Raw genomic sequence first — 57090 nt, forward strand, 5'->3', positions numbered from 1 at the left:
GAGTCCTGTTGGGTCCATAATGTGGAAGTGGAAAGAACATCATTTGACCATAAACCGGCCACAACCAGGTGCTCCTCGCAAAAATTCTGAAAGAGGAGTGAAATTAATTAACAGAAGAGTTGTCCAAGAGCCAAGGACCACTTGTGGAGAGCTTCAGAAAGATGTGGAATTAGCATATACAATTGTTTCAAAGAAAACAATAAGCAATGCACTCAACGGTCATGGCATTTAACTTCACTCTAGCCATTTTTGTAGCTTTTACTCTCAGTTCACTAAACAAGAAAGTGACTCTTCACTAAGACATTTTACTTATTCTCTATGGCATGAACTGTGTGTGTGTCCGATATTCATAGATTCAGTCTATCTGGAGCCTTAGACAGACTCCCTGACCTAGTTATTGGCATATTATGAGTCAACATGTCCCGTGGTGTCAGGGGCACTGGTACTTCCCTGAGGTGGGAATGGTTGCGTTGCAGCCGTCCTCCATCCTGGGTCTCCGCCTCATATGAACGTGGTGTTGATGTAGGACCCAGAACTGTCCCAGTAGTGCCCCAGGGTCCAATCCACACCTGCTGACCAGGCTCAAGAGGTGGCAGGGTTTGAGCGCGGTGCCTCTGGTTGAATGTTTATTGCTGTTGCAGTTTCAGTGCTGTGTCTTTCTATCTGAATCTCTCAAGATCCGGCCACTGTGGTCGTAGCTGCTCTGGTGACACTGGGACTGGTGTCCTGATTCTCCTCCCCATCAGTAGTTGAGCTGGAGAGCTTCCATGTGCCAGTGGAGTGGCCCTGTAGGCCAACAGGGCTCTGTGGAAGTCTCCTCCTTTCATTAGACTTAACTGTTCTGAAGGCCTGTTATTTTCCAGGTCTTGCTCTGCATCATTGGCTGTGGCTGGAAGCGGTGCTCTGGACAGGGCATCAGCTGTTATCGGGTTTTGCCTGGTACATGGATAATATTAAAATTGAACCTGAGCAGCCTGAGTCTGAATCTAATTATCCTCGGTGGGAGGTCATCCAGTGGTTCTTCAGGAGTGTTATGAGTGGTTTATGATCAGTTCTTATGGTAAAGTCTAGGCCACTTAAATATCATCACAGGCCCAGGTTACAGCTAAAGAATCCTTTTCTATTTGTGCATATCTTGATTCGACTTTAGTCAGACTTCTGGAAATGAAGGCGACAGGTCTCCACTCACCATCCTGCTGTTTTTTTGTCAACACCCCTCCTAGTACATATGACGAGGCATCAGCTGAAACCATAGTTTCATGATCTGGACTGTACTGGGCTGACGCCGTCTCTGACCCCAGTTCCCTCTTTGTTTATAGGAACACTTTCTGTTGGGGTGCACCCCATGTCCAGCTGTTCTCTGTTTTCAACAGGTAACGATGGGCTTTGTTAGGTCAGGCAGCTGTGGTCAAAATTTGCCAACAAAATTCACAATGTCCATGAAACGCTGAACACTGGCCACATCGTTCAGGTTCAAGCATGTCAGCAATTGCTTTTATTTTATCTGGGTCTGCTCTGATGCCCTGAGAATTTATGACATGGCCCAGAAAACAGATCTCTGTCAGGGCAAACTGCCATTTTTCATTCAGAGTGAGCCCAGCCACTCTCACTTTCTGCAGCATTCTGTGCAGCCTGTCATCATGCTCTGCTTGGTCCTTTCCTGTAACAAGCACATCGTCAGCATGACACAAAACTCCATCTATGCCATCAGTAAGCTAGCTTGTTAGTATTTGCCGACTTGCTCATTCCTCTTTCTCCACAGGTCACCTGTTCTCACTCTCCTCACAGATAAGCAGCTCCGATTAGTTGCCTGTGCCAGTAGACTCTTCTGGCACCATATATTGTTCCTCTATACTTTGTATTCAAGGACACAGGGATCAGTATGCTGCAAGACAACTTTTATTGCTCATTGCAGACTCCTTTGCACCACCTCTGGCCATAACCTGCCATTACAGGCTGTGGCATTTAAACCATGCTCTTGCACTAAGGGGCCCAAAGTGTGTTAAAAAAAAATATATATATATATATAACATTAACTGCAAGCATGTGTAACTTATGTGTCTGAACTGTAGCTACATAAGCAGAACTGAGCGTTGCTCAGATGGTGTTGTTTTATACTTCAAATGTAAAGTGTGTTATAAATTCAATCTATTATTATATTGTGTTACCTCACACACTCTTCCAACAATGGCAACGGTGCAGGGACTGACCACCACGAGGATGAAGAACTTTGGTCCACTTTGATTCCACTGTTTTCATTTTCCAGGTCCTCCTGCACCTTGATTGCGGCAACCTTCATAATGAATGTTGTCTCAAGGTTCTTGGCCACATACCTGCGCCTTTCCTCCTCCCACTGGCGTTGATGATCTTCCCCCTGTTTTTGCAGGACTGTCTGTGCTGCTTTAGCTCTGCTGATGTCCTCCACCTTTTGTTTCAAACAGTTCACAGCTGCCTTTCTTTTTTCTTCCTCTATCTTGACTGCTTCTTTGAGCTGTTGAATTTACAGGGAAGAATTTCCATGTGTCCTTTTTGCATTGTGTCCTTTTTGCAGAGCTCCTGGCGGAGGACAGCCATGTCTTCTTTAGCCATGGTTGCTCGAGTTACGAAAAGTTGTTTCATCTGCTCTACCTCTTTTAGTAGAGCAGCTTGGTCCAGTGAAGAAATCTTCTTTGTCTTGCCCAGACTTGTGTGAAACTCCAGCTCAGAGATCTGAAGTAGACTATCGTCTGGTTCCCAATAGTGGCACATGCAAGCTGGACTGTGGCCTGTGGTTTCTTGGTTGTGTTGGCATGCATCACGTGAAGAATTGGATTTACTTTATTCTCTGCAGGCTGCTGTGTGGCCAAGATAGAAGCTGGAGATGGTTTGGCACCTGTCACAGGTACTTCTGGAGCTTCCCTTCGGGGGACAGTAGATGGTAGTAGTGTGGATGGTTGTGCAGGTGGCCATTCTATCCCCTCTGGACACTTGGAAGGCTACGGGTGAGGTCTCATGTTCACATAATGTGGTTGCATAAAACGTTGTGGAAAAGGTCTCATGTCCATCAGATATGGCCGTGTGGAAGACTGTAGTTCAGTCTTTATGGCAGGTTGTGCAGGGGTTTCTGCAGAAGGTACTTCAGAAATTGCCACGGGCACCTCTGGAGCTGCATCAGGCACCTCTGGAGATCCAACAGGTAACTCTGGAGCTGTGACAGAAACTGCCAGAGATGCAGCAGGCTAATCTGGAGCTGCAGCAGGTACCTCTGGAGATGCGACAGGAACACCTGAAGATGCGCCAAGTACCTCCAGAGATGAGGCAGGTACCTCTGGAAATACACCACGTACCTCTGGAGATACACCACGTACCTCTGGAGATGCGGCAGGTACCTCTGAAGATGTGGCAAAGATCTTCAGAAATGAGGCAGGTACCTCTGGAGATGCAACAGGCTCTACCTATATGGGTATGTATGTTATTTTTGTTGCCGTTCAGACAGGAAAGTGAATATTGCGAGACAGGTCAAGAGTCTGTAGTTGAGAAATGTTCAACCAAATGTATGTGGGGGAAAAAATAATGATAATGAAAAACAAAGATCGCGTCCATCAGAAATCACACAACAGTAGATCCTGCAAAGCGACGCAAGCTTACTGAGACGACTGGGGCCTTTATTTACTCAGTCGCCCAGAACAATCGGACATTATTGTAGGCCAGCTGTTATTAGAGGGAGACCTTTAATTCTAATTCCCTTTGTATCATATCGGTACATACCAGTATATTTGTCTCAAAGTTTTCCTACAATTTGCTCATTACCTAACAAGTGTTAGGTAATGAGAAGTGTTGAATATCACTCCTTTTCCTTGGTAAAGAGAAGGAGTGATATTCAACACTTGTTAGATGATGTTACCTTGCTTGCGTCAAAGCTTTATGTAGTCAAAAAATAAAAAAAAAAAAGAAAAGAAAAAAAAGAAACAGAGAAGAAGCACAGCAAGTTTTGGGCTCTATGGGTTTGGCCCCCAATGGAATTAATATCACGGCTTAGTCAGGGTCTGTAAAGAACGTCAGGCTGTGCAGCTTATTGGTCAGAGCATTTAGATAATGACCGTTGAACTGAATACACAAATCCTATTAGATTGAGTATACTAGTTACATTTTGTGAATTGATTCTTTTAAAGTTCCAACAAAAGAATGATTAAAGCATGCGACAGACAATAATACATTTATTAAATTCACAAGAAAACACACTATACTTGACTTTGCATCTAGATCCGTTTGATAAATTTGGCTCTTACTCCAGCTCCCTTTAAAGATCCCTTTTAATATACACGCAAGGACAAAATTATTTACAACTCAACAAAAACATTACAGCAAGCTTTTAAAGTGAGATAACAGAAGACAAAAAAATAGGACATAGTACAAAAATATCTTGTCATGTTTTCCTTGGTAACCTTTGCATTGTTCATTTACTGGAGTGCACACACGGTAATGTGTACCACCATACAATTAAAATGAGCATTTACTAATTATAGAGTTGAAATGCACCTGCACCTGCAGATTCAGTAGACTAATAGTTTCCTCCGCAGCTGAACCCCTTCTCTGCAGAGCTACAGTCTGCTCTTGTCGAAGCTGCAGCATACCAGGTGGTGATGGAGTTGGTGCGGGTGCACTCATTGATGGCAGTGTAAAACTGCTCCATCATTGTCTTGGGCAGGTTGAATTTTTTTCAGCTGCCACAGGACGTACATCCTCTGCTGTACATATACTGTATGGCCAAAGGTCTGACAAGTGGCATCTATGTGTATATATCTATGTAAGTGGGCATTGAGTGTATCTGCTTTATTAGGTACCAGGACAAGAGCCTTAATCATCACTTATGTTCTAATGGTCTAAATGTGTATTTGTTTACCACTTAAGGGCATGGGACCATAGGCTATATGGTAAATTCATTAATCTTGATTTTCTCCACGAAAATTAAAACATTTGAAAAATTTCACGTAAAATATTATGCCCTACAATAACACTGTGTTGAGTTGAAATGTATAAAGTACAAGAATTTCAATTACGTGTTGAAGAAAGTTAAATAACTTACGTTTTTTTCTTTTAGCAATATATTTCTTCTATTCTGCCAGCACCAAATGACATCTGTTTAGATGCATTTTTCAACAGCGCTCTAGTCAGTGCATTTGTAACCCTATATTTACCTGGAAAATCCTAATAATATGTAACTGAAATTTCTATGTCGTAGTCACTAGGACACTAGGACCTAGTGTTATGGCGAAGTCTGGTGCCGCTTCGAATTGTGTCCCTAAAGCAGTTAGCTGTTAGCCTTGGTGTTTAGGCCTCAGTTAAATCAGATCCAGTGTGACAAGTGAATTAGGATGTAATAACGTGGGATGAGGTGAAAAATCGCAAAAAACAACTGGAGTCGCATACAGATGATTTTCGTTAAGTTAAACAAAACAGAAACACAACCCAAAGAGGAAACACACTTCCACAGACCACTTAGGAGCATAATACCCACAATGCACTGCGACAGACCCGTTGCATTCTGCGACACACGTTTCCGGTGTGGTAGTGCGTGTTCGTTTCTCCCTCGCAACGCAAGTTGGATTCTTGTTTTAGAGTGGAGAGTGGACGCTACTTGAGACAATAACTGGCAGAGTATCGCTAATAGCATTTCAGTGAAGGAGGAGATACCGACAGGCCGCCAAGATGCCGCGAATTATGATAAAAGGAGGCGTCTGGCGCAACACCGAGGTAGGTGTTTACATGGCTAGCGCGATGCTAAGCGCTTAACAGCAAACTATAGGCTGAGGTTAGCATGAAGCTAGCTTCTCATTTAACGGGATTCAGCGCGCGTAGCAAGTTTAGTCTATATATGTTGCTGCTGGTTATGTTGAATTGTTGAGCAGTGATATGTGTAGAGTTGTGTACACGCAACTTAGACAGGTGCTTCTCAATATTTAAGCTATTTGTTGGCAACGTCATTGGCAAACCAAACAAAAAACTGTTAGCAATAAAAGCTAACAACAACTAAGTTGGAGTAGAAATGTCTGTCAGAAATTTGATCACATGGCTTGATGATGGAAAGATGAGCATTGCTCATAAACGTTTACTTGAATGATGTGTGCTATTGGCACTGTGGCATTCATTCATTTGTGACCTTCTTTCTCTCTGCATCTCTATTTGTCCAGGATGAGATCCTCAAGGCTGCGGTAATGAAATATGGGAAAAACCAGTGGTCTCGTATTGCCTCCCTGCTGCACCGTAAATCTGCCAAACAGTGCAAAGCCAGATGGTTAGTCCTAATGCAAAGACGCGTGATGTCAAAACCATCAACTTCACTTTATATTTTTTCTAAACCCTAGCTAGAGTCAATGAGATCACCTTCTTGAATAAGAATCGTATACACTTGCTGTGTTTCTGTCTGCAGGTACGAGTGGCTGGATCCCAGTATCAAGAAGACAGAATGGTCCAGAGAAGAGGAGGAGAAGCTGCTCCACTTGGCCAAGCTGATGCCTACCCAGTGGAGGACCATTGCTCCTATTATAGGACGCACGGCCGCCCAGTGTCTTGAGCACTATGAATACCTGCTGTAAGGCTCATTTTGTTGAAAGTTTTAGCAAAGACTCCACTTCACAATGTATGATTATTTACAGTAAGTGTAATAAAACTGTTCTATATTTATGTGTGTTTAGAGACAAAGCAGCACAAAGGGACAATGAGGAGGAAGTGGGAGATGACCCCAGGAAATTAAAACCAGGAGAAATCGACCCTAATCCTGAAACTAAACCTGCCAGACCTGACCCTGTGGACATGGACGAAGGTGCAAGAACACACTGGCATGGAAAATTTTGTTTCAGCATGTTGTGTAACCAATGGGGGTTGAATGTAAGCTACAGAGGCTTTTCGTATCATTTTACTGAAGCTTGAACACAGGCTACTGTTGGCCGTGGCAAACACCATAAATACTACCAGTCTGGCACTTGTTGTTTGCGACTCTCGCTCAGCAAACTCTCAACTCTATCACAACTTCCATCTCTCGCATGATGCATTGACTGAAATCAAGGACAAAAAGAAACACAAATGGTTCTTCATCTTTAGTGAAGTATTTCCATGCACTTGATGAACTGCTGCTAGTTTGCTGCAATGACCCACTGAGCTCCTCACGTGTCTTCTCAGAAGCATCAGCGTTGTTATTGTCATGTAGTTGGTGACTAGTCAACATGATGCTTAAAATGTCATGGCACAACAGGGAAGTCAAGTACAACCAATACTAACCAACTCAATGAATTGTGTGTCTCCTTTTCTGTAGACGAGTTAGAGATGCTGTCAGAGGCCAGGGCTCGTCTGGCCAACACCCAGGGCAAGAAAGCCAAGAGGAAGGCCAGAGAGAAGCAGCTGGAGGAAGCCAGGTTTGACTTATTTCGTGCATTCTCATATACACATAGACAAGCTGATGATTATCTCAGTTAATCAGAGCATTTGACATTTAATAAAAAAAACAAACATAATTGACTCTTTTAATGATACTGTGCTGCAGGCGGTTGGCTGCTCTGCAGAAACGCAGAGAGTTGAGAGCGGCAGGAATCGACGTTCAGAAGAAGAGGAAGAAGAAGAGAGGGGTGGACTACAACGCTGAAATCCCCTTTGAAAAGAAACCTGCACCGGTGAGTTTCTGTCCATATGAAATTAATCCATAATACCTCCAGAGAACAGCTACGATATTAATTGGTGGCTTTTTTTTTTTTTACTTCAAGGGTTTCTATGACACCAGCATGGAGCAGTATGATGCTCTGGAGCCAAACTTCAAACGTCTCAGACAGCAGCACTTGGATGGAGAACTACGCAAGTCAGTAGTGCCATACGCTACACTTTACACACACAGATTTGGTAACATGAGGATACACACAAGTAAATACACAATAATAAGTATACTTTTACATAAAGAGAAAAACACCTCATTAACAAAACTGTTGCACAGTTTGCACCGCAAGTAAATGCATGAATGATTTCATAATGTTTATTCATAAACCCCATTATTTGTGTGTAGTGAGCGTGAGGAGAGGGATAGGAAGAAAGACAAACAAAAAATAAAGAAGAAGAAGGAGAGCGATCTGCCGTCTGCCATCCTGCAAACCAGTGGAGTGGCTGAGTTCACCAAGAAACGGTCCAAACTGGTGTTACCTGCACCGCAGGTAACTTTAATGTCTAATAGGTCTCTTGGACATGTGGAGCTGGTCCAAACGAATCCAATTGTTTTTGACTCTTGCTTTATTATACATTGTTAACAAATACTGTATTTACTCTGTTCTCAGATCAGTGATGCTGAGTTAGAGGAAGTTGTCAAACTGGGTGTTGCTAGTGAGGTTGCCCGTCAAACAGCTGAGGAGAGCGAAACTGGTAACTCTGCCTCATCCACCCTTCTGTCGGAGTACAGCGTCACCAACACTATGGCAACGGGACTACGGACCCCACGCACCCCCGCTGTGCAAGACAGAATACTGCAGGTAACGACTTTATTCTTTATGGATGATGTCATTGTATGTTGTGCATGTACATTATTGGTATGCTGTGCAAACTCTACTTTTATTATTGATGACTAAGTTCATCGTGAAATTAGCCTGCTACCATAATCTCAGACTTTTCTGCACACTTCGCCTTCTTGCAGGTACAAAGGCAATGGCCACTATAAGAAAAAGAATTGATACTTAATATGCATGACAATACATTCTATGTTTTGGGATGCAGCTAACTATTCTCACATGTATTGTCACGGCCTGTAACGACCACAAAAGGTTCAACAAGTAATTGATTGAATTAGCCATCAGACGTTTGCAGAGCCAAGAGAAAATTGATTAACCATTGGGGGAAAAGCTGATTATAGATTGTTCTATTGATCAAATAAATTAATTACCTATTATTTAAGTATGTGCATATGCATCCTCGTCATTTTATTTACATAAGTAAAAATGTCATTATATAAAATACTAATTCCTTTGAATTTTTTTGTTAAAAAATGATGTTAATGATAGTTTTTACCATCTGTGTATGTGTTTGTATTTTCAGGAGGCCCAGAACCTAATGGCTCTGACCAACATCGACACCCCCCTGAAGGGAGGCCTCAACACTCCTCTGCACGAGAGCGATTTCAGTGGAGTGACACCTCAACGTCAGCAGATACAAACACCCAACACTGTCCTCAGTACACCGTTCAGGTAACAAAGCTACATTCCAGTAATCCAGCTTCCTATTTTCAGGCTGTCGTAGCATGACAGCCTCGTGGATGTCCTTGAGTCTGCTGGTCCAGGCTGTGGAGTCTACGGGCCAGGACTAGCAGACTCAAGGACAGCTTGATCCACCAGGCTGAAACTGAACTTTCTACCTGCTCTGTCCCCTCTCTCCATACTACTGTTAAAACAATACAAACTTCTCCTCCTCACAAATGTTTTTGTGGAGTAAAGTGGTTCTGGAGTCACTTCAGTTCCCCTGTTGCTTAGATCTATAGTGTAAAGACTGTGATACACCAAGCAGACGGTGAATAACTGCCTAGTTATTGGGGTGTGTCCGGTACCGTCGTCAGATTCAGCAGGTTGAATCAGCTAAAATACATCTTCACAACAACATGATGTACAATGAATACAGTGTAAACCAACTACAACATGATTTGGGAGAGACCAGCTCTGTACAACTGTTCCTAGCTTCCTTCCATCCCAACTAATGGTAACTTTGTTGATGGGGAATGATGATTCCATATCAGGAAACTGTTTTCTCATGAGAGAATACAGACCACTGCCACCTGAAGAAAAGTTATTTCCTTCCATGCACATGCAGAGTGTATATACCATATGGTCGTTGGCTGTAGTCTTTGTTGTGTTCAAGTTGTTGGTTCTGGAATGTCAAAGTTGAACATGACATGTTGGTTTGACGTGTCCATACTTAAACAGATTTGGTGTGTTGCCCTAGTAGTTTAAAAATCATTCATTAGTGTGCTCAGGCCTCCATTTGTCCTGTGAGATGATTACCTTTCCTTGATCTGATTTTATCATCTACTGCCTATATTTGTGTCATGATTCCAGATTCTCTACCAGTACTAATCCCCAGATCTGCAGAGAAAGCACATTTCTCACTTTTGCAATAATAAGAATGTCTCATTTAGTAACTGATTCCATACATGACCCTGCAGTATCTGTTAACAAGTTTGGTCATCTCCAACAGAACTCCTGGACCTGGACAGGGGGCAGAAGGCATGATGACACCTCAAGCTGTGGGGGGACTAACCCCACGTGTGACAGGGACCCCCGGCCTGACCCCCGGCCGGACACCACTGAGAGACAAACTGAATATTAACAGCGAGGAGCAACTGGCGGACCCTGCCTTTGCTAAACACCTGGTAACTACCAGGAGTTTTTAAGTTTTTCACTAACCTTTGATCTGTTTTTGAGTCATTCATATCATTAATCAAATAAAAACCCTCATGGACCAACTGCAACAATAAATTTATACTAATCACATGCCTAATTAATGCTGTTATTCTCATTCTTCAACAGCAAAAGGAGAGTCTGCAGCAGCTGAGACAGGGCCTGATGTCACTTCCTGTTCCTAAGAACGACTTTGAGATTGTTCTTCCGGAAAACGCAGAGAAAGAACTTGAAGAAACAGAGACTGAGACGGGATACATAGAGGACTCAGCAGATGTTGAGGCACGCAAGCAGGTATGAACTTACATAAACACACAAGAAAGGTTTTAAGTTTATTATCTTGGTGCCGAAATACATTTTTTGTGACAGAAGCAGGTTTTGCCTGTGTGTTGTTTTTACCCCTGTAGTTGAGGCTGATTATACGAATGCTTGTGTGTTTGTCAGGCTGTGCGGGATGCAGAAAGAGAGAAGGAGCTGAAGCTGAGACATACCGCTGTTCAGAGAGAGCTTCCCAGGCCCACTGAGGTAAGGTTTTATCATCCCAGTTCACATTTGCTTTTCCATTCCCCCTAGAAATGTGCAAAACCTAAATATCACAATAAAAAAGGGTAATGGAAACTCCTACATGTCAAAAAAACTCTCAAATATCACTAAAACATTTGTACGCTTTCATGAGGTGGTTTTTCAGACAGATTGATATAAAAGTGCAATGGAAACCGTTTTTTCCCGTTTTAGGTGAACGAGTCCGTCCTGCGTCCTGCTTCCATGGAGCCGCTGTCTGACCTCCAAGTCGCAGAGGAACTCGTCAAACAGGAAATGATCACCATGCTGCACCACGACTGTCTCCACCACCCGTCGGCCAACTCAGCCAATCAGCTGCAGCGCGGCAAATCCAGAGGGCCCACTTCTACGTCTAACAACGCCTCGCACATCGCTTACATGGAAACACACCCCTACAAGCCGGTCAGCACAGAGGACATGGAGCAGGTAACACAAAAATCTGTAACACTTCAGCACTGACTATGAATGTCCTACTGATTGTGACTGTGATATTCGTAGGTTGTTAAGATGTTGTGTACTTGTGTGGCATGTCGATAAACAGGCAAAGGCAATACTGGCAGCAGAAATGGAGGTGGTGAAGACAGGAATGGGCCACGGTGATCTCAGCATGGAGGCCTACAGCCAGGTGTGGGAGGAATGCTACGGACAGGTGAGACATTTCCAAAACTATGCAGTCATCTGGAATCATGAAAAATCATTACTTTTTATGTTTTTAATTTTGATACAAACCAGGCTGCTCCATTCCTCCAAATTAGCCCGTGTGCTCCTTTTAACTCTTCATAATACTGTCGACCTCTCTCATTGCACAGGTGTTGTATCTACCTGGTCAGAACAGGTACACCAGAGCAAACCTGGCATCAAAGAAAGACCGTATAGAAAGTCTGGAGAAAAAACTAGAGGTGAGAAAGCACACTGACAGATAGAAAGGTGTCAAACACCTGAATATCACATGCTGTATGAGAGCTGCTGTCCAGACACTGAGGCCTCTGTATCTGTGGGACCCTCCAGGTGAACCGTGGTCACATGACAGCAGAGGCTCGGAGGGCAGCTAAACTGGAGAAGAAGCTGAAAATCTTGCTGGGAGGGTTTCAGTCCAGAGCGCTGGGGCTCCTGAAGCAGCACAATGAACTCTGGGAACAGGTAAATAACACATATTTATGAGCATTTTATCTGAGAACATTTTTTATTTCACCAGTAAATCTGATATTACTATTTTTCTTCAAACGAGTACATGTTCTTGTTGATGATAAAAACTGCATCTTAATCTTAATGTAAATCTAGCGAGCTAGTATTCAACTAGTTCTCATACAGGCTGCAAATGATACAGTGTATGAAATACTGTGTTAATGTACCTGCAGTACTGATGACAGTGTTATGCTTATTTTGCCCACTAGGTGGAGCAGGCAGCCACAGAGCTCCAGACCTTCACTCAGCTGAAGAAACAAGAAGATGCAGCTATTCCCAGGAGACAAGCGGTAAGACATTTACTACACGCTACAGAATTTTGGTCATTTATGAAAGTATTTTGACTGTGAAAATGTGCCTACTGTCTCCATCTTATGTCATTTTAAATAAAATGTAAAACAGGCTATTTGAAGTTTTCACCTTTGTTTGTAGAAACTGTGAAACAATTTGTAGAGTTATTCTAATTTAGTGCATTGTTGTTAGTACTGTTTTCAGATTTCACAGTAACAATAGTTGAACCCGCTCACTTACTACAAAATTAGCCTAAGTAACAAAAGTAGTGGCATAAAAGTATTTTTTTTTTATAACTTCCTTCTATTCAGACCAGTCATTTAATCCATTAACCAACTGATAATCATAATTCATGAAATGTCATATTTAAACATCTAATCTACAACTGAAGGAACTATTTCAGACTTTTACATTCTGGCTAATGACACCAAAGCTTGTCATAGCACAAAGTCTAGACTTAATTAGTAAAGGTGTTGTTAATGATAGAGATACAAAGTTTACAGCCTGCAAATGTTTAAAGTCAGGAACCGCCAGAAATTAATATAAACATCAGCATGTCCTTTGTGGCTGTGTAGAGCTGAGCCAACTAAACTCACGTTTTTTTTTTTAAAAAATACAAGTAGCCCAAATTATCACAGCCCATATAAAACAATTACCAGACCAACTGAATGAACAGTGGCTCAAAAGGAGCTTTAGTTTTTAGTTTAGTACAAGACTTAAATAGACCAGTGTCCCTTCATTAACGAAAAGCCAATCATCCTCATGTGACTGGTATTTGACGTGGTGTGTTTCAGGCTCTGCGGGAGGACGTGGAGAGGCAGATGGAGAGAGAACGAGAGCTTCAGCAGAGATATGGAGAGCTGCTGATGGAGCGGGAGTCGCTAATAAACAGTGCTCAGAAATACTGATCAACACACACAGCACACATAATCACCATGGATAACAAGCTGAAAACTGTTCAGAGAAACTGAGATTTCTCTTGCTTCCTTCGAGTCATCGTATTGATCCTTTCAGTCATTTCTAATTATTGCAGCAAGCGCCACAAATAAGCCCGTCATGCCCTCATGTTGCTATAATGTTGCAAGCTGAGTTTTGAGCATGCTCAGTAGTCCTTTGTGTTTGTGACCAATAAAGTTTCTTTTCGACATAGTATTTGTCTGGAGTGGAGTATTTTTATGTGACATTTTGATGTAAGAAATCAAATTCAGATTAGTAGCCACTGGTTTACTGAAAAGTCTTTATTAAAACAATAGAACAAATATTTACATACAGTTACGCATGAGAACATGAGCTGAATAATTTGGTGCATCCTCAGCAGGCGAGGAAGGCCATCCCATTCTTCCAGTAAGCGCTCTGTCAGAACAACACATCAGATGTAATTCATCCCATGCCCAGTCACAACAACTCAAACTTAATTTGTGGTTCCTGAAAGACAAATTTCTTCAAGTTTAAAGTACATTTCTACATATGCTGCCTTGGAGTGGGACTCTTGAGTTTGAGGTCATGACTTGGCATCAGCTAACATCAGATGTAAACTGAGAACCCTCCTCTATGGATAGCAAGCTGATAACTGGGTAATTAGATTTTCCACAGGCATGGTAAAACTTTGACTTCATATATTACCTCTGGAATTTCTAAAAATGTCCACAAACAGTGGACGTTTTGCTTAAAAACCACCACATTTGAAAGCAGCAAAGCCCCTTTTGTAGCTGTTGAAGCTAAGCTTGTGGAAACAAAACATGTTGAAGCTCTTCTGAGCGCCACTGTTCACCTGGGACGGGCAGCTAACCACACGTATAATTGGCCTCTTTGAGCGCGACCAGCAGCTCAAACCAGAGGACTGGTTGGTTTGGCAAATGTAAATCCTGGTTACCTGCCACATCTTTGTTAAAAAAGGGGAACATGCAGCAGCTTTGCCTCAATGAGATATTGGTTTGAACCAATGACTCTGCACAGTCTTCATTTTAGACGAACGTGATATAAAACAAAGTATGTCTTGCTTTCAATGTATTTTTGATCATTTCTTTGCCACTGTTGCAGAGAGAAAACTGCTGATTTGAAAACTTAAAGAGGAGGGTTAATGAATTAAAGCAGTCAGTAATCTATAAGAAAATGAGACTAAGCAAACCTAGTCTCGAAAAAAGCCTCATTTAGCGTGCAGAAACAAGTCTATTCATCTGTGCGTGTACATACTGTGTGTCTGTAGTTGTATCTTCTGATGGCCTCTCTGATGTGACAGGGCTGGATGGCTCCACTGGGAGGCTCCACTGTAGCCGGACAGCTCTGAAACACACAGCACTTTATCAATATGGACAACCAGTGCAAGAAGTCAGCAAGTAAATGCTATGTCAATAAGGACATTAAATTTAGCTCCATGTGTTTAAATCCAACAGCTGAAAACCCTCTTCCTTCAGGGCAATTACCAATCAAAGTGTAGGAACGCGTTGAGACTTTTAAATCATCATACATTTGAATATTATTTGACAGCTAATCACGTTGGTCCTCCAGGCCAGCCTCCTGACGCATTCAAACAGGCAGTAAATTATGCGTTAATGAAGGCTTCCATTAAAATCAGACCTGCAATAAAAAGCTCAGCGTGGCAGCAGTTGAAATGGAAAACAAATAAAGAGGATAAACAAGAGCAGCTGCAGCCTGGTGTACACACACACACCTTTTTGCGTTTCCTCTGTCTGGCCCGGCCGTCCAGACTGCCGTTACCCTGCATGAGCGGCTTTGACGAGTGTGAGGACCCTGGAGTGGAGGGAGGAGTGGCCTCAGGTGAGTCCGGATCCTTCTTCACCTGCTGGACAAAACAGAGAGGTGTTTCTAGTGGAAACAACAACAGTACTGTGGAGCTAGTGACTGAAAATGTGAGGAAAAGACCTCGGTGTGTGTGTTGTAGTGGATGTAGCTGGCAGAGATCACATGACTGATGGGATTAGTCTTCGCTGTCATTTCCTGTTTGACCAGCAGAGACAAATCCACGATCTGGAGAAAGACCGAAACACCACGGACACTCGTATAAGAACAGAATAAAACAAATAAAAATCGCACATGGAAGCAACATCACGCTTTAATATGTTACCTGGGCAACCGTCTCATAGGCCAAGTATGACAGGATCTCCATGGCGATGCTGTTGGGCTTCAGCTCCAGGCTGCTGCAGTCCAGCCAGTCCCGAAACTTGGACGCTTTCTTAGCTGTGATAACAACACGATACAGAAGAAGTTAACCGCACAAACACACAAAGGCAACACAAACCAAAGAGATCAGAGTGAGCTCTATGCTTTACAGGTCTACAGGCTCCCAGGGTCACGTCCAACATGCAATGAGTCCGTGACAGAAAATTTAAATTATGGTTAATTTTTAAAGCTAATTTAAAGACTTTGTTGTTTCCTTTGTTTTGTTGTCTGAACAATCAGAAACGCTGGAAAATTTATTTGCTTCATTTATTTGCAACATTGAATTATAGACTGTTAGGATTTTTTCTTCTTTTATTTTATTTTGCTACAATTCATTTTAAACTGGACAAATCATTTATGTGGTAATAACTGAAGAAATAGAAATAATTATAATTTACACTGATCAGCCATAACATTATAAACATATTCCTATTATAGTGTTTTGCTGACAAAACATTCCTGACTCCAGACCTCTGAAGATCATTTCCTGAAAGGTACAGGGTGGTGTCACTGTGGATCAGACTTGTTTGTCCAGAACACCCCACACTGAATAGACAGATTAAATACACTAAATAGTTTATAATCTTACCAAAGCTGAGCTGTCGACTCTCACAGAACTCAGAGTACTGAGCCTGGTCCATCGCCCGAGTGTGACGCTCTAAACGCTGAAGATACACAGACGCAGGAAATGATCATCAAACGTCCACTCAACATACATGTAGCACCGTCTGCAGTAAACATCAGTCTCATGATTAATCTCTGACCTCCATCCTTTCCTGCTTGACGGGGTCTACTTCCTGTCGCTCAGCTAATGACAGGAGTTCGCCTGTCTGATCCATCCACACCAGGAAGTCCTGCGCCAATCGCTGCCTCCGCTGGTTACCACCGGCAAGAGCAGCACCTTTTTCTAAATGAAAAGATAAGTCCAGACCTCAGTGATCTCGGTTTATATGATTCTGACATTTGGTTCTTAAATATGAGTTGACGCAACATTTTGAAGTTCCATTTTTCTCTCTAATTAAACCTTCCCAAAATATTTACCCGGCTCTTGCTGCGCGTCGTCGTCCTCTAGAGTTTTGAGTATTTTGGATTTATAATCTCGAAACTGGAGGTATTTTAATAATCTTGCCACCTTCCTCTGATCAAGAGATGAGAAAAGAGGGAGGAGAGAACAAATGTGACAGCTTCAAACAACATCACTGATTGAGAGCTTCCAAAACATTATGTTTTGTGCATTCTGTGAGTGTTTTGTGTACCTTGTCTCTCCTCATTTGGAACAGGATGTCTTCAGCTGAAATGACCCTGGAACCACGAAGAGACGCCCCCTCACAGGCCTGATGCAGCTGATAAATGAACCAGGCAAATCACAGTTTATTTCAGAAATAAGACAATAATACAACTGTTTGTTGGTCTGATGTTTCTAGGAAATATCTGCCAGATTAATTAAACTGTTTGGGTGGGTTTTCTGCAGTAGCCATGTTTACCGTCTCAGCACCCTGGAGTTCCATTTGTTTACAATAAAATGGTCTGATTGATTGTAGGACTGTCCAATTGTGTGCAGAGCCATTTTCTTATTTTCTCTATCTATCAGGAAACACATCCCATGATGAAATTCACAGAGTGTTACCATGGTAATGAGCTGAGTGTGTACAATGTCCTCCACCAGAGCTGCTGTCTCATGCAGGGGCCTGCGTGCGTCTCCCAGAGCGAACCTGTAATTCACACAGATGCCACAGATCAATCCTCTAAAACTGTGAATGTTGTTTAACTGTTAATGAGCTGCTAATTCATCCAAGGCCAAGCTCATTAAGTGTTCTTATAGTGCAGGAGAGATTAGCGTCTGTGGTGCCAACTGCTCTCTGCTGTACTGATTCTGCACCGCACTCAGGTATCAGAGCTTATTCTGTCTTCTCAACTCTTTCCTCTTTGTTTCAGGTGAATAACAGGCGCCGAAGGGTAAATACGCCGACTCTGGCCTGTGCTAAATACAGACAATATCCAATTTACTGTATAGATATTTATATGTACTCTAACTCACAAAATAATAATAATAATTCATAAACCATGAAACATTAATCAGTTTACACCTATGAATTAACTGATTAAAAAGACACTCTAAACTGCAGCTGTTGTGAGAACTGTTGTCATAATGAATATGCTAATGATGGACTCTATAAAGCAAAATGCTCCGGCCTCCATCTTGTTCTTTAATTATCTGTGATGAATGCCCTCAGACATTTTCTGTAACCACACACAGAAATCTTGTTCTGATGTAAAAGCGATGTGAGGACTTCATGAATCGGACAATCTTTTTAGGTTTAATTTAGACAAATGACATTAGTGGAACAATCTTCTTACTTCTAAAAACGAGTATTGCAGAACAATCTGATCAAATACTTGAATACGCATTCAAAAGTTTGAGTTGCTTTAACGCTCAGCGTCACGGTCCCAATCAACAGAGCTCGTACAGGTATGTGTGTATAAGTGTGTCTCTAATACGTATACACACACTGAGGTCAACAGGCCACACAAACACTTAAACCACAATTTGGTCAAACCTCAATTTGCATCCATCCACTTCCACGATGGCAGGCTAACCCAAAGCCACATCCTGAAGCTCGTTCCTTCTCTCATTTCTTCTCTCCTACACCTGACAGCCCCCCCACCCCCACCCCACTCCCCCACGCCCTCCTTTATCCACACTGTGTTGGCTGTGTGCATCCATCAGTCACACAGGTGAGACTGGCTTTGGTCTGGTGTTGCGGCCGGTCCTCAGGTTCGGAGGTTTGCTCCAGTCTGAGCTCTGGTTTTAGGTTTTGGGGTTAGTTGGGTTTGGGCTTCTCTGACCACCGACAACACACCTCTCTGCAGACCACGCAGGGTGAGTACCTCAAAACACACACTCTTCAAACCCACAGCCTGCATGTGGTTTCTTTAGGAAAAAAGACGAATAGAAGGGACCTAGTTCATTTAGTTTGTTAGTTTGTTTTTGAGCAGATAAAAAAATCTATGGTCAAATACATGTAGCGGATGTAGAGTGTGATGTCATTTTCTGTGAGGTTTCAGAAACTATTTTTTTCTTGTGACAGATTATTTTTGAACTTCTTCTGCCAATATTTAATAATGAACTTGCCAATCTTTGCCGGGCTATTTGACATCAGAGAACAACGCCGGTCATGACTTTCTCTCAGTGTTTCTAAAACCATAACACAATTACTTCAACAAACAAACAATGAAGGCTTATAATTGAGAAGTTAGAATGATGTCATATTAGCCTAAAACGGACATTTGATCGTCAAAGAAGTCGCTGATTAATGTTCTGTTGATCTTCCCATTGAGAAATTACTGACTTCAAACCTGCTGCAAAAATGGTCAAATTTGGCTTTAAATGCCAATCTCTGACTGTTCATTTTTTTGTTCCCCTTATTGTTCATTTTCTTGACTTGTCACTGGAATCATAACTGGAGTGAACTGAATGTTCAGTGCTGAGACCTTAAAGTTAAACAACACTCTCACTTTTATCATTTAAACTTATTTTCACTGTGCAACATTTCCATCTGATCGAGTCTAGTTGTTTGTTTTTATTTATATAGTGAATCTCTCTTAAGGTTATACTGTGTTAATACTTATATTAACAAACTATTAATAAGATTTGGAATGTCTGCATTATCTAACATGAGAAAGGGAAAAGCTTTGCATGGTTTTAAGACATCTGTGTTTGGATTTGCAAAGTATGATTAAACAAAAAACTTGTGGCCCTGTCATTTGTTCAACAGGTTTCAATGGCTTCAAACAGTCTGTTCGGCAGCACCAGCCCGATGCTGTACTGGGGTGAGACTCCTTCTTTGTGTGTGTGCGTGTGTGTGTTTGTGCGTGTGTGTGTGTGTCTTACATCATGCTCTGTAGCTCTGGGATGAAGCTGGTCCTGGAAACTGGACGGTCTTTAGAGCTTGAGGCGGTGGAGCCAGCCATGGGACTGCTCATAACAACACACACCTGAAGACAGACAGAATGAGAGTTATTGCCATATACAAGCATATACTGACACATAAAAGGAACATACAAGGTGTTGGTGCAATAAACACAGTAAGAAATAAGAAATAAAAGTCAAATAATATACAAACACTTGGGTTTTGAAGAGCAAAGTAAGTGTACACATTGTGCGCAATGTCCAAAAGGAAAAGGTAGTGGACAAATAGTCCAGGAAAAGTTCATGTAACGCATAAACACTGGAATGAAAGACTTAGAGTTGTATTAAAGTAGGAGAAGAAGAATTCATTTTTGTAGTTTTTGTCTTTTATAAGAAGAATTTGAAAGGATGAACTGATTGTTTAAAGTTCTCATTTTAAAACTAAAGGTGATCGTGCCTTTGCTGTGCTGGCCCCAACCCTGTGGAATCAACATCCTAATAACAATAAGACTATTTCAAGTGGCTTTTATTCAGGCAAGCCTGTCCTTAGCTTAACATGCTCATATTTTTCATATAGTGGTCTGCTAATAGGCTTTCTAGAATTGTGGATTTATGATCCATTTTAGTTCCTTACATCATTTTTTTTTTCTGACAACCAAGAAAAAACACAAGAATAACTAAAGTTAGTTTTCTGCACCCTTTACACAAAAGTGAAACATAAATAAAGTAACGCTTCACCAAGCAAAACTAATACAGCTCTAAATCTGAGGTGAACACAGTGATGGACTAAAACTGACTATTTTTTTTAAAAAATTATTGTTTGTTTAATTATTTTGCTATTCTTTATTTTATGCAATGTCAGATTAACAACTTCAAGTGTGAAGATTTTAGTCACAGTAGCTGAAGCGATAAGATCAGAGAGTCCTTTATTGTTCCTAGAGGGAGGTGAAAAATAAGGCATTGCACAGCAGAGGGAATTACATTAAGTATGGAGAAGTTAAAAACAAAAACAATATTCAACATTGGGTTACAATAAAATAGTAGTGGATATAATGTAGTGGCTTCAGACATGGAAACATTTGTGGTGTCATATCATTTAAGGCAAAAGTATGAAAAGTGGCACTTATTACATTTCACATTACAAGGATTAAATATTTGATTCAATTTCTTACTAGCTCCCATCACACTGCTGTCTGTAGTGGTCCTGCCTAAATACACTGTACATAAAAATAATTGTTCAACTGCTGGTGTAACACTGAAAACGACAAACATGTGCTTTTTTTATTTTTTTGCTCTAATAATTACAGGTTATAGTACATTTAAATAGCAGTGAACAAAACTATGAGACTGAACAGAACAGAAGCTCATCAAAGGGCTTAAGATAACAAGATAGCAGAATATATATGATGCGAAAAAACAAAACACGCCGTCGACACACACACAAACATAGGTACACAATCACACACTCACAGTTGAACAGGTGGTTTGACCGCAGTAACTTCCCCTCCGGCAGTCAAATCTGAGAGACAATACATCGCAGTTCCCACCTATTCAAACATTGCGGCCAATAAAACACAATACAGAAAACAAAATTGGCGACAGACGCGCAGGAGGAGGGGGAGAGGAGAAGTGAAGACGCGGAGAAAAATGTAAAAACAATTCAAAACGCTCACCAAAGTCTTTCAGGTGGACGCTGCTCTGGCTACGAGTGTTATCTTTTTCGCTTATGTTCGTTTTTCGACGCGACCTGATGACGTACGAGAACCAGGAAGTACGGCGTTCTGGTAAATGTAGTTTACAATGCTCCGAGGTTAAAAACGCCCCCTTTGGAGAGGGTGGTCGAAATATAACACAGACGTTTATATTTTGAGAAAATATCAAGAGGAAATGATAAGACACTAGACAGCATACAACGACTAGTTAGCAAATTAATTGATTGCGGTAGCAGCTAGAGCCATAGAAAATAAACAATACTTTAAAAGTAAATCTAGTTTGACATTGGTGACTTGTATACATTTACTAATGACTAGTTGCTTTCATCGCTTCAGACTTGTTACATTATATAGGTGTTGCAAAATTCCTGTGACATTTATCACACCTCCATAAGATTTATTTAAATATTGATAGGGCATTATATCAGTTTTTAGTTTTACACAGAAGTACTAATTTATTTTTATATATATATATAAAAAGGCCTTAAACTGCAATGAAAAATAATCAGTAAACATCGCATACATGTATCTGGATGTATTTACCTAAATTAAACATTAAGATTAAATGTTTTGAATAACTTTATGATCTTTTTTAGTAGCCTACTTAATTATAAATGAAATCTCATGAAGCTGGCATTTCAGGGCAAAAGGCAAGAAAGAAAAAGGGAAGAAAAAGACAAAGGATAAAAATATTTCTCTCTCTGTGTTGCTCTTTTCCAGATCCTGTGAAGAGTCGGCCGACACCATCGTCCAGCAGCACCCATCAACTGCACGACCAGGAGGTGAGGTCTATCCACCAGCACAGCACAGCACCGCCCAAAGGCCTGATACAGACTGACAGCCCAAACTTCCTCTGCAGCAGCCTGCCGCTGCACTGGAGGTGCAACAAGACCCTGCCGAGAGCCTTCACCGTGAGTAATCACTGTTTTAATTCAGTGTCAGAGGTCATTACAACATTTAGCCTACAGACTTGTTTCCAATTTTTCAAACTCAGTGTACAAGGCATTTGTCCAACTCTTCAGGATCCTATTATTCCTCTGTCCTCCAGGTGGTTGCCCTGGACAACGACGTGCCGGATGGCGTGGTTGTGATAGTGATGGCTGGCAATGACGACAACAGCAGCGCCGAGCTACGGAACGCCACAGCAACCATGAAGCAAGGTTACGCCCACTTCAACGACCTGCGATTCATAGGCCGCAGCGGCAGAGGTAGATCCACAGAGGGGCTACATACTCTAATATAATTTATTAGTGATGGGACATCAGCAACAGGCAACAACTCTCCTTTTGTGTTTGGCCCTCTAATTTTTTGGAACTTTTCTAATTTAAATGGTTTATATTTACGGGAATAACTCATCTTTATCATGTATTATTATCCCTCTAGTATGATTTTCTTGGCTCATACTAATGAGGTAAGAGTTAGAGGCCAGAATCCTTGTCTTGTCTTTTACTCTGAGTATAAAGTGTGAACATGAATGAATGAACATAAATAAGTGTTTGTATTACAGTATTTTAGAGGCTATGAAAATTTGCACACTTAAAGAAATGCTTTTTGATATCCCTAGATATTACATACACGTGTATGTGTTGCATCTGTCCTTTAGGGAAGAGTTTCACCCTGTCAATAAACGTGCTGACTTCGCCTCCTCAGATCGCCACCCTACACAGGGCCATCAAGATTACCGTGGATGGACCACGGCTGCCGAGACGTCAGTAGACATCTGGGTGGGATGTGTGATGTTTTGATGTGGGATTATCAGAGTTGCCATTTATTTCATTCTCTCTTATTTTATTTCAGGACAGAGACAGAAGGAAGTGAAGTCAGGAGTGTTCAGGCCCTCCAGCAGCAACAACACTGCCTCATCAGGTATGAGTGGAGGGATGTTATGTAATCTGTACATTTTCATTACATTTTCAAAATCTACTACCTAAGATTCATGTGAATCTTCACATGCACAAACTGATGTATGCTCTGACGTCTCTCTTCAGATTGTCGATCTTTCTCCTCCTCTCTGTGGACCAGTGAGCCGTCGTTTTTGAGCCAGGTGACCTCCCTGACCTCCTCCTTTGCCCCAACTCCCAGAATGCATCACCTGCCTACCTTACCTTACTCCTCCCAGCCTCCCCCATACAGCTCCTACCTGTCCTCTCCTCCACCTCCATTGACCCACAATGGTCCTTTCCAGCCGCCTAGCAGCTTTTACTATGGGCCAAACCAACCGCTCCAAACTGCAGGGGAGGACCGCACCGTTGCCACACAAACACAAGCCAACTATCTAGAAGGGGCGTATCTTTCCATGAGAGGGGAGGAGCCTGTCTGGAGACCTTACTGATGAATAATGAGAAATATTCAGAAATGCTCTCTCGAAATAATCATTTCATTTTGTGAATTTCCACAGTGATACTTAATATAAACTGTTAACCGATAAATACATTTATAAAATTCATAGAGTTTCCATTTGTTATTTTTGAGATTTATTACAGTATTACAGCATTACAGTAATGTCTTCGTAAAAGAAGCAGTTGCATAACAAAGAAAATCCATGGCAACTTCACAACACAAACATTTAAACATCGGTATCTGATTAGTGAGAAAACCATGAATCAATCTGATAAGGCGTCAAAAAACAAATAAAATACTGCTTGCAGTGTAAGTTAGATGATACAGAAAAGTCTTGAGGACAGGCCACATGAACATCACTGACAATGAACACTGTAAAGCCTCTCGTCTATGAATGGGCTAAAAAGTTGCTCTAGATCACACTGCAAAAACTAAAGCAAATGGCCAAGTGGTTCATATGGTACATGTTCTGCACCCACGTAAAATGAAATTAAAACTATGACATAAACTAAAACACATATGAAAAATACTAAAATCAAAAACAGACTACAGACATACTGGTTCATACGTAGTAGTGACAGTTATATGAGGTAATAACAGCTAATGATCATATATATGATCATATAAATCTAAAGTTGTAAGAAATTCCCTTTATATATAAATTCAACTCAGCTGCTAATTGGTGTTGGTGAAGTGGGCTTGGCCTCAGGTTTCCTTGTTGAAGGTTTGCTGGAGGAACAGGTAAAGATGCATTCACTGACCTCAGTTTTACAGTGTCATATTAAAGCAGTAAGTACAGTATAACTTGAAACAACGTGAATTGAAAGTTGATTCAACCTAGAGGTTGAATTAACCTTCAAGTAAAGTAGTGTGATCTTTGATTAACAATTGAAGTCATCTTATTAAAAGATAATATTAATAATTTCACCTGTATGGCGTTGAGTTCAGCCACCCTCCTGCTCCACTCCTCCTCTGTCATTTCCTCCTCCTCTCCTCCCTCCTGAGAGCCCTCCTCTATATGATGCTCCCCTGAAATACAGATGATTGTGTTGCAAAGATAGACACAGAAAACTACAAAACTAAAGCGTCTGTGTTCATGTGGACTCTCACCGTTGCAGGTCAAAGCAGTGCAGACCCAGTTTCCACAGGCACACACACACTTGTTGCACTCCATCTGAGTTTCAGCTCCGTCCTCAAAGACTTCATCCTCCAGAGCACACTCTGTCACAACACACACACAAATGATTAGTTGAATGACCTACTTTAATTAAGTCACAGGAAGGAAACAACAACAAAAAAGTTGCGAGTTGGTTCAAATGACTTCTTCATCACGAGGAATATTTGAGTGTGTGTGTCGTTACTTCTCTCTGGTGGATGGTAGGCGGGAGTCAGACAGTTGATGAACTCGGATAAACTCAGCTTCCAATCTGCATTTTCATCTGACAGCTCTATCAAAGCATCAACACACAGAGACCTGAGAGCACAAGAGAGGTTTTAAATGTTTATTATTAAGCATCAAACTGACAGTTTTTATTTCTTAAATCAGATTTTAAATCTACGGTTGTTTATAGCTGCTGGTAAATGATTATAATTTAAACCGCTGATTGTAGTACATGGTTTAAACACATAATTTAAGGTCCATGTCACACAAAAAAAAATCTAATGGTTATAATCTCTTTGCTTATGCACATGTCAGTTTGAGAAGCTGAACAGTGGAAAAGCAAAATGCATTTAAAGTCAATCAGTCCTGGAGCTGATTTAGTACCTGAGCAGCAGGTTAGTCTCCAGAGTGTTAGAGTACGTGAGGTTGAGAGCCGTCTCATTGTGTTTCAGGAAGTAGAGGAACTCCTTAGAGTCGAGCTGTGAATCCCCGTCATCATACGTCTGTTACACACAGAAATAAAGAGGATGCTGTGTAGTTAATCAGACTGAACACATTGGATTTATCAACACTTAAAACAAATACTTAATAGATCAGCTATAGATCATTATAAGTCAATAAAGAAATCCTGGGAACAAACTTTTACTAATGGCTTATTATCAATTAATTCCACTTTATGAATGCCATACTAACATTTGAAGGACTTACTAGTGATTTACCTCCATTTAGAATTATTACATTAATTATTACAGTCTTTGCTTCTGAATTTAAAAAAAAGCAGCTCTTACTGCCATATTTACTACCTTGTTCTCTCTACAGTTTATTATTTTGTACCCACATGAGTTTATTAATTTATTCATTAGTTAAGTAACTGTTAATAAGCAGAAGTGACCGGCCAGCCCAGTGAAGTCTCATTAATGAACTGAACACCAAAAGCTGTGATAATTAAAGGCGTATATCTTAACTGTAAAATGTAATTTAAAACTCATCAAATATTAATCCATAATAATTATATTTAATCATTATAATTGCTTAAGCAATAAGCTTAAACAAACAAAGCTGAAGAACAGCTGGACTGTGAAGGCTGCTGGGATGCAAACTTCACTTTTGTTCTAAGGGATTCATGAATATGTTTCGTTAATACTTGACATCTTTCAAACTACATAGTCGTTTTAGAGTTTTAAAGTGTTGCCATCAAGGTTTGACCTTAAAATAGGTCTGCAGAAGGATGTTGGCTGTTGAGGCGTTTGAGGCCTCGTGCTCCAATTCCACCTCTCTCTGAATCCACTGGATCACCCTCTCTCTCAGCCAATCACGGTCCGACAGGAAGCACACGACTGCAAGCGGCACAAGCACAAAACATCAGCACGGCTGCGGTTTTCAGCTCTCAGAAAATGAGACTGATTTGGGTGTAGGTCCGTAATGTTACTCACTGGGGCTCACGTCTGCCTTTGCTGGTTTCCCTGCAAATAGAAACACACACACAGGTGTCCATCATGACTCGTACACACAACGTCCACAGGGTGCAGGTGTGTGAGTGTACTGACCCAGACAGTGTCCACTGTGCTCCACATGTATCTTGGTCTGGGTGGTGCAGGCGTCTCTGTGCAGCTCGCAGTGATTCCTGTAGGATTTGCTGTTACTGCCACACACCCAGTGCTCTGAAGCGTCGCACTGCTGCAAAGAAGACACAAGACAAGACACAAAAGGAGAAATTAGCTGCTCATCATTTCTAATAGTCAGACCTCTTTAGGCTACAAATATTGTCACTGTGGACCAATATATCTTCTTCTCACGGTATTAATTAATTAACAATCCACAAATCACCCATAACATTTTGACCACATGTATAATATTGTGCTGCCAAACAGATGTGACAGGCATGGACTCCACTAGCCCTCTGAAAGGTTTGCTGTGGTGTCTGGTAGATCCTACTAGTCCAATAGGTTTCTTGGTGGATCGTCCATGGATTGGACTTGGTTGTCCAGCACATCCCACAAACGCTCAGTTTGATTGAGATCTGGTGAATTCGGAGTCAACTCCTCAAACCATTTTTTTTGTGACAGTGTTAGTTATCCTGCTGAAACAGGTCTGCAACAATGCGTACAAGCAACTCAACAAGTGATCAGGATTCACCTCTTTCCCTTCCTTTGACCACTTTTGACGGTTGCAGACCAGGAACACCCCACAAGAGAAGGAACTTTTCTCTGACCCATCACAGTGTGGCTCTGGTCAAATCCTTCTACTTGCCCATTTTTCCTGCTTCTAACATCAACTTTAGGACGTAATGCGTCTCTTGTCACTTCCTCTACAAGTGGTCATAATGTTTTGGCTGACCGCTGTACATGTGTTCATATAATGAAATCTAAATGCAGAAAGTGCTGAACGACAGAAAGCAGCTGAAAATAAAAGGTGTTCTGTAACTTTACCTGTAAACAGCGGCACACTGGCTCTCCTCTGTCGGTGGACACACACTCTCTGCCTGCACCGCAGAAAGTCCTGGCACACACCGACTGATCCTAACACACACACAGACACACACAGACACACACAGACACACACAGACACATCAGACTTTTGTGTGGCGGTGCAAGTAATTGGGAAGTGTGTGTGAGTATGTGCGTGGGTGTGCTGCACACTCCAGATGGTGACCTTTAACCTCCCACTGAGGCTCCCGCTGCTTAGAATGACAATGACTCAAACGCACACACGCACACACACAAATCACCGAAGCAGCTGCACAGCGGTACAGCTCATTTTATATTCCGTCTTATTCAGGCTTTTTTCATCACTTCAAGTTATAATAATGACATATTTTAAACAGATCAGATTTAAACCAGGCCAGAGAAAGAAGATATAAATGCAGGAACAAGGGATTAAACATGAACACACAAAAAAACTGTACAATTAACTATTATATTAACCTATGACAAAAGTTTGAATACATCTATTTGTACAAGTAAAGTTTCAACTAGTATTAAAACCGACGAGGAAAACATACAAGAACAATTTTTAATTGTAAGTAAATTCATGTAACTTCTTCATTTTATAAAGATCTTCTTCAGTTTTTATTTATGAACAGGACATTATAATAGCGGTGACAGTAGATAAACCCATGGTTTAACTGATATGGTGACCCAGTTGGCAAGCAGTTGCAGGTTTACATTCTGATTCATCTGTGTCCACCTGATGAATATAAGTGCAATATTCACTTTCTTTTAGCTCTGAGTTTGTCCTCCACCAACCTCTGAGGGAAACGACACCTGTCTCATGATGATCCACTGTGTTCACCACTTAAGACAGTTTTAGATATTCTACGGAATACGGATGCAGCAATAGTCGGTTGCAGTGATTTCAGTAAAATTAACTGTTGTTAAAGATTGGAGCAAAAAAATCACAATATTTCAAAATGACATTTAATTCACCTGCAGAGGAAGAACAACTGGATACAGCTTCTAACCTCAAGCTGTCAGACACCAGAACCGTTGGTATAATACTGCCTCACTCCCACTGGCTGTATCTGTAGCACAAGACATAGAACTTTACAGATTCCAAGCTTTTCATTTATGTGTTTGTCCTGTCCTGTTTCATTTTCTATTTTTTTATTTATTGCCATTAGTAAGGGAGCCTTGCAAAGTAACAATTTCATGGTGTGGTCTTAACTGGTGTTTTTTATTGTGCACATGACAAAAAACCTCTTGAACACACACAAGAAGCAATGAAACACGCACAGCAAAAGCACACACTTCACCACAGTGATGATTAGAAAGGAATAACAGGGTTACTGTCTTCACATTCCTCAGTACTTACAGGACAGAATGGCCAAAACACTGCTTTACTCATCAGGGCCCTCCGTAACGTGACGCTCTTCAAAACAAATAATCATTATAACTGCAAGTCTTCCCTCCAACTTTAACATTAAGCTAAACTGTTTCTAACTTTAATCTTCAAACAATCCTTTGAAGATTTGGTTTGCACAAAATCACGTCACTTTCCAAAAATTTCTCACTTTTTCCGAGCACCTTCCACTCTCAGAAAACTCTAATTGTTCCACACAATAGATACATCTGTCGCCCGCGGCTCTCCAGCTGACATCTGCTGCACCACAAACCTGCTGTTAGCAGCCAGCTGACTGGAACCAAACACACACGTGTACACAAACACGGCAGCGGTGTAATTACCGGTTCGTGTCTGACCCTGTTTGTGGCTGTAAAACAATTTGTCCTCCTTGATCATATTTTTGTCCCCTTCCTCCGTCTCTGCCTCCGATTCTCTTTCCTTCCTTTACTCTCATTCATCCACCTTCTCCCCCATTTCTTCCAACACATCCTTACAACAAGTTTTTTTTGCCAGTTTCACATTTCCATTAGTTGTAGTTTACTTTTGTGCTTTTGTGTAATACGATTTAAACATAATTTAGGTTAAACACAGCAATTTGCATGAATATTTCCTTGTGATGACAAGAAAAAAAAGAAAAAACTGCTTCCCTAAAGAGCTGTGTTATTGGCCTTCATAGCTTTTTTCAGTTTGTGGTAAAAAATACTACAGCAAGAACATTTATTCAGGAGGTGGTGAAACACAGGAAAACACAGCTAAATGTGTTTTAACTAGAATCAGAGCTGGAGGGCTGAGATTTGATAAACTGCTGACAGCCCTAATTACACAACCGCCTTCGGACGTGCTCATTCTCCGTGCGTGAGTGTGTGTTGGCTCGGTCTCTGTGCTCCTGCAAAAACATTTTCAAACAAATTGGCCACATTTCTCACTTCACCCCCCACATGCCGACACCTTCCTAAATCATGCTGTCCCTTCACCCTGACGCACACACGCACACTCCAGGGGATCATCCATATTCCTGCAATCACACAGAACATTTCAGCAGCGGGAAGGGACTGAAAGGAAGATGAAAGGTGTCAACGCTTGAAACGTTTTCTGAACCATGAAGTCATCAGTTCACCTTCCAGCCCCTGAACTCTGAGACCCTTCTAGCTGTTTCTCAAATTCCTTGTTTGTTTCCATTCAAGTTGAAACCAGTACAAATCCTCCTGGTTTCATGCTTGTTGTTTCGAGGCTGAACCCATGCGCACACATCACAGCGACTGTTTAAATAAAAGCACCACAGATTTGTTTTTAAACTGAGCATGAATCTTAACCTTGTTAAAGGACGGTAGTTTACCAGAACAAACAAATAGGAGCATGATCAGCAGCTTCATCAGCAGTGTCCTCATCATCACTCACCTGTTTCACACATTTACATTTAAAGGGGCAGTGTGGACACGGTTTTAAAACGTATTAAGACTCCGAGTTTACCTTGGCAAGAGGAGATGAGGATGCTGGGAGGGAGTAGAGGAGCAACGGCAGCAGGAGCACAGAGACGGTCGACATCTGGAGAGGAGAGCAATATTTGTTGTAGTGACCTGATGCTATTGCAACTATTACCATGTCTGTTACTATGAATGAAAAAATTAAGATGAACCAGCCTTAAAGTCTAAACACAGTTGGTCCAGCAGCTGTTGCTCCAGTTAAACACTCTGCATTAAAACTGCATTAATGTGCCTGTATCCAAAGATTCAGTCACATTACACTCAGTGAGAAGATAAAGCCATCGTCAAACATCCAGTCCGTCAGCACGCATCCAAGTAGATGAGGAGTTTATGTCCAGCCACTGGTCAGAGAAACGTCCTGCTTTGCTCGGAAGTGAAACAACGTCTGAGCTACTGAAAGAAAGAGGAGAGAGAAAGAGGTGGTGAGGAGGAGGAGGACGAGGAGGAGGAGGGATGCAGGGACAGCTGTCCAGAGTCACACATCCCTCCCTCCCTCCCTCTAAAAACACACACCAAACACACGCATGAGGCAACTGCCTCTGAAGGAATGATAAATTAAAGGCGCACGGCCGGTTGACATGTTCAGACAGATTTAAACAGCTCTTCCTTACAGATTACACACTGTAACAAACAAAAACAAACAAAAAAACTCTTTTCTAAACTATGTGGAAGTAATGATTTGGCCCAAAACACACGAGAGCAGCTTCAGTGTGTGTATATTTGACTGAGAGGAGTGTGTAATGTGAACACAGTGATTTTCGCATTTTTCAGTAGAAATCTGTATTCGCATGAAACAAAGCCACATTTTTCCACCATTTCTATAACATATAACTATTAATAAAGTAAATAATAACTACTACTACAAGAGGAACAAAGGGATTTTATTTTTGTGCATAAATAAAATATGCATAAATGTCACACACTTATTTCTGAGATGAGACTCTGACATGTGAACGCTGCTGAAGAATACTAAACAGGGCAAATACTTTAAAGTCATAGTTACAAGCTGGCGGCTTAAATCTTTTAGTGACATCTGTGTTTTTCTTGCTGTGACAAATCCAGTTGTCAAGTAAATGTAAAGGCTGGACAGAAGTCAGACTAAAACCCAACAAATCCTAACTTGTTGATGCTCTTGTTGTAGCAGCAGACTGTGACCAGCAGAGGACAGAGCCTCCATGTTGGTACATATTACTCTGTTACTCTGGAATATTAAATGTGACCTAAAAATCTGACTAAGACAAAAAATAAATAAATAAAGTTAAACCACAAAGACAAACAACCTCACATGTTTCCATCAACCTGACGTCAGGGGCCATTGAGGTTGTTAGCTATTTTGTGTTGGTAAATGGAGACCAACTGTTTGCAGAGTATGTACATGCAGTGCACAAGAGAAATAGTGTAGAGGTTCAGTGAGATCCTGGATCCTGAATGAAGGATCACAAACAATCCTACATAGAGAAGTGGAAAACCTATTCTTCTCCAAGACTTCTTTGAGTTTTCTCCAAGATGTTTCATCTTCAGTTTTAAATGACTGGTGGGGAGTTTTTATTTGGAACATCTGTGGGTGGTGCGCACCTGAAAGCCTCTTGACTGTGTCTGTTAACAGCCCAATGCTCACCTGAAATTATAGGACTAGCTGTCTAGATAATCTTGAAAGCTGTCTTCTTTTTCCACAATGGATTCATTGTCAGAAACTCCAGACTCAAGGGTAGTCCTCATCACCTGTTCAGGTCTTATTACACAGACATCCTGTACTTCTACTTATTTTGTCAACATAGTACAACTTCCTCAGGAAACATGTTCACACAAATAAGCCATTAATCACCAGATATTGATTGGAAAATTGATGTCAACACCAACTGACTCAAGCTGGAGCAAACCTCATCGATGGCTGCAAGGAGAAAACTCATCTTTAACAGTAAGTATACCGGAGTAACTCATAACAAAATAAAACTACAAAAAAAAAAAGGTCTGATACACAGAATAGAAAAATAGGGAGAAGAGAGGAGAGAACTGTACTGCTTTCATATGACTCGATACTGTCCTTTATTTGGCCGTTTTAGAACCTCATATTATGTTTCTGTGTGAAGACAATAAATATTTATACATGTATATCTATATACATCTCTCTATATCTATCGTCTTAGTTCAGTTTAGTTCATCTTGTTTGTCTCCCCTCTGGTAGCTCTCTGTCTGGTGTGACTGTCAGCTGTGTGTCAGAGGAGCTGCTGAGGTTCAGATAAACCCACCCTCCTGGTGTGCCCTGCAACACCAATGGAGCGCCTCCTAAAAATAGTCTGGAGAGGTCATCCAGAGTGTGTGCACATCATTTTATATGTGTGTGTGTGTGTGTGTCCTCTTTTAAGGGAAGGTATGTTATCGCTCTTCTCACGAGTGTAATGCAAGATGATAACAGAGGTGTGATACATGCAGCCACACAGACACTTGGGAGAACGGAAGAGGAGATGATGACAAGAAGTATGAGGCCACCCACACCCACTGAATCTCTAGTCCAGCGTTTCCACAGTAAGAAACAGACATGGAAGTATGTACACTTTATAGACAGTGCATCTTTTAAAACATCAGTTATTAAACTCTTTCTTCGCCAGTTTACATCTCAGAAAATGTCAAAGTATTATATTTGCAAGTCTCAGGAACACTGAGTCGTTTATCTTGTAAGAAAAAACAAACCCTCACACTTTTTCAGCTTTTCAAAATGATGAATGAATTAAACATTTAGGAAAATATAGCAAAAATCATTCATTAATTGCGTGTAAAATTTGTCTTTGTGTAGTAACAAATGACCCCTGTCATGCTCATCTCTTCTCATGTCTTCATGATAATCAATATTATTATCTGTGCCAGGCACATGGTGAATTAAAGGTATTAAAGAACTAAGAACTAAAGAACGATGCTGCCACTGAGTAAAAATGATCGTTGTTCTGTGATGATTTTATGAATATACTAATCCCTTTTAATCACAAAGTTATACTTTGTTGGTTGTGAAAATAAAATGAAAGTTTTGTTTTCAGGTTTCTTGTCTCATATAATATGTATTTCAAATTCCCCAAAAAGTTTCCTTAAATTCCAGGCACAGTTTCATGGAAAGTTTCACTGGAGTGAGTATGAGTTTTTTTTTAATGCCATTTTTGAAAATCCTATTCTCTGCAGACTTCTGTAAAAACAGAATCTTGTCTTGAAACGTTATGCAAAAGTAACATTGAAAGGAAACTTTTACCAAAATATTCAAAAATGATCTTCACAGAATCCTCTGAAGTGGAGCTAAATTGCAGCACTCGGTGTCAGACACTAATGTTATGAAACTTGAGAGGCTCTGGATGTGTAGTGCTGTTCACCTCCATGTTTTTAAGCATCACACGGTGTAACCACAGCTTCATATGAGTTTAGAGGAGGACCACTGGTTATAGCTGGGTGTATTTAACACTATCACAAGTTTTTTCTGGAAAAAAAAAAAAGTCACAGCCTTCTGTTCATTAAAAAGCCCAAAGGAAAGTTCTTTCAAAAACATTTTAAGCCCTCAGTCATTCTGCAGTCATCACCTGCTGACACATGTTGCATCTCTGCCCACTGTTTCTCACATATACAGATTCAGACTGTTAAAACTGAACTGCTTGATATTGTTGTGGAAATATTGTTTCAGTAATTAACTGTGTTCAAATTTAAATAAAATGAGAATGGAATGAAGTTGATTTAACTTACTTCAGCTGTAATGAAGTGGACTCAGTAAAGGAAAGGGAAAAGGACTCTGCAGTGACATGATCTCTCACTGACACAAACACTAACATATTTATTTGCTGTAACAGTGGAAAACAAATCTGCCAGCAAAAGATTATATTGAGTGTGTATGTAATGAACAAGAGACAAGTCATAAAGTAGAGAAAAGCTGAACAGATCTGCTGCTTTTATAACAAATTAATGTATAACATTGTTATATTGTTTTACATTTGTTATAGTAGATGCACTTACTCTCCCCCATTGAGTTCAACTCTGTCTCTTAGAAATTATCTTAAACCATTACATTTAGATGCAACATAATCAGCAGCTAAAATTAACAAAGTACATCTATAAAAGGCATGGGCAGCAGGAGGTGGTTGGGAGGAAGGACGGGTGCACAACGCACTCTGTTCACACCTTTGAGACTGGAGTTTGCTAACCTCCCGTAGCCAGACTCAGTTCTTATCACAGTGTGACTCTGGTAACACTTCATTTGGATTTCATTATGGGGCATGGTTCAACCAGTACACAAAGAAAAAAAGTATCCTCTTTGTGCAACTGAATAGTCCTACTACAAATCAGAGCAGTGACGTATGTGGCACATGTTTGCTGGAGCATGATCTGATCCCATCGGAGAGACTACTCACCAACTCTCCACCCCAAAAACTTTGTTGGCAGGGAAGTTAGTCTGGCTTCTAGGCTCAGAGTTTGTATCAGCTACTCTTGTCCGTGGTTAGACGTATTAAACAAAAGCACGGTCAAGGAAATGATGTAGGCTTCGTTAATACATGTCAAAGTTTCTGTGGGCTAAACCTTTTTTAATATTAAACAAACAGAAATATTTTCCAAAAAGCACTGCGTGCCTAAATAAAACTGAAAAAACAAGCAGAATTATGGCATGAGTGGATACTGAACTGTAAGATGTTATGTTACTGATGGAACAAAAGTGTTGTCCCTGGATGCATTCAGTTCATCAGTGGTTCATCTAGTTCTAATTCTCATCTCATCTCATCTTCTACTAGCGCTTATCTTCACTAGGGTCGCAGGGCTGCTGGAGCCCATTTGTAGTTCTAATTGTGCTTCCTTCAAAATATATTTTTGCAGTTCAGTCACTCTCTCCTGAAACAAAATATTACAATGCTGAACAAAACTGACATGGACTGTCATTACGGTTGGTAGTGATACTTGTGGTCCCCAGAGAATGAACTATATTGACTCTAGTACTCCCTTCACTTTTAACCTAACTGCACCAACAGGTTTTATTAAAACCTTATTAAACTGTCTCTTGCATCAATACTTGAAAAATAATCCCACTTGTGAATGTTTATACTTTGCTAATATTAGCATGTAGCTCAAAGCACTGTGTTGCTAGCGTGACTGTGGAGTATAAAGGGGGCATAAATGCACCAAAAGACATATAACACTCAACAGACCTAAAATATAAATGAGACTGAAAGAATTGTAGCGATGTAGCAAATTAAACTAATCTCAACTTTGAGACAATGACCAGTGGGAGTGTGTGATACAGCTGATTGACAGATCAAGCAAACATAGATGTCCTGTAATGTTTAACGTCCAAGACTTTGCCTCCTACATCAAATCCATGATGCTGATGGAGGGCTTGGATGAACCCACATGGAGCCGTAGCATTTGCGGTATTCAGAAGGAAATAAGATAGAGGAGAGTTACCCGGGCAACCAGGGCCTGGAACATTGAGACAAGCTGTCAACTACAAAAGAGATGAAGAAATGTTTAGAAGCTGCAGTCTTGATGTATTGTGTTGGTAACACACCATGAAATCCCAGAGTCTTCATGAAAGCAATAAAAGTTTTCAGAGCTTAAGAAAAATGACAGACCAACATTTTTCTTCTTTTGTGGTGGTGGTGGAAACTTGGTCTGGAGTCTGTCCGTTAGAGACTGATTATGCTCCAGCAAAGATCTGCAGGGCCAATTAAATTGTTCGGCTGGGCAGAGTAACAGTGACATAGTCACAGTCACATGTTATCAGAGTGTCGTTGATTGGCTTTAGGACTATCCAGTTATGTGCAGAGGTATTTTTCTCTCTGTATCAATTAAAACACGCCCCAGATTCAAGTGGTGTGCCACCACACTCTCACTCATACTCTTGTACACCTGCCCAAAATATTCACATTAAACTGTAACAGCCTAATTTGGTGTCGAAATTTTATAATCTTTGGGTAATTGGTGACACATTTATATGTAAATGGTGGAGTAATTATTAATTGTGGTCGGATGCAATATGAATAGAAAGTGCTGTTTGGGGCTTAATATTTTAGGTTTAAGGGAGGCACACATACAGAAGCATAAAGAAGAATAGAATGACACAGAGGAATGCAGGACTGGGGCCTTCAGCCATTGTGTCCCGATACAATATGTGACTTCCTTTAGATGCCAGACACCACAAACACACACATGCACATACATTAGGGCTGAATAGCAGGCAGTGAGGCACCAGGCCCACTTCCTCTGGAGATGTGGACGAGAGAGAGAGAGAGAGAGAGAGAGAGAGAGAGAGAGAGAGAGAGAAAGAGAGAGAGAGCGAGAGAGACAGAGAGAGAGAGAGAGAGAGAGAGGCTGGTATAAATTAGCCTCACACACATTTCTCTTCAGTTCAGACCTCTGGACCCAAACTGCTCCCATCTGTCTCTATCGATTTAGTGTCAGGCTGTCAGTCGTCAAGTTTCCTCAGGATTTTCAAGTTGAAATTTAGTGATTGAACCGAACATACAGCTGGACAGTGGCTAATATACATCGCTGCTTCAGATATCTGCTGGACTCTGAGGATCCGCTCTGAAGGAGGCCGAGTGCCTTGCTTAAAGGCCGCACAACAGAGGAAGGCGAACATCCATCACTGTAAACTTCACTCGAGTTCGTCTCAGGCTAATTCAGAAGTTCCTGCCTCTGTATCCTAAACCAGGTAATGTGTGTGTGCATACTAACTACTGCTTATTTTGCAAGGTTTAGAAGATAAATATTAATTAACATGAACTCATTTTCCCCCAATCAACAGTGATGATTACAAAAAATATATTTAATTGCAGAAATAAAAAGGAAAGGAGACCTGGAAAACCACTGCAGGTTTTAAACACTGTTATCACAACGGAGGTGAAATTTATCCGCAAATATATATTTATTTGAAGATAGAACCAATGTCGAATGGATTTTCAAGAGATGTGATCCAATCTCAGTTTTGGAAAATCATGGCAGATTTTCTTCTTTGTGGTTCCTCAAGCCACACATGTATAGTGTCTGCAGGAAGAGATAACTGGAAGAGGGAAGAGCTCTACAAGTTCAAGTTTTCCAAGTCAAATTTTAGTGTAAAACACAGAAATGAAAGAAGTTCCTGTTAAAAAACAAGTGGAGCTATTTCAGTTTCTACATTAACGCCCCCACATTTGATTTGTTTTCTATCAAGTGGACAGTATTAATAGTGAGTTATAAATACAGCTTGTTATCGGATTAAAGACATCCTCAAGTCTGAGCGATGTCAGTGTCGTTAATCATGGAGAACAGACAGAGGAAAGAGAGATCCTGTGTGTGTGTGTGTGTGTGTGTGTGTGTGTGCGTGGTTGTTTCTGTTGGGCCTTGCAACTTCTTGAGTGTTAAAATATCACTTGGTTTTAGGGCCGAGGTTAGAATTAGATTCTGGCTAGATTAATGGGTAGACATTTAGTTGAGATGGTTAATGTTCGTACAAGAATACAATAAGACAATGGAAAGTCCTCACTTAGATAGAACCATAGGTTCGTGTGTATTTGTGGGTGTGGGTGAGCATTTTTGTTGGCTCTTTGGAAAACATTTTGGCATAAATGGCAACGATGTCAGTTCCAGCAGTACTCATGGGAACCAAATCCTGGTCACATTCAGGCAAAGGGTTTTGAATTCAAGTCAATGATGTGTCCTAACAAAGATACCTACTCCAGCTTGTGTGTGCTGTTATCAAGACAGGATGCAGAACAATACCAAGTGCTGGACAATGAACACACACACACATACACACACAAACACATGCATGAAAAGGTCAGGAGAAAGTCTATACAAGGAAGTAATATTGTTATTAATGATGCTGGGAGCACTTATGAAAGACATGAATATACACACAAAGATACACACACATGTCTGCCATAGACTGGTCAAAGTCTTCTGGTTTCACAAAAACAGGAAGGGAAGGGCATTTAATAAATAAGGCACAATAAAAATAATCTTGAAGATTTTTTTTTATGTTATATTTCTCCAAACATTATTTTATTTTATTTTATTTATTTATTTTTTTTTAGAGATTTGGATTTTATGTGCAATGCAGTTTCTAAAACATGTCGAGAGCCGATAGTAAAAAAGTCTTTCCAACCTGCAGAATCTTCTACATTTCTACATAAAAATCTATCAAAAGATCAGTGGATATTTACTAAAGTCCTAAAAATAGAAGAATTGAACCCATTCATAATTTCACCAACTTGCAAAAATGTGTGAACTCTTGTGCAACAGTAGCAGTTTAGTTGAGTTCAGTCGTCTTTTGAAGAACGACTTGTGTTCTGGGGTCATTGTCTGTTAAGATTAAGCTTTTAAATGTCCTCGCATTTCTTTTCTTTGTTATTCAGGATTTATTGGACCAATAATAGATAGATTATCAATGATGATAATCTGTCCAGGTCCAGATGAAGCAAAAACAGACCCAAACAAGGACATTACCAGCCCTATATAACACAGACAGGACGCTGTTTCATCTCCTGACACGAGCCTCTTATTTAGACCAAACAATTCTACTTTGGTCTCATCTGTCCACAAAACATTTACCCAATAGCCTTCTGGTTTATCCACATGATGTTTAGCAAACTGCTGACGGGCCAAAATGTTCTTTTTGGAGAGCAGTGGCTTTGTCCTTGCTGCTCAGTGTAGATGGTAGATTCATGAACATTAACATTAGCCAATGTGACAGAGGCCTGGAGTTGTGTAGAAATCACCCTGGGTTCCTTTGTGACCTCTATGACAGTCATCTTAAGTCTCCTCCAATTGTTCCCAGTCTGTCTGAGAACTTTTTAACAATGGTTTTGTGACATGTTCTAGGTAATATTTTTCAAGTCTTTTATGAAGAGATTTGTTTTTTGTCTCAGTTCTGGGGAGTTACTGGTGGAGCGGATAGTAGAAGATGAGATGAGATGAGATTAAACCAATAGTCAAAAAACAAGCAAGACTGACCAAGACTTCAATCAGAGAAAGAAGTGACCGTAAAGTTTAAGAGTATATACCAATATCTATCTATCTATCTATCAATCATCATCTAGCTATATCTAATCTATCTAATATATATATAAATTATAATATTTATATAACTATATATATATCAGAAATAGTGTACATAACACCAGGAAGAAACTGAACAATTCGATTCCAGTTCACAATGAGGTGAATTATTAGAACTATACTGACTCATGAGCAAGGAAATTCCCTCAGGACGCTCATTTAGCTACACTCCTTTCACTCCTTTCTCATTGGGAGGTGTAATAAACACCACATACTCTAGGTGGCCACAATGAGCTGCATATTTGAGGTGTTTACAGAGAAGCTCAGTAACTCTCAAGCATACCCATACAGAGTTTAATCTGTTAAGACTTGGTTTTACAGTAAAGTTAAAAATTAGTTAATAGTTGGGGTTAGTGTAAGTGATTTGGATTAGGCACTTAGTTGAGATGGTAAGAGTTTGGGTAAAGGTCCAGGGAATGCATCATGTCAACAGCAGGTCCCCGCAAAGATGGAAACACGAGTTTGTGTGTGGTATCAGCGTTTACAGTGGACGTCTAGTTTTCCTTCCCCTGAGACAGGCGGAGGGGGAGTGTGGGAACCGAGAGTCAAGCTAAACTAAGACATGGGCACAGACATTTTTATTAATGAGGTCATGACCATGGTGCGACGCGGTTCACGGGGTCAAGATACTAAAAGAACACAAATGTTTTTGCACACACACAAACTGACAACAGAGCCGCTTATATAGAGAGAACTTTGACTAAATACCCAGAAAAAGGAAATTGTAGACATTTATGTTTCCTTCATGCAATGATTCAGATCTTTTTTTTTTGTTTCATTGCATTTTACTTTCATTGATCCATCAGCTCTCAGGAAAACTGAAGTCAGTGTATGTGAAACATGGCGTAGTTCCATGTGTTCTCACAATATTACTGGATTTGTCATGGAAATAGGGAAAGTTGCTCTAAAATGTTACACATAGCTACATGTATTGTTCTGAACTCCTCTAGAAATGCATTGTGCATTCATTTCCGACTTCGCTTACTTTTGTTATTTAAGTGCACTCAATGTCATGTCTTGCTGAGATAATTAAAAGGTCTTTCGTTTCAGAAAACAGAAAAGAGAAACACATATTCAGGTGTATTTATTACAAAATAAATCATAAAATGAACTGAATACTTTGAGATTTCTTGAATATCATTTGTGACAGCATGGCTGAACTGTTGGCAGTATCTCACATCATGAGTTAATAAGATGTACATGAATGCACCGTGTGGCCCACCTGACCCTGCTGTGGATGTTGATGTAAACCTCTGCTCTGTGCTCTGTGTTCCTCAGGTGGATCTTGTACCTGCAGAGTGACAGCTGTGAAATCAACATTTGCAGAGTTGAAATAAACCTTTGCTGAGCTGTAATCGGTCATGGCAGACTGGAGCCTTCTGGGAAACTTCCTGGAGGAAGTACAGGAGCACTCTACCTCTGTTGGCAAGGCATGACGCACAAACACACAGCAGAACACTTCACACAGTGAATGCCAGCACAGCACCAGTCTGCCGTCCTGTCCACACGATGGACAAACACTGAAATAACATTTATGTTTTACCAAATCATCCTGTTTAATTTGTACATCCTGGGCTGTGGCTTATGTCTGAGTCTAAACCTCTAGAAATAAAGTTTATGTAATGTCTTATTTATTTAGATGTTCAAACTTCAGAAAAAGGCTACATCCCTTCAACCTATATTTAATTTCTAAATAATTTGAACATGGCCATTATATAAATATTGAAGTCAATTGTTTTGAAGTCAGTCTCCATAAATCTACACGCCCTCGTACAATAAATATCACTATATTTCAATATTATTGTTCATGAAACTTTGAATATTGGTTGCTTTTTGCTCCAGGTATGGCTGACCATCCTGTTTATCTTTCGTATCCTGGTGCTGGGGACGGCGGCCGAGTCTTCGTGGGGAGACGAACAGGAAGATTTCGACTGCGACACTGAGCAGCCAGGCTGCGAGAACGTCTGTTACGACAAAGCTTTCCCTATAGCTCATATACGATACTGGGTAATAACCTACACCACAGGACAACAGGCAAAAGGATGAAAACGGAAACGTGCTTCAGTATCAGCAGGCTAAAATACAAAATGAAGAATTTAAATGAAAGGAAATGAAATCAAGGACCACACACCAACATCTGTCCTAAAGATTCAGCTCTGATGTTATACAGTATGTCATATGATATTAGATCGGAAAATTGCTACATTACATTCCCTGAATAATGTTTTAGCTTATCAGTGACAAAAAGCATAAAGCATTTTTTGTAACAGCTGGAAGTCATGTTGTAACACTCATGTCTGAAGGTTTATTCACCTAAAATGTTCTGCCATCTTGCCATCAGCAAGGAGGAAACTATTGTTTAACACATTTTAAGCTGAAAATATGTTTATTATAGAGTTTAAGATTATATCTTCCATGTAGCTAATGATTTCCATCCAATTCAGGGCTGAGCATTACAGAGAGTTAAAGTACTTACAGTAGTTCGTACAGCCGTTTCGGAAATCATCTCCCATGCTTATGGAGCTGTATGGAGAAACCAAGAATATTATCATTTCAGTCTAGTCAGAAATCAGAAACCTTTAATCAAACTGTTTTCAATCGTAAGCCTATCTGTTGTCTTCCCAGGTTCTCCAGATTGTGTTCGTGTCCACGCCAAGTCTGATCTACATGGGCCACGCCATGCACACTGTTCGCAGAGAGGAGAAGAGAAAGAGCCGAGAGGAGGAAGAGGGAGATGGGGGTGGGGGAGAGGAGGACCCAGGAGGAGGTGAAGGCGGAGGAGGAGGGGGAGAGAAACAGGGGGGAAAGGGAGAGAACGAGAGAAGAAAGGAAAAAAATGAAGGCTCATCGGCAGGTCGAGTTCGCCTGAAGGGAGCGCTGCTGCAGACCTACATACTGAGTATACTGATACGCACCGTCATGGAGGTGAATCACTAATACTACTACAGGTTGTGTAGCAGACTGGTCTTTATTAAGAGAAAATGGCTTCTGTGAACTAAATCCTGAAAAAATTTAACAGTTTTATACATGCTCCCCTGTGCTACAAGTAAATGTGACAGCATGCAATATGATATGAGATTTAAGGGTGGCAAATACAACAGGCAGTGAAAAGACTAATTTTACTTGAAGTGAGGTGAATTTTCAAGTTAACATAGATATATTTAATGCATTGGTACTGGAAAAATCTTTTCCCCTTTCCCCTTTTTTTCCCCGTCAACTTTAAGTTATGATGTTTAGAAACTAAACTAACTAAACTAATCAGGGAATGGGGTGGTGAGTGGAGATCAGGCTCAGCTCAGGTGATGCTACTGGGGCGATGAGAGATGGTGACGGCGAGTAGGAACGAATGAAGGACGGAAAATATCTGACAATTCTCAGGCCAAAAAACTGATCTCCAACTGTAAATACAGCCTGACTGTGAGTGTACCTCCACCCAGGTGGTGTTCCTGTGTCTCCAATACTTCCTGTATGGAATCTTCCTCAATCCTCTGTATGTCTGCAAGGTAAAAGCATGAGTTATCAGGGATTTATCTGTGTGATTTATATTCATGTGCGTAATCTAGCCATTCTCATTCTCTCACAGGCCTGGCCTTGTCCGCATCCTGTTAACTGTTACGTCTCAAGGCCAACAGAGAAGAATGTCTTCATAGTGTTCATGTTGGTTGTGTCGGCTGTGTCTCTGGCTCTCAGTGTGCTTGAACTGTATCACCTGGCATGGAGACACTGTTGCAGGTAGGAATTCATTTTATTTATTTTTTTTGCATATATATGAGGGTACGAGACCCTACCCTAGTCATGTGTTCCTTTCAAAGTGCAAAGTGCAAAGCAAAGTGTACAGCTGTGTGAAGTAATTCAAAGAAAGAATTCAAAAAAGTATGATTGAGTTGATTCCCAATTTCAATTTCATTTTCAGAGTTTGTTTTGATTTTTATATTAACTTGCAGTTTTAGTATCTGAGGTAGGCTACACAATATAATGAGCAATCTTTTTATTTGTTGCTATAAAATCCTTGTCATGTTTGTTGCCTGTTCAAATCAGTTGTAGCCTAAATGTATTTGCTTCTGAATTTTACGGTGACTTCCAGCTAATGGCGCCACTGTCCTGGTTCACCCCAGCATCATTTCCAGTGTCATCATACAGCTATGTTGAATGTAAAACCTCAGCAAAACATACTGCAAGCTGCCTGCTCTGAGACAGTTAGACACAGTGACGGTTCTACCCGCTGAAAATATAAAACTGCCCACAGAAACTGGTAGGGACTAAAAACAGATAGCAGGAATTAAATGTGTCTCCTTGCCATGTAAATAGGCAACTGCTGTATTTAGGTGAAGTTAGTGTTTACCAGTTGTTTCTGCTGCCCCCAAGTGGACAAAACTAAATATACAATTGGGGTGTGTTTCAAAAATATAAAGCTGTTTTTCAGACTAAATAAATGAGAATAAAAATGAAAACATTTTTACTTTGGGCACTGTTGTCATACTAACTTATACTTATCTTTCTTAACTACTTAACTGTAGCTTAAAGTTCAGCCCACAGGCCCCTTACTGGCCTGGGGCCTCAAGCGATTGTCTGCCTTCCCTGAGGCAACAGTTGTCTGACGTTGTCTGTGGCTTTGGTGCAGGTGTAGAGTTCATCAGCCTACTGATATGATCAGGTTTGTCTTGGCCAGAGTGTTAACTTCAACACACTATATTCGTATATATCCTTATATGGTACCTACTTTTTTATTATTATTATTCAGGAATGTACTGTATGTGTAAGACTTTGTGTTTTTTTCCAGCTGATTTCTTGAAGCAAATAAAGGACATTTCCCACAGTGAAGTACTGTCTCTATTTTAAGCATTAACTTCCTGGAATTCAACATACACCACGAAAAGAAACTGAATGAGAAGAAACACTGGAGGTCCAAAACATGACTGTGGGAAAGAAGTATGGCTCATTGTGGGTTCCACAGAGCAAATAGTTTACCGTTGTTTCATAAACTCACACTGCCATGGTACAGTTGAAATAATTACAGCTGCTAATGTAGATGTTCTTGTGAGATTTTGACATTTATGGTGACTAAATGACTTTTTCATTGCAGGAAATTCCTCATGGTAAAGGTCATCACTCCTGCCGAAGCCCGTCTCGGCCGACAACTCTCTCTGTCACCTCCACCACCATCAACCCCACCTCCGGATTTCAGCCAGTGTGTCACTGGCTCCTCGCACTTTCTACCCCCACCTTTCCCCAGCCACCGGCTTGCCAACCAACAAAACTCCGAGAACATGGCTACAGAGAAGAACAAAATGGCCGCCGCTGTGGAAGAAGTGAACTTCCTCCAGATGAGCTGTTATTCACAGATCCAGGACGGCAGATACCTGAGGAACGGCCCCGATGGGCTGCTGCTGAAAGACAAACGAAGATTCAGTAAAACCAGCGGCAGTAGCAGCCGGACGAGAGCGGACGACCTCTCCGTTTAGAAACTAGTCGGATTCACCCAACACAACGTGCACATAATACGCTCAGTCTCATATCTCAGCCAGCTGTCAGAATCAGAACCATGTAGCATAGTTGCTGTCTGTGATTGAGGAGACTTTGTTTTTCTGTTTTGACAAGAATCTCTGCAATGTCATTACTTTCTCAATTATTTTCTTTTGACATTATATGGCTTTCAAAGTTTGGCTCTAGCTAAAACCAGCAAAGGAAGGAGCAAGACACCAAGAGACACCAAATCAGCGCGGGAGTTTTGCTTGTTCATGAGACATTCATTTGGTTACCATCCTGGATGGAGAGCTATGGGTAGTCTGGACTGAATAACCTACAAAAGCATTTTCCTTCTTCCTCTTTTTATTTACCACTGTGTCTTAACTGTGCAGCACATGCAATGATTTTATTCGCTGAACAGCTTTTTGTGCACAGTGGCAGCGACTCAGACTCGAGACTTGATCTGAATCTTTATGAGTCACACGCTTTTAATTTGTCATCACCAGCCAGCGTGGACAAGGCATCAAATCTCACATCGCATTCACAGTCGCCTCAGAAGTCATAGTTTGTGTCTGAGCCTTAACAAGCGCAACAATAGTGGCTTAAAGTTTGCACTAAACTCCAGACAAATGTGCTTTTTAAAGCAGTGCACAAAGAGTCCATGCATAATTGTCTGGTTGGTAATGTTTGACATCATCTAACGTCAGACAGCTCTTAAAACAGCACTTACTGTGATTTTACACAATAAAATTTCAAATGTATAGTAGGGCATCTCTCCTTTCAAGCTGAAACAGTGCCCTAATATAGATATGAAAATTTGCACTGCATTCACTGTGATGTGCAACGTTCACTTTTACAGTTGTGGAAGCACATATTGCAGGAATGTTTTATGATAAATCACCAGTGGAAAGTGTTTTTTTTTATATATATAACAGTGATTGCAGATCATTCTGAAAGATGAGCAATTACTGCAACACCTGACCTTGTTAGTCTACTCCAGTTTTTTTTTTAATTTTCTGTGTATGGCAAGCACTTTTAACATGATCAGATGTGTCCAATGAACTTGTGATCAGTCATAAATTGGATATATTCTTGGAATAATCACTTAAAATGTCCTTATAAAGATATAACCATGTACCATTGTGTAAAACTTCAAATCAATCAATCTTCAGTTTAGCTCTGATTGCGTTTTAAGATTGTTTTAAAGCAGGACATGCTTAATTGATACGTTAAGATATCTAAGTTTTTTGAGACATGACTGATTTGCAGCTCTTGAATCTACCCAGGAAATAACAACTGAGCCTTTGATTTGTGGAAGTCACAACACCGAGGCCTTTCATCCAACGTTTTACCTGAGGACTGAGCCACCAGGACTTCATTTTGCACTGGAACTTGACTGGTGTGATTCTGTGTAGCTGCTCAGTCATGATTTTTACTCTATATACTATGTATTTATACTTTGAGACATTTGTCCACCTATTTTTTTCACACCAGCATGTTGTTTTTAAAATCTTTTTAAACGACAAATGTATCATCTATGTTCCAAAGTGTGTCAGTTTGGGACACTATTGGGTAGATTTTATGGCACTGTATTGTGGATTTTATCATTTTGACTAAAGCACAAGGGGCTACAGCCTCTACAGTCTGAAACTACTACCACTGTAGATTTTGTGGGTTTTTTATATATTATATATATATATAATAGCAGACAAAAGGATATCAAACACCACTTCAATATGTATTGTTAGATGACTGCTTCTATTGGTGAAAACTTAAAATTGTTTGATATATATTATATTTACTTGAATAATGTAAATAAAACTACAAATAAAACGGTTCAGAGTGTGTTTTTACATGCATGAAACACAAGTGCAGAGCTCGTTATAGTCATACAGCAGAAATGTGGACTCTTTGTTACTCTCAGGGTCGCAAATGTTAGCAGAATTGAACCTAACAAGATTAAAGGTGTAAAGGTGCACTAAAGGTATAACAGTTGTCTGTGCTTTTTTATCAGCAGACAATGTGACTTTTCAAATCATGAAATTTTCCAGACAAGGCAGTGCAGCATACACAACCCTGACAATGTAGCAACTAAATGAAGTTCAGCCATCACTAATATTTTTTCTGCAAGTAAAAGGCCTTTAGCTGGTGCAAGAAAATTCTTCGTTTCAGCTTTGATACCTCTCAATTTCTAACACTAATAATTTGCACCTTTGACACCTTTTAAATGACCAAACAGAAGCAATTTATTTATTTAGTTTAATATATTCAATGACAAACTATCATCCAGCTACCCTGATATAGCCCAACTCAAGTCTTGTTAAAGTATGATAAGATAAAATTCTCATCCAACCAATCAGATCTATTTTATCAATTTCAGGTAAGTATGACTATGTCACTGTTACTCTTCTGTCCATCATCACATAAAGCCAGCCCAAAAGATTTGATTTTATCTTTGCCAGAGCGCAATCAGTTGACTCAATAGGGCGAATCCAGGACAATTTTATGCACAAACATTTTGTGGCCAGTGGAATTTCGTCTGACTTCCAGGTAATATGCAGTCATAACCCATAGGTTATAGGTATAACCTAAAGCTAAGTAGCTAAGTATCCAGCAAAATCACCATCAAACTGTAAAAAATGTTACATTTAATTATAGTAAGGAATGCAGTTTGTCTTATGGTTTAAAAGTAACTGCTTGGCTGCCAGCAGTGAAGCGCTGACAGAAATGTACAACCATCATAGTAGTGGAGTAAAAATGTAAGGCTGCATGTGCATGATACAAAGTGTACAGTCAAAGTACATTTAATAACTTTGTTATTACTGCTGGACCTAGACGACATAAATCTAAGACAAACTGAATGACCATCAGTGTAGTTACACGTTTATTAACACCAATAGAAATCCCCATCACAACTGAAAGTTGTTCACATGCTGACCTCTGAGCTCCTGACTATTTTTTCTTAAACACAAGTGCTTCAGTGATGGACAGACATCAAGCCAGTAAGTGGTGAGAAACTCTGGATAGTCTAAGAAAGTGGATTAAAATAAAAATCCTGCCTGGTTCCCACGGCCAGTATCCAGTTTAGAACAGAGGCTGGTGGAAGAATTCCCAGGAAGGTCATCTGAAAATATTAAGGAATGTTTGAAACTCCAATACAGAAGAGTTTGGGCTCTCAGTTTTCGTTCCCTTTATTCCTTTCCTGTTTTCCCGTCTGCAGCGTTCCTGTTTAAGTAGCAGCCTTACTTGTTCATCTTAAAGATTAATACACTAATCACTACTATAGATGTCATTATTTATTATATGGTGAACTGCTGTGTACCTGATTAAGTGGATGGAGGGACATTATTGATACAACTGGTTTCAGGTGTGATGAGTTTAGTCCTTTGCCAATTTCTTCTGGGACTACAACTTGATTACTCTAAAACTGCCCATCTCTGGGCACAGTTCTCAGGAACAATGGCTACAAATTCAGACAAGGCTGGGACAACATCATTTATCTTAGATTATCACACAAAGACCAGTCCAGTGCACTTCCCACTTCCCTATAATCCCAATGACATATTCCAGTCCATGTAGTAAAGTACCAATATCAACAGGGTCTAGCAGGGCTAGTCTAGAGACTGTGTGTTGTGAGACACTGAGGAGATTGTAACAGTGCTGTTACTATACCATCTAAAACCTGACTGAAAATCCTCAAATGAACATTCTTGTCAAAATGACACATGACTAGTTTATGATTATGTTAATAGTCATAAACTAGTTGACTTGAGATTGTATGTCATCTGACCTGATTGAACCATGCTTTCCCCAGGTAATTTCCTGGTCCCCACCTGGACAACCAGGGATGGAATGATGACATGCAGATAAACATGTCACCACTGGTCACATTAGGTAGATCCAGAAAACTTCAGTTTTGTGAAAGTTACACATCGTTTTGGGTGTCATTATGCTCAATCGCAATTGTGTGATAGCTTATTATTAGTCAGCATTGACAATGTATATGATGTGGTCCTGAGTAAATGTTTTTTAAATTAAAGCTGACGTTAGTGAAGTTGGTACGTCCTCTGTCTTCTTCATCCGTCGTCTATCAGATCTTTCACTGCCGTTTTCTGTCTTATCCAAGTCAATAAACAAAGACCTACAATCAAACTGATTCATCATTGGGATAATCAATCAGAGGATTTGGATCAGTAGAGTCCCTTCTGTTGCTGAAGTTCACTTTAAGATGATCTTTGTCTGCAGAGGAGACAGAAGGCAGTCAGAAAAAATGAACTAAGACAAAGAAGACACTGCCAAATTACGAAGACAACTAACATCAAGGAAACAGACAGAAATCACAACAAGACAGAAAATCAGACAACTATAGAGAGACAAATAAACACAGACACACAGCAACCACGGTCAAACAACCAACCAACCAACCAGAGAAGAACACACAACCAGAGGCAAACAATCAGTGTAATACAAAAACCAACCTTTCACTTTGAGCTCTACTACTTTCTTCCTCAGGATGTTTCTGTTGTTGCTGTAAACTTCACACACGTATGTTCCAGTGTCTTTGTCTGTGGGGTTTTCCAGGGTCAGACTGAGATCTCCACTTTTCAGAGGTTTTTGATCCATCTTTGTTCGGCCTCTGTAAATGTCAGCCTGTTCTCCGGACTGATCAGAACCGCCCTGATACACATGAACCCTCATGTATTCAGGTTCACTGGTTTCCCACTCTACTGTGCTGTCTTCAGGTAAGTCACCTGTGGTCTTGAAGGGCAACTGGACCAACTGCTCCCCCTTCTCCACCTCCACCTGACATGCTGAGAGGAGAACACAGCACAAAATCATCTGTACTGACAGTAGCAACACAATCGTGTGCAAAGCGTCAACAGCTCCTGGACCCTCAACAGAAACATTTGAGAGCAGCAAGTCGTACTTCTTCTACTATCTGTCATGTTCCTGTCAGCTAGGAGATTTCTAAGAATCAACACACAGGATGTCCTGACTTGAGAATCCTTTAACAGACAGAACAAACAAAAGTTATAAAGAAACTTATAAGCTTCCACATCCTCATCTAAACCTTGCCCAAACTTTTAACGTTAGTCTGGAGGCAATTCAAATCATGGTAATGGACAAAAGAGAAAAAAAATGGACAAAGAGTAACATAGTCATCTGAGCACTGTGGGGCTGTTTAGAAAAAAACAACTAAATAATTGGTTACAGGACTGTCCAATATCATGCGGAGCTGTTTTTGTGGCTGAAATATGCCCCACAATGAAATCCCAGTTGAGTGTTATCAGACTCTCATTTATGTAAGGATTGAGTTTGGCCATTCCAGGCTAAAAGAACATTATGTTTAAGTTTTTTCTGGATCTCTCAATTAAATTGCACATAAGGTACAATGTAGCATTGACCTCTGACCTACTAACCTTTAACATGTAGGCTCACTTGTTTCTTTATCAGGGTGTCTCCATTCTCACTGATGTTGCAGGTGTAGGTGTGGTTGTCTGTGTCAGTGGGGTACATCAAGGTCAGACTGAGGTCTCCAGTTTTCAGCAGATCCAATTTGGTTCTGCCACCGTAAAAACAGTCTTGTTCCTCAGGCTGGTCAGAGTTGTTCCGATACACATGGACCTTGCTGTGGTTTCTGTCCAGCCACTCCACTTCAATGTCTTTAGACAGGTCAACCGTGGTTTTAAAGGGCAGACGGACATACTTCACACCTGAATTTTCCTCCACCTTGAGAACTAATAGAACAATAATGCACAACATCAGTTGAATATCTGCCCTGAACCTACAGTACTGACATTTGAATTGTACCATTAGTACTGACCTTTGACGTTGAGCTCCACTTGTTTCTTCACCAGGATGGTCTCCCCACTGGACACGGTGCAGGTGTAGGTGTCTGTGTCTCCTTCTTCAGGACATTTCAGGGTCAGACTGAGGTCTCCAATCTTCATCTTTGTTCGGCCTCTGTATTTCCAGTCCTGTTCTCCATTCTGGTCTTCGCCATCCTCCTTTACATGGACAGTTCTCTTGCTGCTGTCGGTCCACTGCACTTTAGCATTTTTAGGCAGGCGAACTGTGGTTTTGCAGGGCAGCTGGACAGACATCACTCCTGACTCCACTTGGACCTTGTAGTCTGACAGAAAAACAAAACATAACATCAGCTGTACAGACAGCAGCAGCACTGAAGGTAAAACGACCAATTATTGTCTAGATTTCTAATATTCTGGAGGACAAACAAAAGAATCTCCTGTTATTTGTTTGAGAATGTGGATCACACCCACAAATGTGACCGAGCACAACTCAACAAAAAAGACTAACTGAAGCATTGATTGTTGTTCGGCTACTGTTTACTACCACAGAAGAACAACAACTTCATGAGTGTTGACTGAATCTGAATGAGTTTCTGAACTCTGGAAAAATTGAAGTTTCTCTACAGCTTTCAGATGTATTATGGGTTATGTGATAGCAGAGACTCACCAGACATGAAATATTGTCGAAAATAAAACAAAAGACCCCCAACAACTCCAAAGACAGCAAGCAGGAGGAACAGGGCCACAAGACCATTGGCCCAGGTTGTATCTTTTGCTGTGGAGAGACATAAAGGACAACATGACTTCTGACCTCCAGCCTGTATTTGAAGCAGTGGTTGGTGTTTGCTGCCTACGTTTGACTTGCAGTTGTATTTCTGTTAATTGTCGTCGTCCAATCCTAGCAGCTTTTACGGTGCAGGTGTAAGTGCCGCTGTCAGACACCTTGGGGTTTGTCAGATTCAGGGTGAGGTCTCCAGATTCCAGAGCATTCTTCTTCATGGATGTTCGGCCGCTGTAGTGCTGGTTTTGGTCTTGTAGTTTGTCAGCATTAGCTTGACGCTCGTGGACAGTTGGAGGATTGAAGTCCTTGCGGCTCCACACCACTGTGGGTTCTTCCAGTTCAAATGTTTCAAACTCACAGTGCAGCAGAACGAACGGATCCCCCTCAACCAGCACCACAGCTGAGGCATGATGGGAAACTGAGGATACACAGAAGGAGCAGTTTATTTTAAGCCTCGTTACGCATTAGTCGCCCACCCTAAGGTGGTGTCTGATCCTGCTGCTGTCAACAAAAAGACCACAGCAGAGCAAACGGTCGTTAATCTAACACAGAAGAACCAGCAGAAATGAGCTAAATGCTAACACATGCTCAGCAGCTAACATGTTGTTGTCTAACTTCTCTTTAAGGATTTGGTTGATCATGACAGACTACATAAAAAACTAGGTGTCATGGGTAGACTCTGAGGTTTGCTTGCATTAAATTGGAGGTAGTAGAGAGAGTGAACACAGACAAGTTCCTGGGTATGCATGGACAGGAGGAAGAGCACTGACAACACCGTGGCTTCTTGCTTTCATTTTCACCTCTGTTTCTGGATCTCACTGAACAAATTACCTAAGTATTACCTAGGTATTACCAAAATACCTAATCTGTCAACAAAAATTACTAGTGACGCTAATAATGTGAAACTTTTTGAAAAGTCACTTTCTATAGATAAGAAATAAGAAACAAAAAGTAAACAGCAGAGTGGGGGCAGATAGACAATGACTATGTATAAAGAAACAGAAACTACAGTCCAGTATAATATATTTCATAAGATAAAAACACGTCTTACAGTGAAGAAGGATCACAAACACCACAAGCATCTTCAACCTCGTACGAAAGGGCCGTAGACTGGTGGGACACTGGCAATGGGGGATACAGGCGCGACGCATCGGGAGCGAGCACTTGCGAAGGAGACGGCAGAAAGTGCAGAGAGAGAGAGAGAGAGAGAGAGAGAGAGAGAGAGAGAGAGAGAGAGGGCGGAGGCTGCTGTGTGCGTGCGTCTAGTATACACAGTCAATGGCGTGCGTCCATAAGACCTGTAAGTCATATCACAGTTCGTGCAGTCTTTATTTTCATAAATTGATGATTATTGACACCTAGCTTGTACATGCTAACTTTGAAGCATATGGTTGTTGCTAATTGATTAGCTATCGGTGTATGTGCGTATGTTCAGTATTTAAGCTAGTGAGGGCGCTGTTTATGCTAATTGGTTACATAGCATATTATATACAGAAATGTGTATGTTTATTACAAATACTAAAGGAGCACATTATAAATATATGTTTGCATGTGTAATGTGGGCTAGATAACATTTTTCGTTTGTTAAATGTGTACAGAAAATAAAAATGAATTTGATTCCACTGTGCATCATTAAATTAGTGTAATAACTCATCTATCAGACATGTAGGCCAAACTTTGTGCAAAATTCTATTTTCGAGTAAAATCCCGGGTGAAATTGTGATATTTTTTTTTTTCCGCATTGGGTAGTGCCGGCACACAGATTATACGTCAATCTGCGCACGATTCATCAGCCAATGATAGCAGGCTCCGTCCACCCCCACCGACACAAAACTCTCCGTAAGAGACTGGTCGTTAAAGGACTCTTTTCAAAGCCCAACTTCTGACCAGTCTTTTATAACTGGAGAAACTACTTGAGCCGAGTTGCCCTCATTTCACCCTGCTTTTTATGACTGAACCATCAGAATCTGTTGTCTACACTACAATGCACTACTACTGAGATTTTTGTTTTACGCCATTAGTTTTCCGATGAGATGGGAAATGGGCTTCTGTTCCACATCCACAGATTTTTTTTTCTTCAGGGTTTAACATTTAGTTTCAGACAGACTGACTCTCAGCCCAGTTCTTAAATGTTCATTGTGTTTATTCAGTCACCAAATGTGTCGCGTCTATCTCAAATCTTTTCTGGAGCAATATATTCACCTGTAAAACTCTTCTGTATTGCGTTATGCGAAAAATAGTGAACCAGGAGAACAGAAGCACACCGACATGAAGCAGCTCACCTGAAGTAGGGGCTGCAGCTACAGAGGATGATCCTGTGAACTTTAAACTCCACCTCACCGGCTCTGATCACACTGTCGCACAGCTTCTGCTCCTGAAGGAGCTCAGCAAAGACGGCGTTCATTTTTCAGGTGTAACGATGTTTTCTTTTAAAATCAACACGAACGTTCTACCTACCACAACTGTTACTTTCCACACGAGTTAAAGCACTGAAGTTCCGTCAAATTGTTTGTATTTGAAAATAGTAAAGCTTCATTCTGCTCTTCGTTCTTCAGTAAACTGATGCTGCTTTCAAGTCTTACACGATTTTTTTTTTGTTTTGTTTTGTTTGTAATGTACCGGACATTTATAAATGTATAAGAGGCATAAATTCGCGTGGTGTTGTATAAGCATGCTTATTAAACTTCTGGATGTCTGTGGTAATCTTTGTCATGCTACAATGGATTATTATTTCTCTAGCTGCTTTTTTCGACTTTGTAGACGGTCCCTCTGCATCCAGCTGACAGAGGAGTGCGCAGGGAGACCAGACTAATGTTGTTTGTCCAGCCAGACACCGGCTCGTTTTGATGAAAACTGGCTGGTAGCTCATTGCTCACATTTTTACCACGAGAACAAACATTTAACAGAGAGTTGGAGTTATTGATCCCGTTATTGATACAACTATATCTTAACTCAATAAACTTGTGTCTCCTCTATCTTGTTTTTTTTTCGTCTTTTTTTTATTGCCGTGAAAACGGCATAATGAAGTTTGAAATCTTATCAAACCTTCACATCTTGCTTTGGGAATTGAATGTTGATAATCACTCCACGATAAAAGTCTGCAAATAAACAAATAAAATCCATTCTCTAGTGACATTGTCTTAATTAATTGTGTGCCGTCGCTGATTCGTCTCATTAAGCGACTGCTGTGTTTTTTTCTGTATCAGATTCATATTTGTCAAAACAATGTGTCCGCCATGTTTGTGGCCCCAGCGGAGCGTTTGAGTGCGCATGCGTAAACGAATGAAGACCTCTGTGACATCAAAGCCACTCTTTGTGGCTTTGATCTTTTCGCATGACGTCACTGTGGATTTTCTATATATTCAAACTGATCTGATCTTTTAGTTCTTTTAGTTCCTGATTTCCAGACACATAAGCAAGTATCCAGTATCCAGACCACGTCAGAATACAGAATCCAGACCACGTCAGAATACAGAATCCAGACCACACGGAAGCAAGTATTTACTATCCAGGCCACATAAGTATCTAGAGATAGTGCAAATTAACTGTTTACCAAGTTTTACACTTAACCCCTAGGCAAAAAAAACAAAGATAGAAATGTCTTCAGTGGAGATTTCCAAAGTCCAGGTGGACAGCCCGGTGATTATTACGCCAGAGGACCTTCTGCCCATTGTAACTGACACATTTTGAAACAATCTCTCCAGCACAGTGGAGCATGCTTGCTGCAGACACTTGTGACTCAGACACACAAGCTGCCCTAGCAGACATGCTTACGGACATTGTTCAAAGTATTTCTTCACAAGTGCTGAGAATCTTCCTTCCCGTGATTCGGCAACAGCACACTGGTACAGTACCAGAAGATTTGGAAAACTTTAGTGCAACCTTGGGAGACTCCTTCTCCACCAGCTTTGCTGTCGCCCTCAACGTCCCACAGATTAAAAGTGAGGATGCTAAAGAGCTGACAGCTCTGGTTGAGAGTGAGATTTCCCAGAAGGTAAAGTCCGTTCTTTCTCTGGCTATCAACAGCTCTGCTGAATCCTCAGAGCCTGCAGTTTATGTCAGCGGCTCCATGTCAAGTATTGGCCGTTTAAATCAAATGGTGTTTCACGCTACCACATGTCTGAAAAGACTTGTAGCCAGACTGAGACATCAGTGTCTTGGAGTATGTCAGCGGCCAGAAACGTCGCTGTCATCATCGAAGACAAGTTCGGCTTCTTCACCAAAGAAACATTTTCTATCAGCCCCAGAGGGGTGCGACTCTGCAGAGGTACAATCTCTAGTCGCTGTCCCCTCAGTGAGAAAAACTGTGAGTGAAATTCTCATAAGAATTTGCAGCGAGTCACCAGACTTGGCAGAAGAGGCAGAGGATGGTCTGCCCCCCATTAATACCTTTCTGGAGGCTCGAGCAGCAGCGTCACAAATTATCACTTCCATATGTGATGAACTGCATTGCTGCAATTCTGGTGAGAGTAGCACTTCACCGACACCTCATTTTAATAGGGTGCTCCTGGTGAATAAGCTGAAGGACTTCTTCAGCTCACTGGCTTCTCTCTTAGGAAACGGTGCTGATGTCAACCAGCAGACAAAAACACAGCAGTTTTCTAAGTTTGTCAGAAGACAGTTTGAGAAGATGATGGCAGAGCTGACGGCCGCCTATCAGAAAACAGACCCTGATTTCATTTTGAGTCTGGAAACTTCTGAACACACAGACAAAGACCAGCCTGAATGTCTTTTGCCAGGAAGTGTTCCAGTTTCTCCAGAATCTGTACCTTCTCCGTCCACACTGTCACAGAGGAGTGTAGTAAAGAACGTGCCATCTCTTGATTTTGAGACCGTCAAACCCGACATTGACAATATGTTGGAAAAATTAAATCAGTCACCCGAACCTGTGCAAAAAGTGGGCAGCACACAGGAAAATATGTACAGCCGGGAAATTAAAGAGTTTTCGAAGGAGCTCACTGATAAAATATACAGACAACTGATGGCTGGTCCCACATGTCAAACCCCTCAAGTTCCAGTGGGAAAGAAAGTTTTTGATTGTGTCCTCTCTAAGTTCAGGAGAAATGGTGATGACAATGAGTGTCACTTTTCTCCTGAAGTCGTGTATGCCATGACAGAGGCCTCAATGGAAAAGTTCCTGCAGCAGGTGCTACTCTGGAAGGAGAGGGAGCGGACGCAACCAACAGCCCACGCTGAGGAAGTGTCTGGTGCAATGGCACAAATAGAAAACCTTATGGCAACAGTGCTGTCCCCAGCAGGCTCCTTTAGATCCAACAATGAGCAGGCACAAACGTCTCATGATTCAAGACTTAAGTCACGTGCAGATGATTCAGAACATCCTGAATTAATATCCAAGACTGTCAGGTTTTACATTGACTCGCAAGAACTGATCTCATCTGAAATAAATGTTTCGCCTCCACCAGCTTTTACTGGCGACTCATTTGGTTTCAGAATGGGACAATTACCTGTAGAGTCAAGACATGAACCTGCAGCAGGGTCAGCTGGTTCTTCATCTGTGACTGAGAGCATGGCCGATGACTTGATGACTTGTCTGATCATGAGAATAATAATCAAATACTTCAAGAGAAACAAGAGGGCCATAAAGAAAGACACGATCACCCGAATAATTGATCGACTAACAGGCAAAGTGTTGAGTGAGATCAGCTCCACTGACATTGCTCTCGGAGTAAATGGC

The 57090-nt window shown here is 40.8% G+C and overlaps 6 protein-coding genes across 11 annotated transcripts; 3 read left to right on the plus strand and 3 right to left on the minus strand.

Annotated features, from left to right (window-relative positions):
* Positions 1-5523: 5523 nt before the first annotated feature.
* Positions 5524-13584, plus strand: cdc5l (CDC5 cell division cycle 5-like (S. pombe)). Its single transcript, XM_047603827.1, has 19 exons — positions 5524-5733; positions 6171-6274; positions 6410-6571; positions 6675-6802; positions 7292-7391; positions 7520-7646; positions 7737-7828; positions 8030-8174; positions 8295-8486; positions 9046-9194; positions 10195-10369; positions 10527-10691; positions 10842-10922; positions 11133-11384; positions 11500-11607; positions 11768-11857; positions 11967-12098; positions 12353-12433; positions 13229-13584. Exons 1-19 carry the CDS (start codon positions 5689-5691, stop codon positions 13340-13342), a joined length of 2442 nt encoding a protein of 813 aa, XP_047459783.1. The 5' UTR covers positions 5524-5688; the 3' UTR covers positions 13343-13584.
* Positions 13585-13657: 73 nt separating this feature from the next.
* supt3h (SPT3 homolog, SAGA and STAGA complex component) lies at positions 13658-21294 on the minus strand. 4 transcript variants are annotated; one of them, XM_047604092.1, is made up of 13 exons: positions 21198-21263; positions 20995-21071; positions 19507-19610; positions 17242-17326; positions 16871-16957; positions 16656-16752; positions 16379-16521; positions 16204-16279; positions 15520-15632; positions 15318-15422; positions 15106-15237; positions 14628-14717; positions 13658-13787 (listed from the first exon to the last, which is right to left on the minus strand). In XM_047604092.1, exons 3-13 carry the CDS (start codon positions 19596-19598, stop codon positions 13746-13748), a joined length of 1062 nt encoding a protein of 353 aa, XP_047460048.1. In that variant the 5' UTR covers positions 19599-19610; positions 20995-21071; positions 21198-21263; the 3' UTR covers positions 13658-13745. The 4 variants fall into 4 exon arrangements, with proteins under 4 accessions (XP_047460048.1, XP_047460051.1, XP_047460050.1 ...); XM_047604095.1 differs by having other exon boundaries at positions 15106-15234; positions 21198-21262; XM_047604094.1 differs by having other exon boundaries at positions 20995-21043; positions 21198-21227.
* Positions 21275-23600, plus strand: LOC125019086 (runt-related transcription factor 3-like). The gene is made up of 6 exons (XM_047603597.1): positions 21275-21308; positions 21957-22147; positions 22285-22444; positions 22840-22944; positions 23034-23102; positions 23225-23600. Exons 1-6 carry the CDS (start codon positions 21275-21277, stop codon positions 23566-23568), a joined length of 903 nt encoding a protein of 300 aa, XP_047459553.1. The 3' UTR covers positions 23569-23600.
* Positions 23601-23687: 87 nt separating this feature from the next.
* On the minus strand, positions 23688-30665 carry LOC125019348 (follistatin-related protein 1-like). Of its 3 annotated transcripts, none has more exons than XM_047604099.1 (11): positions 30438-30665; positions 30268-30342; positions 27387-27476; positions 26505-26631; positions 26391-26420; positions 26164-26294; positions 25342-25460; positions 24938-25050; positions 24687-24797; positions 24505-24605; positions 23688-24305 (listed from the first exon to the last, which is right to left on the minus strand). In XM_047604099.1, exons 2-11 carry the CDS (start codon positions 30340-30342, stop codon positions 24282-24284), a joined length of 921 nt encoding a protein of 306 aa, XP_047460055.1. In that variant the 5' UTR covers positions 30438-30665; the 3' UTR covers positions 23688-24281. The 3 variants fall into 3 exon arrangements, with proteins under 3 accessions (XP_047460055.1, XP_047460054.1, XP_047460053.1); XM_047604098.1 differs by having other exon boundaries at positions 23688-24302; positions 26505-26634; XM_047604097.1 differs by having other exon boundaries at positions 26505-26634.
* Positions 30666-36649: 5984 nt separating this feature from the next.
* LOC125018341 (gap junction alpha-5 protein-like) lies at positions 36650-46641 on the plus strand. Its single transcript, XM_047602146.1, has 7 exons — positions 36650-36954; positions 40617-40768; positions 41181-41345; positions 41964-42263; positions 42776-42841; positions 42922-43070; positions 44422-46641. Exons 2-7 carry the CDS (start codon positions 40700-40702, stop codon positions 44798-44800), a joined length of 1128 nt encoding a protein of 375 aa, XP_047458102.1. The 5' UTR covers positions 36650-36954; positions 40617-40699; the 3' UTR covers positions 44801-46641.
* A 408-nt stretch (positions 46642-47049) lies between these two features.
* On the minus strand, positions 47050-52573 carry LOC125018431 (butyrophilin-like protein 2). The gene is made up of 7 exons (XM_047602305.1): positions 52447-52573; positions 51469-51813; positions 51282-51389; positions 50629-50937; positions 50225-50542; positions 49283-49615; positions 47050-49043 (listed from the first exon to the last, which is right to left on the minus strand). The coding sequence occupies exons 1-7, from the start codon at positions 52544-52546 to the stop codon at positions 48952-48954; spliced, it is 1605 nt and encodes a 534-aa protein (XP_047458261.1). The 5' UTR covers positions 52547-52573; the 3' UTR covers positions 47050-48951.
* Between the last annotated feature and the right edge of the window lie 4517 nt (positions 52574-57090).

Source organism: Mugil cephalus, chromosome 13 (genome assembly GCF_022458985.1).
Source record: "Mugil cephalus isolate CIBA_MC_2020 chromosome 13, CIBA_Mcephalus_1.1, whole genome shotgun sequence".
NCBI lineage: Eukaryota > Metazoa > Chordata > Actinopteri > Mugiliformes > Mugilidae > Mugil > Mugil cephalus.

What these genes read in the sequence shown, in the direction of transcription:
- cdc5l (XM_047603827.1), top strand. Translation starts at nt 5,689, where the DNA reads ATGCCGCGAATTATGATAAAAGGAGGCGTCTGGCGCAACACCGAG. An exon ending in TTGAAAAGAAACCTGCACCG is followed by an intron (nt 7,647 to 7,736) that starts GTGAGTTTCTGT and finishes TTTTACTTCAAG; the next exon opens with GGTTTCTATGACACCAGCAT. An exon ending in TTGGATGGAGAACTACGCAA is followed by an intron (nt 7,829 to 8,029) that starts GTCAGTAGTGCC and finishes ATTTGTGTGTAG; the next exon opens with TGAGCGTGAGGAGAGGGATA.
- supt3h (XM_047604093.1), bottom strand. Translation starts at nt 19,598, where the DNA reads ATGAGCAGTCCCATGGCTGGCTCCACCGCCTCAAGCTCTAAAGACCGT. An exon ending in GACAGAGGAAACGCAAAAAG is followed by an intron (nt 14,718 to 15,105) that starts GTGTGTGTGTGT and finishes TGTGTGTTTCAG; the next exon opens with AGCTGTCCGGCTACAGTGGA. An exon ending in GATACAACTACAGACACACA is followed by an intron (nt 13,788 to 14,627) that starts GTATGTACACGC and finishes TTGTTCTGACAG; the next exon opens with AGCGCTTACTGGAAGAATGG.
- LOC125019086 (XM_047603597.1), top strand. Translation starts at nt 21,275, where the DNA reads ATGACGTACGAGAACCAGGAAGTACGGCGTTCTG. An exon ending in CCCTGCCGAGAGCCTTCACC is followed by an intron (nt 22,148 to 22,284) that starts GTGAGTAATCAC and finishes TCTGTCCTCCAG; the next exon opens with GTGGTTGCCCTGGACAACGA. An exon ending in CAACAACACTGCCTCATCAG is followed by an intron (nt 23,103 to 23,224) that starts GTATGAGTGGAG and finishes GTCTCTCTTCAG; the next exon opens with ATTGTCGATCTTTCTCCTCC.
- LOC125019348 (XM_047604097.1), bottom strand. Translation starts at nt 30,342, where the DNA reads ATGTCGACCGTCTCTGTGCTCCTGCTGCCGTTGCTCCTCTACTCCCTC. An exon ending in CTACCATCCACCAGAGAGAA is followed by an intron (nt 24,798 to 24,937) that starts GTAACGACACAC and finishes GTGTTGTGACAG; the next exon opens with AGTGTGCTCTGGAGGATGAA. An exon ending in CACTGCTTTGACCTGCAACG is followed by an intron (nt 24,606 to 24,686) that starts GTGAGAGTCCAC and finishes TCTGTATTTCAG; the next exon opens with GGGAGCATCATATAGAGGAG.
- LOC125018341 (XM_047602146.1), top strand. Translation starts at nt 40,700, where the DNA reads ATGGCAGACTGGAGCCTTCTGGGAAACTTCCTGGAGGAAGTACAGGAG. An exon ending in ATCCTCTGTATGTCTGCAAG is followed by an intron (nt 42,842 to 42,921) that starts GTAAAAGCATGA and finishes ATTCTCTCACAG; the next exon opens with GCCTGGCCTTGTCCGCATCC. An exon ending in GCATGGAGACACTGTTGCAG is followed by an intron (nt 43,071 to 44,421) that starts GTAGGAATTCAT and finishes TTTTCATTGCAG; the next exon opens with GAAATTCCTCATGGTAAAGG.
- LOC125018431 (XM_047602305.1), bottom strand. Translation starts at nt 52,546, where the DNA reads ATGCGTCGCGCCTGTATCCCCCATTGCCAGTGTCCCACCAGTCTACGG. An exon ending in AGTGGAGCTCAACGTCAAAG is followed by an intron (nt 50,543 to 50,628) that starts GTCAGTACTAAT and finishes TTGTTCTATTAG; the next exon opens with TTCTCAAGGTGGAGGAAAAT. An exon ending in AGTAGAGCTCAAAGTGAAAG is followed by an intron (nt 49,044 to 49,282) that starts GTTGGTTTTTGT and finishes TCTCCTCTGCAG; the next exon opens with ACAAAGATCATCTTAAAGTG.